Source organism: Macrobrachium rosenbergii, chromosome 47 (genome assembly GCF_040412425.1).
Source record: "Macrobrachium rosenbergii isolate ZJJX-2024 chromosome 47, ASM4041242v1, whole genome shotgun sequence".
Lineage (NCBI taxonomy): Eukaryota > Metazoa > Arthropoda > Malacostraca > Decapoda > Palaemonidae > Macrobrachium > Macrobrachium rosenbergii.
The window spans coordinates 20083376-20155464 of NC_089787.1; the positions used below are offsets into that span (position 1 = coordinate 20083376).

Genomic DNA, 72089 nt, shown 5'->3' on the forward strand with positions numbered 1-72089 from the left:
TTCAATGGGAGACCCAGTCCTCATGCCCAGGTAGCTGTATTTTTAAAATTTTATTTTTACATTCTAGGACAGGATAGGGGCCCATAGAAGACATCAGAAGGGATATGTATTGTCTTTTATTTGTGTGTGTGTGTGTGTGTGTGTGTACATGGGTGATGTGTTCCAGTGATTCTGAATAGTCTTCATAGGTGTTCTGTTTGTTGACTGGTGGTATCAGAAAGAAAAAATTCCATGGCTACACAGATGGTTTCCCCAAATACAATTCGTGCCCATCACATCGCGTGATGAGGGCAGTGTAGCGGTATCGTGGGTTCTTTCCATCATGCTGTAGGCAGCTGAGTTATAGGTGGTGGTATGGTGATTTTTGATCCCATTAATTTGTCTAGGGAAGTCCATACATCAGGAGACAAATGCTGGTCTTGTGTCAGATGGTGTATCATCAGATACTCCAAAGTGGCTGACCCAACTTTTGAGGAATGCCTCATCGCAGGCGTGCACCGTCACTTCCAACATAGATATTGCCTTCAGTCATCATATAGATCATTCTGCTACTATGAATATGTGTCCGGATCCATGAGGGTGGGGGTAGTGATCCCAAAATCCTGATGTGTGAGTGACTAAATCATCGTCTGGATTAAGGGAAGTGACTAATGGTGGATTCTGTATGGCCTGCTGTTTAGCTTTTTTTCTGCATTTTAGACACTGTTTTGTACCTTTATGCTCCATGCCAAATAAATTTCTGTGCCACCAACTTGGCTGTAGGTCTCCCAGAGGGTGGGAGAGTCCTTGTATGAGGGTAAATGCTTTATCTTCTGGAGGGCCACTAGCTCTAAGTTTAAGGGCTAAGGCCAGCAAGAACTGTTGTCACAGGGAGGGCAGTGCATTCCATGTTGACAAATGGGACATCTGCCCACTATAAATTCATGATGGTAATTTAGTTATTTTTTCAACATCTCAGAGCTCATTGAAATGTTCCTTCTTTAAACCCCATTGATTTCACTCTCGATAGTGTGTCTGCTAATGGCTTTTAATTGCCAGGTATGTGGTGCATTGCATATACAAATTCAGTTGGTGACTGTGAAGAGCAAAATATGCATCTTGATTCATGATTCGGCGTGTAATAGTGTTTGATGATCTGTTGGGACTGTGAAAGGTATACCCTCTAGTAGTGTCTTTCTCTGTCGAAAGTGTCATGTTTTCTGTCTGCCAAAGTTAGTTTGCTGCTGAAGAAGCCTATAGGTTGAACTGTTCTTTTGGTTTATTTGTTCTATTACAGCTCAGATGTTGGAAAATTCGAGGGTGGTTGCATTTTCCAAAGCATCTTTGGTGGCCTTGAAGGTGTCACATTAGGCAGTGCCCCAGTTGACAATACTGCAGTTCCTGCTAAGGGCATTATCGAGGACCATGATTTGTGCTGTTCCTTAGAAGAATCGATGTTAGTGGTTCACCATTCTTATAAATTCCAGTAGATATTTTTTGGAGCTGGAGTTGAATATATCCTAATGGCTGGCTTCTTGGAGTACAGAGGTTGGATGCTGCTTGCCAGGGGCGTGCACAAGGGGAGGGCGGCTTGGGGTGCTTGAACCCCTGCCCTTTTTGTCAGCAATAATAATTTAATTGGACCATAATATCCTTGGAACATTTCTTCTTTTTATATATATCGTATATTATTATATAACCATAGCATATTAAAAAACATGGCAGGTTTCATTTTCAAAAACTAAGGGAGTGCCCTTTTTTCCACTTGAGCCCCTTGCCCTTCTGAAAGTCTGGGCATGCCCCTGGTGCTTGCTGATGCTGAATGAACCAAGAATTCGGTGGAGGATTCCCCGAAGATGCTTTTGTCTGGGCATACCGCTAATCCATTATCTCAAAGCAGGTACATTCTGATGTTTTTAACATTTTTGGGGAAGATGATGTTCTCAAAGTTGCTGACACATGTAGAAATGGAGGTTGCAGAGGATCTTGTCTACTAGTCTTTGGAACATGGTCTGATAGTTCCAGAGTCCAAAGATTGAGTAGTTGAATGTTTAGGTTCTGAAAGGTCTGATGATAACTGTCTTACAAATGTCTCACCAGAGCCTGAAAGTAGCTCTTCATGAGGTCAAACTTTGAGAAAATACTTGCTGAGCCAAGTATTTATGTGTGTCATTTTGGGAAGTTGGTTGTGGTTAGGTTGTAGGGAGAACTCGGATATTAGGAACTGGTACAGGTCATCGTAAGCAATCCTCTCATTTTGAACACTGAGCCAAGAGGCAGTCTGAGGGAAGAGGGCACTCTGGATTACCTCAAGAACATAGTCCATCTTCTTCCTTAAATTTGTGATGTTTCAGTGGCAGAATTGTATGTCTGCCCTGTAGAACAAAACTAATGATTCAGCTGTTGAGAAGGCCACATGGAGGTTAATGGCCTTCATATTTGTTTGTTTGCCATTGGACACTTTATGATGTTTCCTTATTAGGTACAGCATTATTAAAGCCTTGAGTTCTCACAGGTTACTTGTAAGAACCGTGTTGGGTCCATCATGCCATTGTAATGATCCTTAACTCTTCAGAAAGAACAAAGCCAGAACCTGAATGCCGTATTTAGTACATTTGTGGCTTTTTTTATCAGTGGGCATGGCTGCAGTTAGTCCTTGCTTAGTCAGGGTTGAGGTAAAAACCATGCTATATTTATTGTTCATGTCCTGGGCTTTCAAGGGGGAACAATCCAGCTTTGAAATGTATTTATCACATTATTGGCTTTATTTGTCAACAGGCATGGCCGGAGTCAGCCTGTAAATTGTCGGGGTTGATGTGAAATCTGTGCTGTTGGTGGATGACTTTGAGCTTTCTCAAGAGAGTGAAGTCAGATCTGAGACGCCATGTTTAGTCCATTAGTGGCTTCTTTGTTGGTAGGCATGGCCATATTTAGTCCATTGGTCACCAGGGGTTAGGTGCAAGAAGCGCGCTGGTCTACAGGTCACTCCAGTGGGTCACCAGTGTAAGGAAATCACACTCAGGATTCAGTTAGCAGACTCTGGCCCATTTTAATATGACATGCAGACTGCATAGTATTTACAGTGGCCAGAACCATATGATGTGTGAATCATGACTTATGGACACATGACTGTGAGGGCACTCAGTGAGTGGTTGTCAGACCTAGCAGCTAAACCTAAGTTCAGCAGCGAAGCTACCTTCTGCAGCTTGCTGTCTCAGCTGCTGAAATCTTTCGTGAATTACATTGTTTATAATGCTCAGATCACTTGTGTGCAATGGCCAGTTGTGTAAAGGACTAATTCACACTGCCTCTTGTAGTGAAGATGAATATTCCTGTGTCCAGGATTTCCCAAACTGTATTATAGTTACACAAATCTGGAGTAATATCTCCTCAATACAGTGTTCAGCCCAATGCAGAGAGTGCTAAAGTATTCTAGGTTAAGTTAAGTATATCTTAGTTTAACCAGACCACTGAGCTGATTAACAGCTCTCCTAGGGCTGGCCCGAAGGATTAGATTTATTTTTACGTGGCTAAGAACCAATTGGTTACCTAGCAACGGGACCTACAGCTTATTGTGGAATCCAAACCACATTATAGCAAGAAATGAATTTATATCACCAGAAACAAATTCCTCTTGTTCCTCACTGGCCGGTCGGAGTTTCGAACTCGCTACCAACAGAGTGGTAGCTGAGAACGGAACCCGCTCACCCAGCAAGGAACTGACGTATTCTAGGAAGGGCTCTTACTATTGAGGGGCAATACTATAAGGGAGCTTAGTATTCTTTCAGCATTACCTTTATTGACGTTAGAGGGTCTTCATGTATGATATTTTCAGCTTCAGCAAAGAGTGTATATGAGAGGACTTCTGAAGACAAGATTTGAAAACTCTGATTCCTTTGTAGAAGTTGCCCTTCCATGGTGGTTTTTGGTGTAAAAGACTTCCACTTTTCAGATGAACCTTTTGGTTGCTAATTATGGATTTATCTTCAGTTTTTGTCGTGCGAATGTAATTAACCTGTAATTAACCCCTGAAGTCCATCCAACAAGGGGTTTCCATATGCATTCGTCACAAGACAGAGCACGGGTACATCTGTTTGGAACGGTTCATATCCTGTCTGGCAAGTTCAATAACTTGTTAATGTATGGGTACCCCCTGAGCCAGTACTAAACACGCGATGCCAGTACTAAACATGGCGAAATGCATTTAACTCCCTCCTGTTGGCGAATGGCCCCCCCTCTCGTTTTTCCCCTCCAGAGGGCGCCTCCCAAATGCAAACATGTCTGCTCCATTTCTGTGTTCTCCCCCACCCAAAACCCTGAATCCCCAGTCCCCCTTTACTGTTGAGTAGAGTTAGGGGGCAAATAACAGTTGGCCAACAACAAACAAACTCACTTCCAGTATCAGAAGCCCTAAAAGTGTAGAGAAAACCAGTTACCAAGGTAAAAACAGGTGCAAGCTAGTACTTAGAATTACCAATTGTTCACTTGGAAAAAGATTTGTTTAGCACTGATAATAACACTCCAGTAATTTTTTTTCATGCTCTGTTATTGCACTAAATTGATGGCAAGATATCAGGGAGGAAATGTTTTTAAAAGATGTGTGACCTCCTTTCATCTTTGTGGGAAATTGTCCCTATTTTGTTTTGCTTGCTAACAGACGGGTCTGCATTGTCGAGTTCTCAAGACTTTTCATAGCTAGATAATCATGAAGCATTCATGTATGGTTATATAGTAAATAGATATACATAAAATGAATATACTCTACATATTAGCTTATTTATGTAAGACGGAATACTAGCCAGACCTTGCGGCCGGCTAATAGTCCGTTCCAAAGTATTTAGTAGGTTTGTATTTATGAAACATGACCTCCGTCGGCCATGGTCGAATCGACAGAGAATGTTAGATTCAACCAGACAGAACGGAACTTTCTATGTTATTCTTTCGAAAAACCTGTTTGTTTAAGAAACTGCTTACCATTCAAACAATCTCTCATTCAATATATGATAATTCGTCAAATTCTTTACCTCGAAATTGTGGGTATTTTGTTTTTTTTTATCGGTAACTTGTAACCGACAGTGGGAAGGTTTGGAATGTGGGAGGGGCCGGGTAGACCTCTGGACTCGACCGCCCAACTTAGGCGAAGATATAGATTTGCAGAGAGGGGTATAGGGTATCGGGTATAGGGGTATGTCATTCCTAAAGCAAGCTCATGTGGAGTAAATGTTGTACTGATAAAAAAATTTTTAAAAATGTCTGCCCACCTCAGGAAGCCTGTATATATTTGGTCACAACTCCGTATGTTAGAAGGGTCCTCAGGTCCACACCAGCCCTACTATGGCCTTTGGCATCATGCCAACATTAGGGCATGACCATTACAGCTTGTTCACATGAATCAATTGTGATTTGTTGCTCTAATTGATGAACAAACCCGTCTTAACAGAACGCAGCTGGTTTCGGCTCATTTGCCTAGCTCTAGGTTCCAAGACATTATATATCTGAAGAGGTGGGGATTAAGATCAGTCTTTTTACAGGCTGCTTTAAGAGCAAGAGCCCGTGCTGGCATAAGGTCAGGTGAAGTAATGCTGCAAGGGATGGAAATGGGTTGGCCATGTCCTTTTTACCGGGGGAGAATAGTCTCCCCTTGAATTTCACAGCATTGGAGGCAAAATGGGTGATGACTGAGTAATTTCATCCAAAGTTTATCCTCTCTGGGAGTCAGTGCTCTATGCAGTGTCTCTTACCACATTATCTGAGCACTTGTATTTTGCCAAGTGTGTTTTCAGGTCTTAGTGTGTGGTTAATCTTTTTTCATTTTGCTTAACACCCATTATAGCAAGATGGATTTCCCCCACCACAGCTCTTTCTTGAAGTCCCTCTGACAAATCAACCAGAGTCATTTTTATAAATTTTCGAGTTTGATTTTGTTTATGTTGCTAATGGCTGCGAGCATTTGGGTTTTACTTGAGCCATACTTAATCTTTTCAGCATTTTCCGGCCCAGGAAGAAATTCAAGCAGCATGGTTTGCCATTGAAGGCGAGGCAGTGAGGAATACGAGTTGACCAAGATGTGAGCAGAATGAGCAAAGTGGATAGTATATCACTCAAATAGTGGCATATTTGCTGTAAATTCCTACACTTTCCTTTTCTTCTATTAGATTGAATGCTAACCCATTTTTTTATGGGGGTTTTTGTTCCTTCTGTGGCCAATTTGCAGTAAAATCCTACATTCTTGCCTTTTCTTTTGTAAGAAGATTGAATGCCACCCAGTTTTGTATGGAGGTTTTTGTTCTTTCTGTGGCATATCTGCTGTAAATTCCTACAGTCTTGCCTTTTCTTTTGTAGGATTGAATGCCACCCAGTTTTTTAAGGAGTTTTTTGTTCCTTCTGTGGCCATTTTGCTGTAAATTCCTACAGTCTTGCCTTTTCTTTTGTAGGATTGAATGCCACCCAGTTTTTTAAGTTTTTTGTTCCTTCTGTGGCCATTTTGCTGTAAATTCCTACAGTCTTGCCTTTTCTTTTGTAAGACTGAATACCACCCAGTTTCTTATGGAGGTTTTTGTTCCTTCTGTGGCCAATTTGCTGTAAATTGCTACATTCTTCCCTTTTCTTTTGTAAGATTGAATGCCACCCAGTTTTTTTATGGAGGATTTTGTTCCTTCTGTGGCCAGTTTTCTGTAAATTGCTAGATTCTTGCCTTTTCTTTTGTAAGACTGAATGCCATTCAGTTTTTTTATGGAGGTTTTTGTTCTTTTTGTGGCCAATTTGCTGTAAATTCCTACAGTCTTGCCTTTTCTTTTGTGAGAGTGAATGCCACCCAGTTTGTTTATGGAGGTTTTTGTTCCTTCTTTGGCCATTTTGCTGTAAATTGCTACATTCTTCCCTTTTATTTTGTAAGATTGATTGCCACCCAGTTTTTTATGGACGATTTTGTCCCTTCTGTGGCCAATTTTCTGTAAATTGCTAGATTCTTGCCTTTTCTTTTGTAAGAATGAATACCACCCAGTTTCTTATGGAGGATTTTGTTCCTTGTGTGGCCAGTTTGCTGTAAATTCCTACATCTTGCCCTTTGTTTTGTAAGATTGAATGCCACCCAGTTTTTTTATGGAGGATTTTGTTCCTTCTGTGGCCAATTTGCTGTAAATTCGTACAGTCTTGCCTTTTCTTTTGTAAGAGTGAATGCCATTCAGTTTTTTTATGGAGGTTTTTGTTCTTTTGTGGCCAATTTTTGCTGTAAATTGTTACAGTCTTGCCTTTTCTTTTGTGAGACTGAATGCCACCCAGTTTGTTTATGGAGGTTTTTGTTCCTTCTGTGGCCAATTTGCTGTAAATTCGTACAGTCTTGCCTTTTCTTTTGTAAGATTGAATGGCAACCAGTTTTTTATGGAGATTTTTGTTCCTTCTGTGGCCTTTTGTTGCATGCTGTGGCATAGGGTGTGTCCTACAGAGCAATAGAAATGCCCTTGCTGCTGCACAGGCTACGAGTGAGAGAATGAGACCCACCGATCAGTGGAAATTCATCACTCCAGTGATGTATTTTTGCATTTAAGGATTGACTGTTAAGTCTGCATGTTGTAATAAAAACTGTTTATGTCTGTTTGTTATTTTGTCCTGAAGACGCCACCGACAAGCGAAGAAATGGTCTGTCGACTATATGAGGTAAATGGAAGCAAACATGAATATTTACTGGCTGTTCTATAAGTGGGAGCCCACGCTGGCGTAACGCCAGCTTAATCAAAAACAACAAAAGTGAATAATCTTTTCTTTATTCCTGAGAAGCTTACCTGAAGAGAAGAGTAAGTATAGACTGAGTCAGACTTCAAATACCCAGACCCAAGCTATATTTCCTTAGCACTGACTCCAAGTGAAAAATTGTTTTAGGGGTTCTTAGAAGGTATAAAGGTTGGGAATCACTGGTTTACACAGTGGTAGTAAGAGGAACATGGTTGCAGAGAATTTGGCAAAGTATGGACTAACCATTCTGAGGCAACATTATGGTCTCACAAGGTTGTTAATTATATTTATTTGATGGAGAATTATTTTATGTATGGACCAAGTTGTGCAACACTATGGTCTCACGGTTTTAATTATATTTATGGGAGAATTATTACCAATTTGGACCAGGTGGGACAACACTAGGTCTCACGAGGTTGTTAATTATATTTATGTGATGGAGAATTATTATACCTAGTTTAAGGTGTATGGACCATGGAGAATTATTATACCCAGTTGGGACAACACTATGGTCTCACAAGGTTGTTAATTATATTTATGTGATGGAGAATTATTATACCTAGTTTATGTATGGACCAATTTGGGACAACACTATGGTCTCACAAGGTTGTTAATTATATTTATGTGATGGAGAATTATTATACCTAGTTTATGTATGGACCAAGGTGGGACAACACTATGGTCTCACAAGGTTGTTCATTATATTTATGTGATGGAGAATTATTATTCCCGGTCCGGTTCACGTACGGACCAACCCTATCTGAGACACACCACTGTGGTCTCAAATGATATTTTATTTATATATGATGGAGGATTATTATGCCCGGTTTAACGGAGCATTACAGAATTTCACAAACCCATTAATTTACAATAGCCGAAGACGTTATGCCCACAGCAACTCCTGCTAAGGATTGCATCTGTAATGTGAAGGAAGATAATCGACTATGTTCAAAAAGCTGCATTTTGCTATGAATTAACGTCAAATAAATTTTTATAAATTGTATATTTAATATATATAAAATCTAAATTATATCTTGAGTAAAATATTCACTATTCATCTTAAAATATTGTGATAAAGACTTGACTCTCCAGGAGGTAGTTGGTACAGGCCTGGTCGCCGCCATCTTGGTTGGTGCGGGGAATCCTGAGGTTCACACCAGCCTTCCCATTCACTCAAGGACCTTTGTCCTAAAGCGGCTCCTGAGTGAGGTAAAGCGTGAAAGTGGGATAGGCAGGTTGGTGAGGACCCCTGGACTCTGACAGACCAACATATATGGACGGCACTATACTGACAGACTACCGGCTAGGTACAGTGAAGTACAGTGCCCATAATAACATAGAAGATAAATAATGATTAACTATTTTTATTGCAATTAATTCATATAGTTATATATAATAATTATTCACTTAGGAGTAATTGCAATTGAAAAGCAATATATTTCAAATGGTTTTGTTTTTAACATAATTTATTTTTGTCATTCGATTTTTGAAAACTTGTCTAATTGGGGAGATGGGTTCCACATTTCCCAAATTTTACACCTTTCTATTTATTGATGGGTTTCTTAAATTCATGAATGCTTTATCGTATCATATAGCATAGGATCAAGGAATAACACTATGCACAATAATAATACCATTACAGTGTGGAAATAACCATGGTAATACTATGATATGGTAATTGCGTTATGATGTTATGGTAATAACAATGTTCATCTGGTAATACTGTAATGACAACTTTTTAAAGGTGATACCAGCATTTTAATATGGTAACAACAGCATGGTAATACTGGAATGTGGTAATGACAACATTGTAATGTTAATTTGGTAATAACAATGAAATGTGGTCATTTTATAAGCAACATCATTCATGAAAGGAACAGTCAGTCATTTTGTTACAAAAGAGTCAAAATATCTTTTGATGTTGAATTCACTTTACCATGGGAATAACTATGATGGATGGGTGGTCAAAAGTCACTGTACGTCATGTTTCTAAACCAGGAGAAGGTTTGAATCCTGCTGGGGACAAAGGACTTATCATTTATGATGCCTCTTGGGTGACATTTCCAAGATACAATGAATTTGCTTTTAGTTCTGTGAATATAAAATGAGTCATGTTTGCCTTACTTATAAAGGTTCATATGCAGTTGCATTTATGTAGTTCAGAACCTTCAGTTCTTTTCTGAGGTTAAGTACCACAATTTAGATCTTTTCTGAGGTTAAGTACCACAATTTAGTTCTTCTCTGAGATTAAGTACCACAATTTAGTTTTTTTCTGAGGTTATGTACCACACTATATCTTTTCTGAGGTTAAGTACCACAGTTTAGATATTTTCTGAAGCTAAGTACCACAATTTAGTTCTTTTCTGAGGTCAAATACCACAATTTAGTTCTTTTCTGAGGTTAAGTACCACAATTTATATCTTTTCTAAGGTTAAATATTAAAATTTAGAAATTTTCTGAACCTAAGTACCACAATTTAGTTCTTTTCTGAAGTTAATTACCACAATTTAGATCTTTTCTGAAGCCAAGTACCACAATTTAGTTCTTTTCTGATGTTAAGTACCAGAATTTATATCTTTTTTAGATTAAGTACCACAATTTAGATCTTTTTTGAAGCCAAGTACCACAATTTAATTTTTTCTGAGGTCAAGTACCCAGAATTTAGTTCTTTTCTGAGGTTAAGTGCCACGTTATATAACTTTTCAGAGATTACGTACCACAATTTAGGTGTTTTCAGAAGCTTAAGTACCACAATTTAGTTCTTTTCTGATGTTAAGTACCACAATTTAGATATCTTCTGAAGCTAAGTACCACAATTTAGATCTTTTCAGAAGCTGGGTACCACAGTTTAGTTCTTTTCTGATGTTAAGTACCACAATTTAGATATCTTCTGAAGCTAAGTACCACAATTTAGATCTTTTCAGAAGCTGGGTACCACAGTTTAGTTCTTTTCTGATGTTAAGTACCACAATTTAGATATTTTCTGAAGGTAAGTACCACAATTTAGTTCTTTTCTGAGGTTAAGTACCACAATTTAGATTTTTCTTAAGCCAAGTACCACAATTTAGTTCTTTTCTGGGGTTAAGTACCACAATTTATATGTTCTCTGAGGTTTAGTACCACAATTTAGATCTTTTCTGAAGCTAAGTACCATAATTTAGTTCTTTTCTGAGGTCAAGTACCCCAATTTAGTTCTTTTCTGAGGTTAAGTACCACAATTTAGATCTTTTCTGAAGCCAAGTACCACAATTTAGTTCTTTTCTGATGTTAAGTACCAGAACTTGTATCTTTTCTGAGGTTAAGTACCACAATTTAGATCTTTTCTGAAACTAATTACCATAACTTAGCTCTTTTCTGAGGTTATGTACCACAATTTAGATCTTTTCTGAAGCCAGGTACCACAATTTATATCTTCTCTGAAGTTAAGTACCACAATTTAGATCTTTTCTGGGTTTAAGTACCACAATTTAGATATTTTCTGAAGCCAAGCACCACAATTTAGTTCTTTTCTCTTCTGAGGCTACGTACCACAATTTAGGTCTTTTCGGAAGCTAAGTAACACAATCTAGTTCTTTTCTTAGGTTAAGTACACAATTTAGATATCTTCAGAAGCTAAGTACCACAATTTAGATCTTTTTAGAAGCTAGGTACCACAGTTCAGTTCTTTTCTGAGGCTGAGTACCACAATTTAGATATTTTCAGAAGCTAATTACCACAATTTAGTTCTTTTCTGAAGTTAAGTACCACAATTTAATTCTTTTCTGATGTTAAGTACCAGAATTTAGTTCTTTTCTAAAGCCAAGTACCACAATTTATATCTTCTCTGAAGTTAAGTACTACAATTTATATCTTTCCTGAGGTTAAGTACCAAAATTTATATCTTTTCTGGAGTTAACTACCATAATTTAGATCTTTTCTGAAGCTAAGTACCACAACTTAGTTCTTTTCTGGTTTTAAGTACCACAATTTATATCTTTTCTGAGGTTAAGTACTACAATTTAGATCTTTTCTGAAGTTATGTACCACAACTTAGTTCTTTTCTGGTTTTAAGTACCACAATTTAGATATTTTCTGAAGCCTAGTACCTTAATTTAGTTCTTTTCTGAGGTCAAGACCACAATTTTGTTCTTTTCTGAGGTTAAGTACCACGTTATATAACTTTTCTCAGGTTACGTACCATAACTTAGATCTTTCCGGAAGCTAAGTACCACAATTTAGTTCTTTTCTGAGGTTAAGTACCACAATTTAGATATCTTCTGAAGCTAGGTACCACAGTTTAGTTCTTTTGTGAAGTTAAGTACCACAATTTAGGTCTTGTCTGAAGCTAAGTACCACAATTTAGTTCTTCTCTGATGTTAAGTACCAGAATTTATATAATTTCTGATGTTAAGTACCATAATTTAGATCTTTTCTGAGGTTAAGTACCGCAATTTAGATCTTGTCTGAAGCTAAGTACCAAAATTTAGTTCTTTTCAGGGCTGAGTACCACAATTTATATCTTTTCCAAGGTTAAGTACCACAATTCAAATCTTCTCCGAGGTTAATTACCACAGTTCCCAAAAGGGATTTTTAGATCTTTCTGTGACAAAATCATTGAAGTTTCTTCCTGAGAATTCAATAATTGAATTCTAATAGAGAGGAAATTGGTCATCTGCAAATACTCTCTTGAACTCGAACCTTTCTGTGTCTGTATTTGGGATTTTGTTAGCCAGGCTGTATGCCAGCACAGGCCCTTGTTCTTGGGTGGAGGCCCCGTGTATATCAATAGGTCATGGGTCATCTAAGGGAAAAAATGGTGATTCTATCTCTGATTTTATCTTTTATTTAAGTACAAATGACTCAGTCATAGAGGAAGGACGAGTTGACCAGAGCCGGAGTAGAGCCGTTAAATCAATATGGCTGCCGTGCCCTTTCAAGTAGGCCATTATTTTCATTTGTTTTTATCACTGAAGCCATTATTATTTCCTTATAAAGGCTTAACTAAGATGAGATACACTTCGAATTAAGTTTTATCGCCATATTGGGCAATTTTTGGCACCTTTGCGCAATCGACATGTCATGGGGAAGTGTGGTTTCTAGTGCATAGCTTTAGAGTCTTGTTGTGGCTTTATAATGTTCCAAATCTCGTTAAATCACAAATGACAGGAATTTATAAGATTTCTAACTATTTTGTAAATTTCGATCAAATTTTACAGCTTGTTCAGTCATGTTGAACGTCCACCTCTAAACTGGGTTACTTTTCCTTAAACCTTTGAGTTGTCTGAAGATTAGGAAAAGGAAGAATAATTATCTGAGAGAGAGAGATATATATATATATATATAGAGAGATATATATATATATATATAGAGAGAGAGAGAGAGAGAGAGAGAGAGAGAACTGAGAGAGATCAAGGTTATAGAATATTCACAATAACCAGTCCTAGAGAGACATATTACAGAAATAAAGAGAATTGCCTCCACTGATTCACCAAGTTCCTCCATATTTTTGTGATTCTGTTACACACATCTACTGAAACATAACTTGTAAGAATGAAAGGTATTTTATGCCTTATCGGAAACGATATGGCACTCAAGAATTTACAAACCCATTACTTATAATAGCCGAAGGTAAAATGGCAACAGTCGCACCCACTCGGTAATCTCTTGCTATTCTGAACGAAAAGAATCGATTATATTTAAAATGGAACATTTTCCGTCGCATGTCATTCACTACAAACGCCTTTCAAACCAGGAATATAAATCTGTCAAGTTGTAGATCGTTATTTGTTAAATGTCGAGTATTTTTTCCCCTTGAATGAGATTTTGTGGTGTGAATAGGCCCCCGAATTTCCGTTACGGACCCTCGGAGGGTCCACACCAAGCTTTTCTCGTTTCCTAGAGCACCTCATTAAACGAGTTATATGTAGTTTGTAATCAGTAAATTGTAGTTCACGTGAAGTTTTCCTTTCGTGAACTTTCAAGTACATTAAATACACATTTGTAAACGTAGGTTACACATTTTTATCTCGCCTAAGGCAAGTTATTCTATATGACAACTCAAAAGTCAATTCTAAACTACCATACTGATAATAAGACATAATATTACAAATTTATTGTTGTCTCTAAGTCTGTGTTGGGCATATGCAAATAGGATAGTCACCCCAGTAACACACACAGGTACTCAAAAGTTGAAGAAAATCAATATTACTGATCTAAAGTGCCATTATCGTACCTTTTCTTAAATATTTTTGTACATGTTTACACGGCTGAAGGTCCGTTTATTTATTATCTTTGCATATATGTATATATATATGTGTGTGTGTGTGTTTTATTTCTCATTATTTCCATTTATTTTTGCACACACACACACACATATATATATATATAGTCATCGTTTTAATTGCTTTTGTTTATCTTTGCACAGATATGTCTTCTTATTTATTATTCCTGTTTATGTTTGCATTTATGTGTCTGCTTCATTATTTCTGTTTACAAATATTTACACTTTTTTATTCACTTGTTTATGTCTGCAGTAATATATTGCTTATTTATTTCTATTCAAGGTCGCACCGATACGCGTCTGTTTATTCTTATTTTTCACTAAAATTCCTCTCCTGAAAAAGGAATATCCAAATATTTTATTTTGGCTGATTCTTCAGCCTCATAGCATTAGGAAAAAAAATAGTTTTATGGTTTCTAAATAAGTTAGACGAGTAAAACTAGTAGTAGTTTTAATTAAGGTCCTAAAGTAAGGCAGGCAGAAATAAAACTAGCTTTATTTGTTCATAAAGTAAGGTTAACAGATATGTAACTAGTTCTGTTATAAAACTTCCTAAATATGATAGTTTTGTGTAATATACAAAGGCAGTATAACAATAGTTAATGGTATTCATGTACAATTTACAATCCTAATGAATAAGGAGACATTTGTCTGTGAATAAATTCGTATAACGGTTATTACCTAACATTAATTTATTTATAATTGTCGTTTTATTATGCCCTTCCTAAAAGTAGGACATTCCAGAATTTTACAAACCCATTACTTTATATTAGCCTTCTGTTAATGGTCAGAAGGTAAACCGTCATTAAGATTATCTTTACAGACTGAAGAAAAATAGAGAACTATGCTTATAGTACGATAATTTGCTACATAATGTACTAGCATAGTATTACACCAAAGATAGATACATAAATGCATAAAATGTTAAATAATAATTTGGGAAATATTAAGTGGTTAAGAAATTATCACTGAAAGATATTTTGGAGCCTGACGAAGGACCCATTGCTCTTCTTTACTTTACTCCCGCTCTCGTACGTCTGGCACCGTCATAGTGGCGGAGTGAATCCGAGTGATAAATGTTTTTAATTGCCATTTTTCCCTAAAATCTAAACCCAGTGTGAATGAAAAGGAAGAGAATGAAGGTTAATTTATGCCAGCACGGGCTCTTGCTCCGAAAGGCGGTGGCAAATGCTGGAAATATTTCCAAGGAAAGCTCATACCTTATGAACCATTGTCCCCCCCAGGAAATCACGAAGGGAAATAAATTTAGATATATCATAGAACAAACGATGAACATCTCACAAATGATGGGGGGAAATTTGAATTATATAAACTAATTATCTATAAAAATATTTTCGTGAGAAGGTGATGCTTTGGTACCCTTATTTGACATAGTTGATTTTCCTCTTGGGAACTGCTGACAAAGTCTCCATCAGGGAAAGTTGTCGAATATTGATGGTGGCTTATATGATTAATGGGTTTGTAAATTGTGGGTTGCCTTGTCTTTTGACGAGGCAAATAAACATTCATCTCTTAATAACCTTTGCATACATGCAAATGCAGTATCACTGTCGAATGTGATAAGTTTGCATATGCAAAGTGGATTGCTGTCTTGCGTGTGATCAGTATGTAGGTCGCATGCAAACAGAATAACTGTCTTGAATGTGATCAGGATTTATATATGCAAACAGAATCACTGTAGAATTGAGTCTGTATAAGCAAACAGAGTCAGTCTTGAATGTGATCAAGCCTTTATATGCAAATAGAATAACTGTCTTGAGTGTGATCAGATCTTTACATGCAAGTAGAATCACTTGTCTTAGATGTAATCAAATCTGCACATGCAAATAGGATTGCTGTCTTGAATGTGATCAGATCTGCACATGCAAATAGAATCACTGCCTGAGATGTAATTAAACGTGTATATGCAAATAGGATCACTGTCTTGAATGTGACCAAATTTGCACATGCAAATAGAATCACTCTTAGATGTAATCAAATCTGCACATGCAAATAGGATTGCTGTCTTGAATGTGATCAGATCTGCACATGCAAATAGAATTGCTGTCTTAGATGTAATCAAATCTGCACATGCAAATAGGATCACTGTCTTGAATGTGATCAAATCTGTACATGTAAATAGGATCACTGTCTTGAATGTGACCAAATTTGCACATGCAAATAGAATCGCTGTCCTAGATGTAATCAAATCTGTATATGCAAATAGGATCATGCTGTCTTGAATGTGATCAGATCTTTACATGCAAATAGAATCACTGTCTTGTATATTATCAGATATTTACATGCAAATACAAGCACTATCTTGAATGTGATCCAGTCTGTATATGCAAATAGGATCACTCAAACATTAAACTGGAAATGGAGAAATTGAAGGAAGAGAAAAAAAATGTAAAATTGATGTCGACAGCAGATGAAAAAAAAAAACTAATTAACACAGTATTTAAAAAAATGAGTCTGTATCGAATACATTATCGTTTCAGTTGAACTTTGAATTAAAAAACAGAAATAATTAAATGTTTTATGTAAACGGAAATAAGAGATATTATATATAAGAATTTTGTGGAAAAAGTAATTTATTTAAAGAAAAAAAAAGGAAACTATAATATAAACACATTAAAATTGAATACATTAGTGTTTCAAATGAACAAATAAAACACAGAAACAAGAAAAGTTATATATAAGGTTATGTATAAGAATGTTGGGGGTAGAAAGAAGAAATTTATTTAAAGAAGATAAAAGGTTATATAAACTATAAAAGATAATTTATTTAAAGAAGAAGATAAAAATGTTATATACATAGAAAGAAGTTTATTTAAATGAATAAAAAAATATAAGAAACAATAAAAAGAAATTTATTTGAAGAAGATAAAACGGTTATATATAAGAATGTTGGGGGTAGAAAGAAGTAATTTATTTAAAGAAGAAGATAAAAAGGTTATATATAAGAATGCTGGGGGTAGAAAGAAGTAATTTATTTAAAGAAGAAGATAAAAAGGATATATATAAGAATGCTGGGGTTAGAAAGAAGAAATTTATTTAAAGAAGATAAAAAGGTTATATTATTTAAAAGAAGAAAATATTTAAAGATAAAATAAAAGGATTATATATAAGAATGTTGGGGATAGAAAGAAGTAATTTATTTAAAGAAGAAGATAAAAAGATTATATATAAGAATGTTGGGTTAGAAAGAACTAATTTATTTAAAGAAGAAGAAAGAAATAAAGAAAAATACACAATAAAAGAAAGATTTGAGGGGCCGTTGAAGAGGCAAGACCTCCACAAAACTACTACAATCCACCGTTATGAAAATCCACCCGACGGAGGTCCTCCGTTATTTCAGCAGTAATTAAGGTAAAATACGTTACTTAATGTCCATAATAACGTAAAATAAGTGCTAAATTGTTGTTATATAACGGAGAAGTTGTCATTAGAGTTGTTAAATAGGAGGAAGAGAAGATCATTGGACGAGGTGACAGCGGCGTGCCCTGCGGTACCCCGGACCACCATATTGAAAGATGTCCTTTATTTTATGTCGTTTTTTAGTCAGAAATGAAATATTTCAACCACATTAACAGTTGACAGTTATCTTTACAGTTTATGAGCCCTGAAAGTATAGCAGGGAGCCTGCGGGAAGAATTAAGGCTACCCCAGGCTAGCCTGTCGGAGGGAGCCGGGTCCTTAGTAAGCCACGTGACCCGGTGGGGGAAGGGGGAGAGAGTAGGGTACTTGGTCCCCCGGGGTGGGTAGGTGGCTGGGATTGACCCTGGTGAAAACTTAATTGCGCCGCCTGATTCCCGCCAGTCGCCGACCAGGACGGGTTGCCGCCTTTTTGGGGCTTTGCCCCCCCCCCCTGAGGGCCAGGTCAGGGCACGTCGCCCTAAGTTAGGTTAGGTAGGTAAGATCTGGTTATGTCAGGACTTGGTATTATAGGAGATGTTATGTCCACTTATGTGTAAGGAACCTGCCTTTTTGGGGCTTTGCCCCCCCCCTGGGCAGGTCAGGCATGTCGCCTAAGTTAGGTTAGGTATAAAAAGATCTGGCTAGGTCAGGACTTGGTATCATAGGAAAGGTTATGTCTATTTATGTATGAGGAACGTGTCCCGGTCGAGGACTGGCGGGAATCAGGCCGCGCAACTAAAGTAAAGTTTTACCTAGACCCTCACCCCATACCAGCGTCTAATCTGGGTAAACGTAAAGAAGACGGCTGCACGAAGGCACCGAGGGTAGCCTAGCGGGCCTGCGCAGATTAGGGAGACTAGGTAGGCGTTGGCAATTTGAACCTGCAAGGCCTACCACAAAGGGTTACCCTAGGCCAGTCCAGGTGCTTAATTTCAAGTGTTAATTGATTGGGTCCAATGGGGGAAAATCGTTTCCCGGGTAAGGGCACAGCGCCCTGAGTCAGGTTAGGAAGGTAAGTTCTGGTTAGGTAAGGTTATGGCACGACGCTCTACGGAAATTAGTCCCACCGATCTGTTTCCGATATTCAAATGTTACTTGTGGGGCGGGAGGGGGATATGTTGCCCGACAGCCAGGTCAAGGTACATTACCCTAAGTCAGGTTAGGAAGGGAAGGTCGGGTTGGGTCAGGATACGGCATTCTAGGAAAGGTTAGGATTGGTCGGTTTTCGCTGTCGGAATTCTCACACCTACCCCTGTCTTCCTACTCTGCATGTGCTACTTATATATCATTTATTCATATAATTTTATAAATAATAAAATTTACTGTGTTTTTACTTTCATCCCTTTGAGGCTGAACTCTGTTATTTTGGTAATTGTTCACATTTATCTCACCTATGCAGTTGTACTTCATTATAGATGTCCTTTTCTATATTTTTAATTAAGAAGATTATAATAATATCTTTGTGGAGCCAACTTCTTCATGTTTACCCTAACCTGACGTTGAGAACCGTAGTCGTAAATCGTGTAAAAGTGAAATATAGAAATTTTTTTAATTATTATACTGTAATACTATGTTTAATTCGACATTGGAATTTTGATGCCGTGCTTTTAAAATCATCTTCATGTGCGCAAGCAAATATAAAAATCATGCTAAAATCTATGGCAAATTAGCTGCTGCAGAGATATTTACCATCTGACATTCATTTTCATGGGGCTGGTACTGAACGTAGCGCTCGTGTGGGGAGTGGTGCTGGTATTAAATTAAAAATAGGCCTTTATCATTTCCTTTTGTCTCATTTTATAACCTGGTAATTGACTCTTTTTGCCCCAAGGTTTGTCTTCGAGTAGACGCATTTATTATTGGAAGAGTTTTGAAAACTGAGGTGAATTGGGTGACATCTGAATACCCTTGTAAGCAATAAGAATCGATGCAGTGGTAAAGGGTAGAAGACAGTGGGTATGCAAGGCTAATTGATATGCAACGGAAAAGCAATTTTGACCTCTGTCTAAGAACTAACAGACTGAATATTTCCAAAGTTATTGTGGGACGTAAAATATTATACAAGCCTTCATCTGTTCTTACGGAACTACGAACTAGCGTGTCTCCTTTTAAATGTAGTAGGGTACAAATGTTGGATGTGGGGTTAAAATTTCTAAATCTGAAATTCCCAAAAAAAGGGCAAGAAATGTAGGGAACGGGGGCCTTGTCCCAGCAATCTACTTACTTGACAATAGCGTCTTTATGTAGATCGTTTTGTCTAAGTCTCCATTTGACCACACGGCCTGGCGTTGGCTACGTCCTACAGACTGTTTCCGGTGATATCAGAGACATATTTCAGTGCCCTGACCTAGCCGGTGGGGCTTTGAAAAAGAAGCCACGGAGTCCTTTCTGCGTTCCGTGTCTGGAGACGCACTCCTTTTGAATTCTCCGCAGCTAGTCTTGCAGTTAATAAAACGAAAGGAACATTCTTCAACTAGATGTGGCTCAAAAGGTAAAGGATGACTGCATTTGGACCAAACAACATTATTTCACACCATGCTATACCAACTAAATTTGGGGGGAAATGTTCACATCAATTGAATTTGCTGTAAATGACCTATATGGTAACTCTTATGGCAATACACACTTCAGCTCAGTGAAATGAGGGGTTATTAGTCCCCCATGAGATTTCATAGGGGAATATACTATATCTCTGTGTCCCAGTAAAACTCATGATTTAAAAGTATCAAGTATATAACTCAATCAAATTAGCTGGCATTTTTAAGAGTGTGTAGGCAAACAGGCCCCACACAGGGTGGAAATATCCACTTTAAGCTTCTCATGGAAGGCAAAGAAAATATTTTATTATTTTTTTTATTATACCTAACAATTTGCATACCTTCCTCTTTCCATTGATTTTTTTTAAAATTGGCCAACCGCAAAGTTTGCCCTGTCTTGGGGTTTTATTGACGTATATTTATCCCAGTCTGTGAGGGTTGAAAACTGGTCCTTAACCTATGGGCATTTATGAGAACAAGAAATCTGATATATCCCTTGGCCTGACAAATGGTTTACGTTCTTGATAGCCAGTGGAAGTCAGAACAGACATACAGAAGTCTGAGTGTGGCATTTACTCTTCAGATTAATATGTCTTTTATGCCTTTTTGAGCATTCATAATCAAAGCACACGTGTTCATTCCTCTGTATGTAGTCCCTTTTGTAGTACAGTTTCAAAACTGAAACTTTGAGTGTTTAAACATGAAATAATGCTAATCTGGCAATAGATTTATTGTCAGATGAAAAACACAAACAGTAGCATAGTACAGGCAGTCCCAAGTTTATGACGGGGGTTTCGTTCCTATGCCGAGTTGTAAGCCAAAAATTGTTGTAAACTGAAAAATCATCAAAAATCTTAAGAAAACCTTACTTTTAATGCTCTGGGTTTGTTGAAAATGATGTAAACTGCACTTTTATTGAGTTTTTCATCAAAAAACCTCCAAATTTTGATTATTCTGCCGTTTTGGAGCCATATTTCTTCCATCTGATCGGTGTACAATGTGTCGTAACCCTGGAATATGCGTCATAAACCAGGAAATAATTTCTAATGAATATATTTGAAAAGCATTGTAACCTCAGAACGTTGTAACCCGGGGACTGCCTGTATTACACTGTAATGAGTGTCAAACAAAAGGCGTATCCATGCATATTTTGATACCGTGATCTTTCCAGGCTTGGCAGTGCTGAATCAGGAACACCTGCATCTCCCCATCATTCAGCGAGTCGAGCAATGTGTGCTTCGTACAGCAGAGGCGACTTCGCAACTCTGGCTGGGACAGGGCCATTGGAAAACAATTGCCATGTGGAAATAAATCAACCAGGCTGAATGTTTGCCACAAAGGTGACTTTTTGAAGGTAGGTATGTGACTTAAAAGCCTTCAGTTCACAGTCTTTTGGGGGTGGGCCACTGACTAAATTGTGCCTGGCTTGGATCACTAGTTTAGTGGCTCTCTTTGTTACCCTCCATAGTACCCTTCTAGATTCCTTCTTGAGCTTTCGTACCGTATTACTGTAAATTTGGTTTCCTAAATGTAGAAGGCTGCAGGTTATAGGAAGCATTCGGGGTTAGCACGAAGAGGTGTGATTGGCAGCATCCTTGCTTACGAAGCAAAGGCCCTAGGTTCGACTGCTTGGGGAGAACCATTCTCCCCAAGTAGTCGAACCTAGAGATTGATGGATGTGCTTCATCAGAAACCAGTTATGCATTTGTTGACCCAAGCGGTCACTGGTGTACCTTTTAGGTGGATGACTAGAGTGATTCAGTGGTTGCAGCCTAAATTACAACGTGCATGGTGCCAGCAACCCCGTCCTAAAAGACTAAGATATGAATATTTACTTAATCCTCAAAGACTCCTGTGTATATATGTATATAGTATATTGCATTTACTCATTTATTCACATATATCCTATAGAATATTTTATGCAAATAATATGTAATTTTTTAATGTTTAAAGGAAGAAATTTCTTCAAGAAAAATTCTGTGTGATGGGGTATTTAAACACAATCAGCTTCTCAGATGATTTTAAAGGTTGTATCACTGCTAGTTGTTGATCGTTTAGCTTGCTGGTGTCAGATTTTGAAGTCACTCTTATCTGTACTAATATTGCACTTGTTTAAATAACATTCACAACTTTAAATATGCCACAGAGATTGCATATTTAGTGCAAAATTTAGTTGTTAAATGGCAAGAAGTTTGGTCTGTTTATCTTATCAACGACGCACTTGCTCGGTGTAACCATTGCTTTTGTGGAAAATATATTTTATCCAGTTAAAGTCCTAAAGTCCGATCAGGTGCACTGGTAGATTCACTGATCTCATTTCCCTTTCATGTGGAATGTCAGAATCTCCAGCATGAGGGCTAAAAAAGCCAAACAGAAACCGAGGGCTGACAGGTAGAAAGTTCCTTGCAGATGCAGCATACTCAGCACTACCAGGTCACTGTTCCCTTCTTCTACCTGGAACGAAAAGAAAGATAAAATGTTATTGCTGTTCTCCTTATTCTTGTTTGTGAGTCAGTGTCGTAGTTCAGTTTTCAAGCTTGGATGTTACGTTGTTGCCGCAGAGGAGCTATACAGTAATCGTATAGGGGAACTTAGAATTTTAAATGGCACAACTGTAGTAATTAGCATTTGTAGGCTTTTTAAAAATTTGCCTAAGTTTCAATTTGCAAGTCTCTGGTTTTTTTCATTATTACTTTGACTTTTTCAGTTCATTCACCTCCACCTGGAGGTTACGTTATTGTCAGTTCAGGATAATTTGCACTTTTCCATCATGAACAAAACGACTGTTTAATCATTAATTCGCCCAGCCTCATATTTGCCCCTCTTTGTCAAAGGGAAAAGTAACGTCAGTAGAGAGAGAGAGAGAGAGTGTGTGTGTGTGTGTGTGTGTGTGTGTGTGTGTGTGTGTGTGTGTGTGTGTGTGTGTGTTACTCTCCCCCTTTACTCACATGATGCTTTGCTAACTACCTTGCTGCCGAGCTTCAACAACTGGACTAGCTACCATTTAAGGAATACCCACAGAAAAGGCCTCAGATTTGTACATCAAAGAATAATATAAATTATCCTGAATTAGCAATGTTACGTAAGATTGTACACACGTTGCGCTCCCTTTATATACATTATGAATTCAATTTTGCATCCACATAAAAAATGATTGAATACCTGGTATAAAATTTTGGTAGCTGGATGCTAAACTTGGAAAATATGCCCGTGGTACATGGGCCAATGGTAGACTTTTATGAAAGATAATACAGTATTGTTAAACAGGGTTGGTTTACCACCTTTGCAGAGAAAATCCACGTTTTATTGATAAAGCTGATCTATTTTTAGCAAGAGCAGTCTGTAAGAACTTCTCCACTCATTTTAACATGTAAATTCACAGAAAACTTACGAGAGCTATTCAAGAAGAACCTGAAGACATCTGTTCAGAAACAGTTATAACAGAAAAGGATGAATAAAAGGAGGCCCACTGAACAGATCAAAATGGGGAAAGTACCTTTGGTAAGTTCCATCTGTTTAGGTTGTCCGTCCTTGCTTTTCTCGACGACATGAAAATGAGGTCGTCTATCCAGTACTTTATGAGTCCGCTTTCGATCACCCGCAGTTTCACCTTGTCTATCCTTTGGCGGAAGGGAGCACCTTTTCTGCGGGGTAAAATGACAATCAGAAGTCTGTGGCAGAAGTTGATAAAGCAAAAAATCTAACTTGAAAAGTATAGTACATAGGCCTCGGGAACTACATGTGATAAATTACGTACAGACACCTCCCTGCTTACCAACATTCAACTTACAAACATTCAGAGAGACAAGTTTTGTTTTGAGTGCCTGTTCTGTACTTACAGTACTGTATATACAGTTTAATGTGTTTTAGGATGAAAAACAAACAGTACTATATTGATTTTATATCATACTTTACTTAAATTGGCATGAAGTTTACAATAACCAACTTGCAAGCAATTCAACCTACAACTGGCCATCTGGAACGTAATTGCTTGCATGTAGGGTGGTGTCTTTGTAGGCTTAATAGTTCCGTGCCTCTTACTTTTTGTGACCCCATTCCTACTATTGATTGTGTTTTGTGGAGACTCTTCAGATTCAGTTTTCCATATGATGCCACCAAAATTGCAAAGCCACAATGGGTATTTTGAAAACTGTTCCAAAACAGAAAATAATAGATAAGGCAGTGCTACTTAACCATGTTGCTGTCCAAACCTTGTCTAAAGCAGCCAGTATTTTTCCTTCATGTAATCATGCTTGTGGTTACTTGATGTACATTTCAGAATTTTCTTGGTATAAGGTATATAAATTCATATTTTCATCTAGTGAAAATGTGAAAACAACCGTCCCTTCGTCTAGAAACCCAGTTTTAATTTATAAACTATAGTATAAAGGATGTTCGTACGCCACTTACTTTTTCCTGATTTGCTCGAGTAATATTCACAATAAACCAAGAAAATTTGTTAAATCTATCTTTAATTCACAAAGCAACAGGTACCTTACCCAAAAATCCAACCAGAACTTGTACCACGTGGTACAAAACAGTGCCTAGGCCCATAGATGCATTACCATTTATCTATATCTTTTCATAGTTCGGAAAAGTACCTCACCTGAAGCCCCAGCCGTATCCGCCGTAATTGATATACTCCGTTCGGCCCATGTGGAGTGGGGTGTAGCCTCGCGAATCGGTGTACTTAGATAGGATGATAGCCTTGATGTAGTACTTCCACGTCAAGAAGGCATGATGACCTTTCAGAACTCTTGACAAATGCTCTTCAGGGGTCAAAGCCTGAGTTAGAACAAAATAAAAAAAAGGAAAGGAAAAGAGTATATGTGTTTTATGGGTATATTTTGGGGTGCTAGATAGGGACCATATAACTAGTGGGTTCTCCCTGCCGCTCCTGCATTATAGCTTTAAACACAGTATCACCTCAACAGACACATTGGGAGTCTGGCCTTTCTGATAAGTTACAAAGATACCTTACGGCTAATAGCAATTCCACATAGTTTCTAATTTATACTAACATCTACTTTACAGTTACCATTCAGTTGAAGAAATTTATCTAAGAATGTTATCACACCTAAAATGGTAGTATAGGAAAAAATAATCACAATCTGGTAGCTGATTAAGTACAGAAGTCCACTAAGCTGAGGTCCTTTAAGTTAAGGTATTACTTTTTGAATTCGAGTTCCCAATGTTGAGAACGTTTCCTGTAGGTCAGTGGGTTCGTGGTGTAAGTAGTCCTTAGTTTAACCAGACCACTGAGCTGATGAGCAGCTCTCCTAGGGCTGGCCCGAAGGATTAGACTAATTTTACGTGGCTAAAAACCAGTTGGTTACCTAGCAACGGGACCTACAGCTTATTGCGGAATCCGAACCACATTATAGCGAGAAATGAATTTCTATCACCAGAAATACATTCCTCTGATTCTTCATTGGCGGGCCGGAGAATCGAACGCGGGCCCAGCAGAGTGCTGGCCGAGAACGATACCGACCCGTCCAATGAAGAAATGGGGTTTGTGGTGTAGGTAATGTCCTCTGACAGAAGTAAGGGAGGCCAATTTGTGGCAGTGGAGACGAGGGTGAGGATTTAGAGTTGTGGTTAGTGATCGTACAAATTGCTTGTGAGTCAACACCTCAACTTAATGGACTTCTGTACTTATCAGCTACATAATTATCTTTACTTTTTGCTCTGCTGTGATATTAGATGGGATGAATATTTAAATAAATCTCTTGAATTGAATGCTAAGTGAAAGTACAGGTTATTTTGTGTTGGGAACTATCTGGATTTGCTGTTATTTGCAAGGTATCTTGAAAATATTTGCAGGCTATATTATAGTCATTGTTACCTAACAGACTTCTCTACTCATCAGAAAGCCAGACTCCCAAAGCATCTGTTAAGTCGAATTGCTAATGCATCAAGAAATATTTCTAAAGATAATCTAGAGGAGGAAGAGATTGGTCATTGATCAGAGACAATGCCATTGAATCAATGCTGTAAACAAAATCTGAAGATAAGAAAACACCACAACGATGAGAGAAATATTCTGAAAGGGGATAGATAAAGTCAACGTGAAATGAAAATGAAGACAGTGACAATCAGTATGGGGAAATGGATGGCTTGTGACCGTTATCTTACCAGGATTTTTTCATAGACTTTATGAACTGTCGGGATCGTGCTCTCCTTAAACCATTCCCACTCGATGCCGTACGTCTCCTCCATGCCCCAAGTGTATCGGTCTGCTGCGAGCAACTGCTCGAGAGTGTCGATGGTCGGAGACTTCTTAGGGACCGAGAGGTGGGCTATCAGAGCAGAGCGATAGGCCATTGAGATTAGGATAGAGAATATCCACCAAAATCCAATTAGGACCTGTAAGCCAAAAGGGTTGAAGAGTTTTGTCAAAGCTTTTTAGAAAAATTGCTTTTAGTGACTTTGGTGAAATGTTGTAAGAAACAAAAAGAATATTTTGGCAATAATATACAGTGACATGTGATACACGTCATTATGACTACTGGGGCTCGCAAACTCATTTGCTTTGGAGATTATAAATCTCATCTGAAATTTCCCTAGTCATATGCTTTTATGGGCAGTTCAACAGTTCCAGAAGTGGGGCGGTCTTATAAAACCAATAACTCCACCTTGGAAATATCAGTTGCAGTTTGCAGATACAACTAAACCACTTCAGTGGTAGCAAAAATAATTTCCATTGGAGAGAATGCTCATTTAGTTTTTATGAGCAGAAGTGTGGAAGATTCAGTTTGACCCCTACAGATGAGTAAATATAACACTGGTGCTGGATGTTTAGTTTACAGTACTGTATAGGCAGTCCGTGGTTATCGGCGAGGGATCCGTTCCTAACGGTGTGACGATAACCGAAAATCGTCAGTAACAGCGTTTATCAGTGCCAATAACTCGGGATCAGGCACCAATAAGTTGAGATCGGCACCAAAAATACAGTTATCGTCATTGCTAGACAAGCACCGCAAAACTGGATTGCCGATAATTAAGGCTGCCTATAACCGGGGACTACTGCCTGTAGTTGAATACATACCCTTGCAACCTCTGTCTATATCACAGAATTACAAGGCAATTTATTTGTGGCCAACAAAAATATTGTAGAAGTCAGGGACTTCTCCATACTGTATTTTTTCATGAAAAATGCAATTCACAGGCCAGGATAGTTTTGAGTTCAAGTAATCCATTGTTTCAGATCATATTTTTAATGGTGCCATTTTAAAACGTAGGGAAATGAAGAAGCAGTTAGAATAGCAGAAGTTCAGTTTGGTGTGTAACAAGAAGTAATGCCAGTGGGACCCTGCAAACTAATAAAAATATGGAAACTCAGAAGATGGGACTGTATACCTATTACAAACAGGACAAATGCACCTAACTAAATTTTTGAGTCCTAAATTTATAAAATATCAGTTGTGTAACTGAATAGTAACAGCATCAGGGACTGCTGATATCAAGATGCCACATAGTTTTAGATACAGTGAACCCCAGATTCATGTCCCCCACAAATAGCTAAAATCTGCGAATACTTAAAACCCCTCTTAAAAACACTTAGAACTGCCCATTTTGATAGTTTAAACACAGAAAAACCCTGTAAAAATGCTTATACCTGAGTATTTTAGTAGTTTTATCACAAAAAGTGGATTTATTCATGAAAATTATATGAAAATACAGTAATTAGTGAATATTTCTCAGTGAAAAATACCGCGAATGCGTGAGTCCACGAATCATGAGAACGCGAATATGGGGGGTTTACTGTAAACCAAAATCAGAGTGTCAGTTAGTTTAAAGAGGTGGTCTAATTTGACTTACATAAACCACCTTGAAGTTGGCCTTTATCCAATGGTGTATCTTTCTCATACAGATTTTTATGGAGTCGGAACTCCCCGACAGTATTCAGAACCTCTTATCAAAAGCCTTGTCTCACTTTTCAAAGGGAAATCTGACTTAAAAACTTTAATGAATATAATCATTGTGACAGCTTATAATCATGACTAATGTAGCCACGCCTTCAGAAATTGCTGTGAGGAGAAGGGAGGAAGTTAAGGGGTGCGAAAGGAACAGCCACATTACCTGAAAAGTGGAGTTTGAAGGCAAGGTGCTGTTCACCGGTGGATCTCCAAGCAAGATACCCCAGGAGTGTAGCAGAGCAGTGCTGAATCTTAAAGTCTGACCACTGAATATATTAGTCCACAGCTTATGAAGCAGCCACAGCCCCACTCCCACCACAAGGCTAGTAATCAGTAATGCTGCCCACAGTTCACCTGCAAGAAGTAATGGTGGTTTTTGTCAGTTAATTCACAAGTGGGTTTTTCTTACTCTCAGATATTGAGCTACAAATACCTCTTCAGTATCAAATTAATTTTACATTTGGAATGACTTACACCCAAAAGGAATTGCTGTATACTTTACAGACACCAAACTTACAAGTGAGTTACGTTCCAAACAGCCGTTTGTATGTTGAATTGTTTGTAAGGTGGTTACTGTACTCGTCATGCCTATTTAAGTACAGTATAATATAAAATCAATACAGTACTGTAAGTTCTTTCATCCTAGAACACAATAAACTGTACGTACCATACTGTACGTAAAGAATAGACGTGCAGAACAAAATTTGAACGTACGGTTCGCAAAGGGGAGTGCTCTGAATACAATTTTAATTTGTGATCCCGTGTTTTGTATCTGAATGTTTGTAAGTTGAATGTTCACAATTAGGGTGGTGCCTGTACTGTATATGATGAGTGCATCTTCCCCAGCCAGGATTCAAACTTAGGCCTTTTGGTTTTGATACCGAGCTGTCAGCTGACATTATCCAATGCATTCTGGATAGATATCTTTCTCGATAGCGTAGTGAGCCAGTCAGCTGTCAGCACTCTTAGTACCAAAAGGCATAGGTTTAAATCCTTGCCAAGACAGATGCACTTGGCAGATATAATCATCTTTGTGTGCAGGTTATTTACCAGATATATTGGGTATGGAGTGGCACACGTATCCATAAAATAAGGAAGTTGAAACATTAGGGGCCATTTTGGTAAACAAATTGTTTGTTAATTTTCCATTGTTTGTTTTTTACTTTCCGATATTTTTTCTACAGTAGTTCAGCATGAATGTTTGTTCATTTTTAGTAATAATAATAATAATAATACTAGACAAACCTGGAAATGGTCTGACAAGGGAGAATATCTCGGGGAGTGGGCCAGGCTTCAGGGTGACAATCAAGAGAGTCTCTGAGATGTAGACACGTGAATAGTCAACAGCTGGCAATCTGGACCCGAGCCAAGAGAGCAGCATTGAAAAATCAGCTTCGTGACGTTGCAGCGTTCCTACAGTGCCTGTCCAACTGCCATTTTTCATTGATATGCCCCACTGGTTGTCTACTGGGGTACGCATCACATACCTTGGAAATTCAAGCATACCGACATGTGAGGGAGTTACGTGGATTTCTTTATGATCACACGTGCTCAGGTACTTCAAATATTGCAGTAGTTCATCACTTTCTCTAAAAGCAACTTGCAGTTGGCTTCATGATCAAGAATTTTAAAATTAAAATCGACTGATGCGTTGGGAAATAACAGATAGATGTACGTAGCTTTGAAATGATGATAAACTGATGCTTTAGGAAAGGCAGACTGTTCTGTGATTATACTTACATTTGAAACTGAAATAAGCTAATGTGTTGGACTGTTCCATGGTCATATTCACCTTGAAAATTCTAATGTGTCAGCATATTAGAAAGAGAAGTTTCAGCAGAAATGAGAGGTGCATTGGAAGGAAAAAGATTAGCAGAGAGACTGATGCGGCAGTTGAAAAGGAATCATTTGGATAGTCCAGATGTCATGGGTTTTGCAGCTCCACATAATTATAGGACAAAGATGAGGCAAAAATGAGCAGTGTGGATGTATCTGGTTAAAGAAGCAATGGGTCACGATAAGCCCAGAGAGCCAACAGTGTTTTTGATAACGGGCAAAGTTCTTCGTTGGGCGAGCGGGTTCTGTTCTCAGCTACCACTCGGTTGGCCGCAAGTTCGAATCTCCGACCGGCCAGTGAAGAATAAGAGGAATTTATTTCTGGTGATAGAAATTCATTTCTCGCTATAATGTGGTTCGGATTCCACAGTAAGCTGTAGGTCCCGTTGCTAGGTAACCAAGCCACGTAAAAATTCTTGGCAGCTCAGTGGTCTGGTTAAACTAAGGTAAATTAACAGGCAAAATCCAAGCGCCATTTGCTCAGATCTCCCATTGGAGAGAGCTGTTAATCAGCTCAGTGGTCTGGTTAAACTAAGGTATACTTATTAACAGGCAAAATCCAAGCGTACATTTGCTCAGATCTCCCATTGAATTCGTCTGCTTATGTAAAGTCAAGTTCATGGATAACTTTTTTATTTTTAATTATAAAACTGGTAGCAGTATCCACATCTATCCCAGGCCCGATGGAAATGAGGGAGAGAGAGAGATAGAGTTGGACTTCATTACAAAGGAACTGGTGGACCTTTTTCATGCAAGATGGAAAGGTACAGTTTGTCTAATTATACTTACAGAGTGGATAATACCACAAGTTTATAAAGAAAAATCTATTTAAAGCACATTATTCTCATTCTATGTTTAATATTAGACTCATAATCCTTTCACCCAACCATTGAGGTAACATTTTACTTTTTGAAAGTATATTAAAACTCATTTTCTAGCTGAATATCTTGTACTGTTAGTTGACTGACATTAAACTGATAACATCTTTAGGTCATATACAGGTCATTTCACATTACCTTAACCAGACCAAGACTTTGAAATAACTTACGCTTAATTTAGGCTGATCTTCTACCAGCAGGAGCTATTACTCTGAGAAACAACACTCCTGCAATTGGTGGGTGAGGTCACTTACGTGAAATTGAGAATAGAAGATACAGACTTGAGCAAGCGATAGTCGAGCGAATCGGTTGGCGTAACGGTAGTGCCAGGCTTGTCGGAGTTGCGTGAAAAATTGAGAATCGGGAACCAGTCCATTGAGACGATGTTGAACTTGTGCCCTTGGAAGTTGTGGAACTGTTCTGTAAGCATAGAATTTCGCATTAAAGTATGCAATTAAATATCTGCGTCTGTGATATGCATTCAGAGAAGTCATTTTGTTTCCCTTAGCTAGATTCACCTTGCATTCACTTAATTTTCCATGGAGTGAATGTTAATCATTCTATGTACTGACAGCTTGGCAACTTGATTTTAGATGGAGAAAAAGACTCGATGTAATCGTATCTGCATTTTATACACTGACATGATTTATTGTTTTTGTTTGAAAATGATTTGTAACTTCATGATAAATGACACTTCTTCAGTTTAGTGTTTTTATATAAGTAACTTACCAAGTAATTACATAGCTGTAGTTTTCTCTTGCATGGCAAAATAAATTCAAAAATTCACTGGTAACGCTTTAAAGTTCAGTGGAGATGACTGGTCCCGTCCACTAACAGGAATATCAGGAAGAACTTAGCAGACAACCTCATTCTGTTTCTGCCGCGCTCGAGTAAACGCAGAGCGTCAATGGCAGCTTTGTTCTTAAATTTGCCGGTTGGAAACTGGATTTCAGTGAAGTATTATTGCTGATTTTGGGTAGCCTTAAGCCTACAGCTTTCAGAATCAGTACTTTATTGTTTTATTATTAAGATCTGATTCAAGTTTATCATGTTTTGCTACAGTAGCGATTTCACAACCAAATGGTTTAACCCTGGTAGCGTAGTTTACCATGCTACCACCTTTAACTGGTTACCGTAATAAACGTAAACATTGCGTTCGTTGCTGAACCAATATTTACGGTAATGAATTACTTAATTGCAAGTCTCAATTAGTGCTTGTTAGGATTTGAGACAAGTCTGTATGACGATACTGTGTTCAGCTATCGCCGGTAAAGGTTAACTTTCCTTTTCCGAATAACATAATATTGTGTTTGCTAATATTGTGTTGAATGCATGTATTATCTGAAAGTGTCCGACTTTTTGGTTGTGAATACAGAAGACGGTCTTGACAGCCGGGGACAGTGCTCCCGGCTCCCAGGAGTACCCTCCTGCCTGAGCCTTTACCTGGTCTGACTTCCAGCTTGCCTGGCGCCAGCTGTGCCCCGAGCTCCTAGGAGTGCCCGCCAGCTCCCAACCGATTAGTTATCCGGCGTCCAGCTCAGTTGGCGCCACCTATATCCTGGCGCCAGCTTCTGATTGTCTGGCACCAAATCTCCCCACATCCTTGGCCCTGGGGAAGAGTAGGAAGCTCTCTTTTCTGTTGGAGTTCTCAGGTATTACCTGAGACAGATTGGAAGCACGGAGCCATTCGTAACCTATAGCATCCTGACAGGGACCCTTTTTTCGCCCTCTTAAGATCTCATTGATCTTCTTCATTTTTGGACTTGGTTTATGAGACCATTCTTAGTTTCAGGAGAGCATTGGGCCTACTTTTAAGTGAAAGCTAAAGACATCAGAACAACTTCCACCTCATCAGCTTCATGCGTATACGCCCCTTATGTCCATCCGACAATTGACCTACTGGAAGTGTAATCGATTTTGGCTTCTCACCTTTTCAGAAAAGTTTAAACGTGTTAAAATTTTTTTGCAGTACCTTGTGATTATTAGTAACCGGCTTGGCATTGTGGAAGGAAGCACAGGATTTTCTCCTCTCTTCACCTTGTAGTAAGGTGCCGAGTTTTGTGAGAGCTTGGGGTTACAGTGTACCAGGAGCACCCACCACTCTCATTGGATGGGTTGTGACAGTGTTATCTGGTTGTTTTATTGTGGTACTGCGCCCAGGGCAAGGGCACCTTCTAAAGTTTTGCTAGCCTTCGGTTAACTCCTTCGCTGCAGAACTTCCAATTATTCTTTGCTAGCCATCAGACTTCTCCAATAAACTACTGATTCTGAAAGCTGTAGGCTTAAGGCTACCCGAAATCAGCACTGATACTTCACCAGAACCTTGTTTCCAACCAGCAAATTTAAGAACAAAGCTGCAATTGATACTCGGTATTTACTCGAGCACGGCGGAAACAGAATGAGGTTGTCTGCCAAGTTCTTCCTGGTATTCCCGTGAGTGGGCGGGACCAGTCGTCTGCACTGAACTTGGAAGCGCTACCCGCAAATTTTTTAACTTAAGCTGCTGTGCAAGAGGAAACTGTAGCTATGTAATTACTTGATAAGCATTTATAAAACTATTTTATCATTAAAATGTCATTTTTAGTGGGGAATGCCCTTAATGTTTTGCTTGTTTGTGGAACCCATGCTGTGAATTCCAGGTGTCCAAAACCTTAACTCCAATATATCCACCCATGCAGTATAAACATCGCCAATTGAAGACCACATCTCTACAGTTAGAACCTGGAAATGAAAATGCATTGATGAAGAGACAGGCACTTGTAGGAAGCATGTGTTACTTGTTAGGTATAAAAAGACTATTTTATATAAGTAACTTCCCAAGTAACTAAATAGCTATTAATTTCTTAACTATCGCGGCAGCTTATGATCATCGGTTGTTTCAGCAGCTTTTGTTTGGCTTTGTTTCACCGGATGGTTGTAGCTCTCGCCGTCTTTGGTGAAGTATTATTTGCTTTGGTAGCATTCATACTGACCTGTTAGCTTAGCTAGTTGACTATTACTTGATTGTGACTATTATTTGTTTTTGACCCATGTGTGACTCTAGCTCTTCAAGTGTCCAGTTTTGCAGGAAGGGCTGCATAAAACCTTTAAATTATGCATTAAAATTTCATTCATTGTGGGGGCAAATTTGCTCTCCTGATCTTATGTGTGATCATGTGGGACTCATCAGGAAAGAGAAGATTGAATGTTTACGTGGACAAGCATGAGAGAAATAGACAGAGGAAGTGTCTAAGATCTTTTAGCCAGGGTTCTCCTAAGATACCTGCTCCTTCTACTCTTGTGACTGCTTTTTCCCCTTATCATCAGTCCTCCTACTTTTCCAGCAACTCCATAACCTAGCTCCCAACCTTCCGAACTCAGTGCCATTGCCAGTCTGGAAGTTCAGTCTTTTAGTAAATACTGTAGCTCAAATTGGGGCTTCAGTAAGAGGTCTGATGGAGAGAATGAGTGCCAGTGAATTTGTATGTCATTGGAAGAACTGCTACCCCACTGAACTCCTAGCTAATAATCCATGTCAAACTCCCCTCAGCCTGGGAGGAGGCAAATCTTACGTCCAAGGGAGGTCGGTGGGGTTTGCCCACAGGTAGTCGCCTATGTGTGAATTGGTAGCTATCAATTTTTCTTATTGCAAGGCAAAAGAAGCTAGCAGTATGACCCATGGTGTAGTATAATCACTTTTAGATAATGTTATGGTAAAGAAATTGTGATGAGAAGTGTAAGTCTAAAAGTAATTCAGTTGCTCTACGTAATTTTGCATAAAAGTAAGACCAGGAGCAAGAACCTAGGTCAGTTTCACTTGCTATAATTGTTAGGGTTGGGACTAAGTGATTAACAACTTGAGACTAGATTTAGCGCTGTCCCTGCTAATGACTATGAAGAGACTATTGCACAGTACTGTGTATGAGTCTAAGGCTAGTGTGATCTTTCTTAATTATTGTTCTGGTGAGAAAACTGCACCAAGTAAAATGGTCATAGGTCTAGATCATTCATCATTTTCTGTTATGCTTGAGAGGTATAGAAGAGCATTGTAAGGCTAGTGAAGCATTGTGATTCTAGTGACTAGGTCAGCACATTTGCTATGAAGTATTGTCATGAAGATGGGACAGGATAAAACGGGAAGGGAAAAAGTGTCTCGATCACCCCCAAAGGAATGTTAAGGACCAGGGAAAGTTTATACAAGGAGAACACTTCCATACTTGGAGGAGAGAAATGTCACTAAGCTGTGCAGTTTAAGGTTACTGATTTCCACAGAGGAAAACTGTGGAAGAGATATGATAAAGAATAAATTATTTTTACTCCTAATTGGCTTGCAGCATCTATTTTTAGAATCAGTACTTGAATTATAAAATTATAAATCACCAATTTACCAAACATACATTTTGGAATACAGTCATCACGCTACTTGAAAACAATATCAGACTCAGACAGGGTCACAAGTTAAAATTGTGTTTATGATTTAATATTTCCTCTAACCTTAGGAAACATTTAGTATGTATTTTTGTCAATAGATGTTGGTGTGCATTGTTTCCCTTGTGAATTTCTAATGTCAGACACTGCTCCTGCGAAATTCTCTCCAAGTTAAAAACTTTCAAAGTATAGAAAAAATACTAAAGTTTGAATTTTGCATGATTTTAAAAAACGGTGAAAATAATATAATCTATGACTACGGAGTTAACTCGGGAATGTACGTATCAGCAAAAGTTATGCACAAACCTACATATTACAAACCAACATACGAACTATGCAAGATACAAATGGCCGTCCTGAACATAACTCGTTCATAAATTGGGTAGTGACCGTACAATAGTGCAATTAACTGTTTATGAACCAAATTTTATGGTAAGCACCATTTGTGACGAGATTCAATATACATTTCACTTACTGTTCTTCTTAACAGACTTGGTTTCAACACTGCCATTGCAATTTTCTTCCAGTAAACTGCCAGGCGATTCATTCAGTGGTTTGACACTAACAAAATGCTTCTGATTTTCCTTGGTATACCCTGGAATAGCTGCGTAGATAGCTTGTGCTGTATTCCGCAGAGCAGTGTGGTTCAGTATTCGAGCGATGTCGTTCTCAGGACTACCCACCAGAACTACAAAAGTCTCTGGCTTAAGGTACAAGTTGATATCTTCCAAAAACCTGAAAATAAATATAATTTCCCATGGAGAATTTGGTTTTCATATAACAGGCAGTTCCCGGTTTACGACGGGGGTTCCGTTTTTACGCTGTGTCATAAACCGAAAAATCGTTGAAAATCGTCAAAAAATCCTAAGAAAACCTTACTTTTAATGCTTTGGGTGTATTGAAAATGATGTAAACTTTATTTTTATTGAGTTTTTCATCAAAAAAGCCTCCAAATTTTTATTATTCTGCCATTTTGGAGCCATATTTCTTCCATTGGATTGGCGTACGACGCGTTGTAACCCCGGAACAGGTGTCGTAAACTGGGAAATAATTTCTGATGAATATATTTGAAAAGCGTCATAACCTCGGAGCGTCGTAAGCCGGACCCATCGTAAACCGGGGACTGCCTGTACAAACTTATGCATATTTTAAACAAGTAATGCATTGCATGTTTGCTTAAACTTTTGAAGCTCCATTTATACAACATCCTCAGGGAGACTGTTCCGCAGTCTAACGGTGTTAGGAATAAAGGACCTCTGGAACTGAGAAGTTTGACAGCACCAATACTGCATGTTGTTGCAGATGTTCAGCAAATCAGGTTGCTTTTGGTAGGAAAAGAGGATCAGAGATCAAATGTGAATGTGAAAGGTCTGTGTTAAAATATAATTTCTGAAAAATGATATTTTAACATCTTTCAGATTCACAATCCTTTAAAAGGTTGTAAACTTGCTTACAAGGAAGAAGATGCTCAAATAGATGAGTGCATGACAATTAAAGCAATGAAAGTGCACTTTTGAGTGTCCTCAGGCTTAGGAAGAACTCGAACCGGTGGAATGCTGTGGTACCCTCGCAAATAACACCTGAGATATGCACTACCTGAACTGGTATTCATTTACTTCGTTCTTGTCTGTAATCTCGCCGATAATGGCATTGCAGGAGAACAGAGGGTTCTGTTCTTTCAAGACTTGCAGGAGCGTGGTCTTGGTCAGGGAGTTGTCAGCCGTAGGCCCGTAATTCTGGTGCAGGTTGACCAGTATGGCTGCCTGATATTCTGTTGTGACAGATCTGCAAAGAGATGACTGTTAGCTGATTAGGTTAAACAAATACTGGATGGCTTTATGTGCAATCATTGCTATGCTGTCTTTGTACATTTTTTGCTGTAAAGTGGATAAGCCCCTTGTACAGGTGTGTATGTATCTTATTGTTAGTCAGCTGTATTTAGTATAACGTTAGTACAAGGCACGGGCTAACAACTTCATCCCAAAAAGAATTGCTGAGAACTTTAAGGTTAAGAGGTTGTATTCCAGAGCTGTACCCCTTAGGTTGAAAAATATGGTATATCTATATGTGTATATGCTGAATCATGGAGGAACCCCTTGTTCTGAAAACTTGTACAGCAGCCACTTGATGCACCTACGGAAAGACAGAGCGGTATTTAGACCTCTGATGCTCACTGTAGAATTTGACTTCATCCATCCACATGCACTTTCACAACCTGGATGGTGAAGCCCCCTCCTCTCAAATACCTCTTTGACACCATCTGTCCATCCCCAAGAATCCCAAATGGTACATTCTTTCCATGTGACTGAATCATCTCTAAACACACCCATCCATTCTTTCACCAGAACAAATCTTTTTATTACTTAGTATATCTCCAAGTTTTTATGCAATCATCTCTTCTTATGCCATACGTTTTTTGCAGGCAGTTGTCTCCGAGGCCAGAAGAAACCACTTCAGGACTGCTACAGTGGTGGCAGTAGATAAATACATCTTGCACGTTGCTGCTCACGTAAGTAGACACCTACGTATCTTAATTACAACCTAACCTTAGACTTTGAGTCACAGTGCCTTTTAAAAGTTTTGTATGTGACCTTTTTTTCTTGCTTGAAAACTTACCGGAAGATGTCGCTCATAGGAGTATTTTCTTGTGTCGCCACAAATGTCATGTGACAAGACTTGAAGTATCTTTGAGTCACTTCCTTCAACCATAGGCCCGCTGGGTAGACCGCAGACACAGACAGCACGAGATAGGCCACTACAGACGTCATCAGAACACCAACGGGAAATGCATCTTTGGCAGACATCATCTTAGGGAAGATAGTAGCGGAAAATTATGGAGATACTTTTGTTTTATGGATAAATTAGGTTAAAGTCAAGAACTTTAGGGTTATTTCTAAATGATTTCTAAGTTATAATATTGGGGTCTCTCAAACATAAGTGTTTTCTGACTTGTTTCAGCCAGATCTTCGATCTGTTTAGAATCAGTCGTGCTCGGAAACTTTCTCGTCAGCTTTTGGATCAGTGATAGACCTGTCTCTTGCAAGGTAGATGATCAGACAAGCCAGGGAAAATGGAAGCAGAAACAAAGTTCCAAAACAGAAAAGTAAAAAAAAGTAGAAAGTAAATTTCCACAAATAAAGAGGAATGGTTTGTAATAGATGAACAATGCTAAAAGGTGTCAGAACACATTAAGATTGACGACAGTTCCACCTTATTTTATAAAAATATTTGATGATCATTGTTTGAAATGAAAAACTTAAAACATTTTGAATAGTTGTCCTTTCGCTGAAGTTTGGTAAAGAAGGAAATATATAATTGATTCTTTAGTTATACATTAGATTTCAAAGACAACCCTGTAACTAAACATTATATCAAACATTTCAGTTAATCTGTAAAATACTTCGGTGATTTTGGTAAAAAGTATTAAAAAATGCAATTTTACTTAATACTGAAATAAATTTAATCAATTTGAACTTTGCTCAAAGTTGTAAATGATATTGAAAGTGTCAGTCTAACAGCGCGATCCCCAGGAATTTTGCTAAACAACTTGCGTAATGGACTCACTCCCGTGGTGGTACGAGTTCTTATGGCTAAGACATTCGTTGCACTTATTTCTTCATCAGCCGACATCTGTCCGTCTGTTGACCTATATGAAATATTATCTTGCCACATGTGTTGACATATTAGAAAATGGGGTGCAAAAAATACATGAGTTTTAAGACCTTTTTGTCAGCTTGTTAATCTTTCAGACTTGTGAGTTGAAAAGTTTGCTAAAAGGTTGGAGGGAGTTTCTTAAGAAGTAAAATGTATGACGCTTTTTTTTTTTTTTTTGTGAAATAGTAACAGTTATTTTTGTTGGTAAATATGAAACAGTAATGATAATGAAAGCTTTTAACCTTTTTAAAGTTCAGAGTGGGTAAATATTGGTGCAAAGACTTAATGTCAGTTAGCAAAAAGAAAATTATGAAATGCCCTGAACCCTTGACCTTCAAGGTCAAACTTCACACCTTTGATTTTGAAAAAATTTCTTTAATGATTTAAATTATTTACCAAATTAAATGTGCAGGAGCCTATGAAACATATAACCCAGTTCAAATCTGTGACCTTGAACCTTTAACATATGGTTAGTTCTCTAAAAAAAAATTATCTTCATCAGTCATTTAGTCTTCATCTAATCCTGCCAAGACACCTTTGACCTTGAACCATTGGGAGTTGGTCATCAAAGAAGGTCTTCAAATAATTCAGATGAAGAGGAACTTTCATGGGAGTCATGAGATTAGTATGGAAAATATCCCAAAGCCTGATTTTATGGGAGAATAAAAGTACACTGTAGTCCCCAAACCACGCAAGAATATCGCAGCTCTCAAAACCTTCAACGCGCGAGGGAGATTAAAAATTAGGGTCCAGGTGTGTGTGTCTTCCTGAGAACCCCACAATTTTGTTAGATAGTTTTATTTTCTTTTGTATATCTTTTGCTATCTTGAGCTAAAATTCTTGAGAACAGTTGTAGCCAGCCATCTGACATTTTTGGGGGAGTTGGGGGTTGGGGTTGAGTACGACTTGGGGCCATTGTGGGACATGAGTTCGATACGATGGTAAATGTGTTTATAGAATACTGTATATCTATATATAGATTAAGAAAGAATAAATCACTGAAAAGCATAGGAACTGAAGTAAATAACCTAAATTAAGTTTATCCTGCATAGAAAAGGTTAGCTAAATTAAATGGAATAAACTTAAAATATCAGAAGTACATAATTACAAAAAAAAATGGAAAACAAAAAATGTACACAAGCCAAAACCAGTTCATGTACACCTGGACTTTGGACCAGGTTGTTCTAAATAATTTTAACTCTTCCTAGTTAAACCTTGTTCCTATTTGAAGTGATTGTAGCTTGGAATGTTCATTGAAATAGAAGGCTTGATTCTGTGTATGCATCTTTCTCTAATCTGATGAGCTTTGGGTTCCTCTTTCTACTTCTGTGTTCCCGGATTCCTTTTGGGTTAGACTGCCCAGTTAGGTTTTCCTCTGGGGTTGGCATTAGTTAGGGCATTAGGTCACACCTTTCAAAGGTTTGTGATTAATTTAGTGGAAGAGTCTGAAAATGCTTTGTAAAAATATTGTGTAACCAATACTGAACGACCTCATTTCGTTTCATAACGAGGCCTGTTTTGTAAGTTGCAGAAATATCTCGTGATCTACCGTTTTGACAGGATGCAGAAAGTGAGGGTCCTTGAGAAGTAAAAGTTTATTTGTTTTACACAAAAGTTAAAATTTTGAATTTCGAGTCGATAGTGATGTTAACATTGTAAAGCTTTGTATAGCTGTTTAATTTCTCTGTATATTAGATTTAAAATTGATTAAAATCTATAAAACTGGTTTTGGATGAATTGCTTTTAAGGTTAATTACTGTCACACTTTACTCAAATTTTTTTAGGTTAATTATAGATACTTGATTTCACAGCCTCCGGAAAGTGCAAAGGATTGAAATTTCTTGCCTGGACCTAATAACACAGTTGATTGCAGATGTTCCAGTTAGGTCAGTGGCTTTATCAGAAAACCTCATTCGGTAAAAAGCTACAATATATAACCCTCTAGTATGTAGCACCTTCAAATTAACGGCAGCAAAAATATCCCCAAGACTTATTTACAGTCGCCTTGTTGCTCATACTTATGTAGTTGTTATCCCTTCAAATGACGGCAAACTAAAGTAGCTAAAACTCTTCTCATTTTTTCAAGTTTATTTTCCTCTTGATTGATCTTAAATTTAGAAACAGTTTTCAGAACTTTACGTATGATGGAGGTGAGACTGCTTCCTGACCCTTAGACTTCGAGCAGTTTCAGAGCTGATCCACATTTTGTCCCACCGACAAATTTATAAAATACCTTCTCAGGACTGATAGAAGACTCCCATCTCCAGAGAAAAACTCTCGAGTAGAGATTTATTTTATGTCGTAAACTAAACAAATCCAGAAGCACTGCTTCACTACAGCGTTTCAAATCTGTAGGTCTTGAATTACTCATTTAAGGTAAATAGGACAATCCTTTTTATTGCTCTTGAGGGAAATGTCTCTTTACGTCTGGAATAGTCTTGAAACATCCCTTGTACCATACATAAGCCAATCTTTTCTGGTGCTTGTAATTCATGAAGTAGAATGAAGCAGGCCTTAAAAAAATCAGTTTTGTCTTTTAAGAAGCTAATATATCTTTATCTCTGCTCCTGAAATAGCATTACAGAACTTTGAACCCAGATCATAAGCCACAAGCAAGATGGGTACACACAGGCATACCTCTGAACTTGTTAATTCCAGTAGAGAAATCAGATTGGTACATTAAATATTGTCATTACTCCTCAGAACTAGACATAGAGTATATATTATCAAGGAATGTAGCCTAAGACATACTAGCCTGGAATATTAAGAGTAGGCCCAACCTTTTACAGATACGCATGTGACAACAGTTGCCAATGTCACATAATTCCATGTTCCCATGACATGACAACTGAGATGATATGAAGGGTTGGGAAGAAAAGTAACATAGATTCTGATCATTCAGTGACAGGATTTGTAACGTTGCACAACAACAGGACTGCAAGATGAGAGATCTTATTAACTCTTGTATTTAAACTAATAAATCTTTCAAGAACATTTGGTCCCCATAGAAGGTTCAGTTTGGAAGTGGACTTGAGATGAGCTGGGCAGAATTGACCTAAATATGAGTTTTTGGGTTTCTTTGGCGAAGTTTAGTTAGGTGGAAATTGAGTGAACATAAATTGGGGCTTCTTCAGACAAATTGTAACCTGAGCAGGATATGAATAATTAATTGGTAGAAGCTTAAAAATATCCAGCGTTATTTCGTGGGTCATCGTTCTGGCCTCAGTGATTTGACAGTTCCAATTTATAATTTATGTAACTTGTTCTGGGCTATAACTTTCTAATTGATGTGTCGTTTTTTATCTTGAATGTCTAAAATGTTATTACTTTTTAAGTCATTTGAACAAGTCATTGAATAATGTTAATACTTTTTTAAGTCCTTTGAACAAGTCATTGAATCATGTGGATGACTTGTGTTCAAGAGTCACGTCGGTATATGATAAAATACCGTACATGGAATAATCTGCAATATTACATTTTTAAATATATTTCATAGATTGGCAGAACAGTGCTATTTAAAATTTTAGACTAGGAAATTCGAAAGTGGTAGCCACAACTGGATTGTGAACCATCACAGCCAGTAATCTTCAGACTAGCCTTCACAGAAAATTTAACTTGATGAATTAACCAGTTAGAAAATTTTGGAAATAGCTAAGGAATTAGGGTTATTTTAACCTTTGTTGGAATTTGGGTCTAATGCTTTTATCAAAAATATGGCCTTTTTTTATGACAGGCTAGTTAGGGCAGTTAGTTCCTCATTTCTTAAAACGTTTGAACCAGTAAGATGGCATTTGAATTTGGGTCTGTAGTAATATGATGGGGGTATTGTTGGCACTAATAGATTTTGCCAGAATGTAAACATTTTAAATGGTTTTATGTAGGTTGTAGCCATGCCCAATTAGCTATAATAATAATATTTATATCAATTACTGGAATGTTAATCTTATATTTAATTGAAATTTGCTTTAAGAAAAATCAATGAAATTTCAGTAAGATGTTCTTGATGTTCAAATAAGATCTGCAAAGACATTCCCATCTTTGCCCTTCCTCGTAAGATGGACCCAGGTATAAAATGCTTTGAGCCTGCTCATTGTTCATTATGTTATTTTGTTACCATGTAGGCCAAAAGACCTGATTGTTACATGATTCAATTAACTTGTTTCTTGTCTTTTCAGGAAATCATCTACAACTGGCAAGCCCAAAATATGCAATATTGTCTCAGGTGTTTGCAGAGCTATAATAAGTTTTTGAAGAAGCTGAAAGCCACATTTTTACCAGCAGGGGTAAGGCCCTGGCACAAAGTGCTCCAAAATTGAACAGGCACAGAAGCATGTGATCAGATCCAGGTGCCATCTTTTACCCATGTAGGACCTGGGTAAGCCAGCTCATGGCTACTGAAGACTCAGCAGATTGACCTGTGTGCTCCTCAAGACCCTTTCCATAGGTCACAGGAACAAGACTTTCTGAATCTGGGCTTTGAACTCTGACCACAGTGGGAAGTCACAGTCAGCACCGTCAAACTACCGTAAATTAGAGAAGGTTCGGCTGTGAAAGAAGAATGCAACTCCAAGACAACTTGATTTCGTAATGAAGTTTGTATAATTAGTTAGAAAGACTTGGTTATTTACATATTAAATGTAGGTATTGGAAGATTTGAAGCTTTAATTGCTAACAGGAGAAAAGATACTGTTTACCCCAGACTGGCATTTTAGGTGGAAAAAAGGTTAAACATCAAACTAATTGTAAAAGAAATAAAGTAAGGTTTTTTTAGACTCGGAATAATATCCCCAACAATGTATCAAAAGTCTAGAAAAATCTAAGTATGGGAAAGCCGCCATTTTGGATTTACTCTTGAAATCTGTAAAATGCGTATATTGTTCCGATTGACTTCAGATATACATCAAATAGAATGTTTTTTAAACCAGGAACATTTATTTTAAGCCATTCAAAAACATTTTTACCAGTAATAAGTTTGAGGAAGGAATTCAATATGTTTGTTGAGGTCTTTTTCTTCATCATAAACCATGCTGTTTCTTTTTATTTGTTACCATTCTTAACATTTATTTTTTTGTTTCAGGTGCTGATTATTGTGAGCTGATGTAATTATCATGGATGAGAATGTGTCCTTTGTGACCTCTTGATAAACTCGGGTTTGAAAGAGCCTCTTCGTTCTCTCCTTTTGGAGTGTTGTAGTATTGATGAAGAATTGAAGAAGCACTTGCTCAAAATGTTACAACATTTGCTCGTCCTTTCATATTTGTAAATATTATATTATCCCCTAACAATAGTGTAACTTTCTGTTTCATATACTGTTCAGAATATACATCATATTCTAAACCAGAAGACTCCAGATTTGCTTCCATTCTGTTCATGAAGTCACAAATGGTTATTTGGTCTTCTTCGTTAATTTTTAGGTATTATATGACAGCAAGAAAACTAATTTTGAAGTTTACGTTATTTTGATTGTGGTAAACTGCATCTACAGCTGGAAGGTCCTCAGCAAATACAAGTATTGCCAATACTTGTGTACTCCATTCATCGTCCCTACTGGTGCATACATTCATAATGGTAGCATGCAGTGCACGAGTTCAAACTGGGAAAACATCACGCCCTCTCTTTCTGCCGTCGAATGTGGCTTCCTGCCCACAAAACAGGCAGTGTTTATTGAACTGAAATTTTCCCACTTGTGATCAAAGCACAGGTTCATAACTAGTACTAGCAGCTGGTTTTGCCTTTTAAATGCTTTCAATGTTGTTTGGGTTACACCTCATTTTCCTACATTTCCAATGAACGGACTGTCCTTGTTTATTCCCTGACTTCCTTTGCTTTGTAATGACACTGATTGTTCATCATATAAGTTCTTGTCACAAAGGACACATTCTCATCCATGGTAATTACACCAGCTCACAATAATCAGCACCTGCAACAAAAAAATAAATGTTAAGAACGGTAATAAATAAAAAGAAACTGCATAGTTTACGATGAAGAAAAAGACCTCTACAAACAAATCAAATGCCTTTTTCAAGGTTATTACTGGTGAAAAAGTTGTTTAATGGCTTAAAATAACATTCCTGGTTCAAAAAACTTCTATTTGATATATATCTGAAGTTAATCGGAGCAATATATGCATTTTATAGATTTCAAGGGTAAATCCAAGATGGCGGCCAATATGGGGCTTTACCGTATTTAGATTTTTCTAGACTTTTGATATGTTGTTGGGGATATTATTCTAAGTCTACAAAAATCTTACTTTATTTCTTTGCATTTAGTAAGATGTTTTGAACTAAAATGACTAGACTAATTATCATATCATGTTTAAATTAGTTTCAGTACACAATTTTGGTCATAATTCTACAATTAGGGATAATGATATTCAGTCCTTCCACTATCAAAACTAGCATTGAATTAAATTTTTAATATTAGCCCGTCAGGGTCATAACAGCCTCCATTGCTTACAGAAAAGTTCAAGACTCTTAGCATGTAAGGTAGAGCACTGTGATTCAGGATACTGTATTGTTTATTTACCTAAATTAGCTTTTTATATAAGTAATTTAGCAAATAATTACTTTGCTATAGTTTCTATAGCAATGTAATTACTTAATAAGTATATACGGTATAAAACTTTATCATAAATATGTCATATTCAGTTTGTGAGCAGATGATATTATTGTATTAATATTTTGCAGTGGCCATCAAATGATGTGCTATATAATTTCACTGAAATTTCATATTTTTAACATGAGCCGTCAGGTACCTCTGTGTGGTTCAGGATATTTGTTTCATGTCAGTTATCGAGATACATTTAAAAAAAAAAGTATTTCATATTAGCTACCAGGTAGTTAAGGTACAAAATTTTATTATTTTATATTTTGAAACAAAATTTTATTATATTTTGATCTTAATATTAACTATCAGGTAGCCTAGTCTGCTTTAGGATATATAGTTTTTACTGAAATTTTACCCTTTTTGCTTTCCATTGAACATACCACCGTAAACTGCAAGTGTCTTGCTGTAAAATGCCACAAGCAGTGTATAAAATATCTTATTAACAGTAATTCCTGTCTGGGACAGACTAGATTTGCAGAGGTATATTGAGAGATGTTAAGCAGTCTAGGATTCATGTTGACTGATGTCATGCCTTAATAGCAGGTAGCCCAGCAAGCTTCAGCATCACCAATATTGTACAGGAAATATCGAGTGTCAGGGAGTCTTGTAAGTTGTTCATTACAGGATACAATCGCTTTTCTGCTGTTCAGTCTGTTAAGTTATGCATTACAGGATACAGTCGCTTTTCTGCTTTTGTCTGTTAGATCGTAATTTAGTGTGTGGATACATATCACCTCATAATTTGGTGTCGGGATACATATCACCTAAGGGAAGTTTTGTTAAAAAACATCTAGGTAATTGTTCAGTATATACTTACTGCCCCATTGTAACATTGATTATAATTATGTGTAGCCAGAATAGTTCGGTGATACAGACTATACAAGGCATTATAAGAGAATATTTTTGTCAAATTACAAATGGATCCTGTTAGTAGTTTTTAATGGCGTCAGATACGATATTCTTGAACCAGTTTTTATCATGGTAGGGACTAGTTAAAGTGTCTCTTTATGTACCTCATTGCCTTAACCTGTAATGGAGTTGGTTTCAGTTAGTGAATTGTATCCAAGATTTAGGTTACTTTAAGGCTTGGTTCAATACATAAGGGATACAGTATTACCTGGAGTATGTACATGTTAACATTCAACAATAGGAGATAGTAAACATTTCAAAATTTGTTAGTTTTTATTTTATTTTTGTGTACATGTTTACATTCTAAGATAGGAGATAATTCAAAATTAAATTTACGTTATTAGTTTTTATTTTGATTTTGCAGACAAATCAAGAAATTTAAGAAATTTTAAATAACTTTCTGACTTATTTTGTGACAAGTAATTTTGCAGACAAATCAAGAAATATCAAGTGACTTGTGTTAAGCTTGTTGTGATGGTACTGCATCTTGCTAAACAAACATAAATTAATGAAAAGTTGATACTGTAAATATAGTTTTGTATCTTACCAAGAGCATTATTACCATGGTGTCATTGCATATTGCAAGATATTGTTGGCATTTGCAGTCCCAAATTGAAAGTGTTGCTTCAAGAATCATTTTTTATTGTTGACAATGTTGTAGATATATGTTTTAATAAGTAAACTACATTTCAAAATGTTACTTAAAGTTTAAAATGTTATTTGAAGTTTAGGTAAATGAATTGGTCATTAATTGAATGGTTACTTTAATGAAAAATACAAATTTAATTTGTCATTTGTTCTGATACAGATACAAGCCCACAACATCGTGTGATCAGGAGAGCGCTCTTGTTAATTGTTTTTGGAGAACAGTACTCACTCTGCTTATGGACTTCCACGGACATCTAAGTGGCGTGACAGAGCTACTGGGCTAGCTCTACATTTCCAACGGAGGTAGAGGGCCTCATTCTGTTTACACCACATGCTGAAACTAGCGTTGTGACGAAGCATAGGCCCAGTTCTACATATCTCAACGGAGCCAAGAGGTCATATCCGTTACATCTTTAAATAGAAAGATGTAAAGGTAGTTTCTCTCTTCCAAACACCGGTATGCAGAATCAAAAGTTTTTCTTAAAGGAGCCAATACTTATGACGGATCATATTTCTTCTGAACTGTAGGCTTTGGTTATCACCTCTCTCAAGCCAGAAGGGGATTGTGTTCTTAGAAATCTCCTTCTTAGTCTGCCCTTTACTAATGAACAGTCTATGTTAGGCTAGTCAAGACTTTTCAGGTAGGTTTTCTTCAGAAGCCATCAAACCTTGGGTCCCATGATGATGGGTTTTGACTTTGAAAAAAAATTCTGTCCAGCCACGGGTATGAGTGACATCAAACGAAAGTGCATGAATTTCGCCTCTCTCCGCTTAGTCAAGGGTCTGAAGCAAAAACTTTGTCAGGAAGCAAAAACTTATACTCCATTCAGGTGGTTTTAGAACTCTGGGGAACAACTTTTCATAAAATGTTTCATCATATCTGAAATTTCCCAAGACTTTGACAATTCTGTGCCTTTTGCTGTAAACATTTTAGAGATGGCTGGTCTGTAGCCTGTCACTGCTGATATGGAGAGGTTTTTCTCATGTCTCAGAAAAAGAATGAATTTGGCTACATCCTTTATAGTTGTTTCGAGGGGATGTGAATTCCTTTCACTGCACCAGTCCAGGAATACTTTCCACTTCCCTTGGTAGAGTTTGAGGGAGGATTGTTTAACAGAACTGGCAATGACTTTTGCTACTTTCCTCTAAAAGTCTTTCTTTCTGAGAAGTTGCTTGATAGTCTCTAGCCATGAAGATGGAGGGTGGCTACTGATCGATGTATCGACCGCTGTGCTCTTGTTTAAGCAGATTTGGCGTTATGGGCAGATGTCATCCTCAGGCCTTGGGAAATGAAAGCTTATGTTGATTACTCTTCGGATTTGGCTGAATGGCGGCAACACGTACACATCCAAGTTGTCCCCACTGATGTTGAAATGCACCTTGCATTATGGTTTTCTTGTCTGGGACTGGAGAGCAGTACAGGGGTAGCTTGTGGTTCTCTGACATTGCAAACAGATCTAGTATGGGGCCTACCCACAACTTGAACAGTCTGTCTGTTACTGATTGTTCCAAGGACCATTCTGTTCCCACTATCTGGTCTGACCTGCTCAAAGTATCTGCCACCACATTTCTCTTCCCTGGAATGTGTCTGGCAGTCAACGTCAGTCCTCGACTCTGATCATTCGTGCATCTGAACTGCTAGATGATTCAGGACACGGGAAATCGTCCCTCTCTTGTTCAAGCATGCAACAACTGAGACGTCACTCATAATGACTGTTGTCTTGCCTTGAAGATACTCTTGGCAGTACTGCAGAGTCAACCAGGCTGCTTTCATTTTCATGACATTGATGTGTTCCTGAAATTCCTTTCTGCTCCATTTCCCCGAAAAGCACTTTTGGTTTAGGAGGGCAACCCATCCTTTGCAAGATGCGTCTGAGAACATCTCTGGAGCTAACTGACTTAACTGCATTTTCTGCAAATGATTTTGTGGATCCCTCCACCACTGCAAATACCATTTTTCCTCTGTAACAACAATCAGGTCTCTTGAACTTCTCTGATTTTTCTCCTTTTCTTTTAGATACCACTGCAAGGAACATATGTGGGCTCTGCCCCTCGGTAAATCTTCAGGAACTTGTCTATTCTCTCCTGTGACGGAAAAGCCTTCGACTTTTGAGTGTTGATCATCATACCCAAGTACCTGAAGTTCTGATTTGGAATAAAGTTTGATTTTTGTAGTTGATAAGAATTCCCAGGGTCTTGCACATTTCCACCCTCTCTCTCCTGGCCTGTTCTGCTGTTGGTGCCAGAATGAGCTAATCGTCCATGTAATGTGTGGACCCATTCTGAAATCAGTTGAAAGACTCTGGTGAATACTTGGGAGGCTGTCGCTAAGCCGAAGCAAAGGGCCCTTAATTGATAAGTTATCTTCCTGGAGACAAAACATAGGAATTTTCTGGAAGAAAGGTGAATGGGGATTTGGAGATAAACTGTATATCCTGTAGATCTAGGGAGATCATGAAATCCCCTCTCCTGATCTTGGGGTCTCCAACTTGAAAGGAGTCACTCGAAGATATTGTTCAGGTTTGACAGATCTATTACTGGTCTCCAACCCCCTGATGCCTTCTCTACCAGAAAAAGGCAGCTATAAAAACCTGACCTTTTTTTTTTTTTTCACTATTTCTACAGCCCCCTTGTCCAGCCTGTTCTGAACCTCTTGCTGAAGAGTCCTCTACTTTGGGGAGTCTGTCCAGTGGGAGGGGAACTTGGGAGATATTGGTGACAAAAGTGGTTTCTGCTGGAAGGGGAAGGTGTACCCTTCCCTGATTGTCTGTAATGTCCATTTCTGTGCATTGGCTTTCTGACACTCTTTCCACTTGTTCCCCCAGACAGCCCCCCATTTCTGGTCTGATGAAGCAGATGGGGGGAAAAATCTTTCTCATCTACTGGCTCCCCTTGTGCCCATAGCATTAAGTTTGCTGGACTGGTGGAGAGCAGTGGGCCAGCATTGTTGCCTTCCGTCCTCCCATTGTCTACCCCTGGATTGGGAACCTTGACAAATCCTCTGCTGAAAAGGTTGTCCCATAGATCTAGACTGTCTCTCCCGGTTTTTGGAACTGAGAGGTTGTCTTCTGGTTGTTGGTCTAGAGTAGGACAATGGTCAAATGTATTTTGCATCCTCCTTCCTTTCTGAAATTGCCTGGTCTAAATGTCCCTGTAGAAAGTATCCAAACATATTCAACGAAAGACTGTTCCTCAGATTCGACGAACTGTCTAAAGAAATCTGTCTTTGCGCTATGAAAGGAGAGATCTTCTTCTCTTCAAAAGAATATTATCCCACAAACTGACTATATTCTTTGTCATATACTTCAGGAGGAAGTCTTATATCACTAATCAAGAATTATTAGACTCCTCTTACAATGTCTTATATCACTAATCAAGAATTATTAGACACCTCTTACAATAAGTTTCAACAATGCCCCTTGACAATTTCCAAGCCAAGAATCTGCTCTGTCCTTCCCAAAGTTAGTTCAAGATTTACCATTTTAGCAATGGTGAAATCTGATCCTATTTGTCATAAAAAATCCAAGGTGGTGTTATTAAACACCTGGGATAGAGTTCCATTAACAATCTTGAGAAGTGAGGTTGATTCGTCTGGAATATAAAATTTTGCCTGTCTAGGCAAAGGAGGCGGCAACAGTTTCTGAGACCTGGACAGAGCCAAGGAACCTTCTTCTCCTGCTGTTAAAACATCCACTTCTTTTATTGCTGACTTCACCATTTTAATTACAGGGAGGTGGATGGAATACTTGACTTTAGGAGCAGAATCAGCAACCTGTTCCATCAAAGAGGAGTCGGCAAAATCCTTGGTTTCTTCTCTCTCTCAGACTCTGGGTATCTAAATATCTTTATCATATGGATAAGATTGGTGAATTTTACACCTTCATCTGGAAAATCCTGTGCCAGTTGACCAAAACCAGATTCTAAGTCTGAAGGAGTCAAACTGGTTCATTCTCGATCATCCCTGTGGATTGGTGTTTCAAAAGTCTTGGTTCCCACTTCTTGGTTGGAGAGATGCAGCAGAAACCATCATCATCATCTCATACTGACTGAAGCTCTTGTAGTATGGTGAGAGGGATAGTGAGACAGATAAGTCACGGTTATTTCTAGCAGAACACCGTGACTACAACTGGGACTGCTCCTGTGAAACATGTCTGCTAATCCAGTTGCACTAGAGAGACTCAAAAAACACTATTACTTCCATCAGAGAGGAAATTGCCAGTAAAAAAGACTGTTCACTAACACTTAGGAAAATGGGAAAAGCAAGTGAAAATCCAATGTTCACAAAAAAATAAAAAGCACATCTTATAGCTGCTACGGCTAAGAACAAGTTGGGGGTACGAGGTCCTAGGTACGCCTTAAGTAGCTAGTGCTACATTTCAAAGTAAGTCTATTCATAGCTGTCTGTGCATGCACACCCAGGATATCCTGATCAAATGATGATGTGGGCTTGTATCTGTATCGGAAAAAGTAGCAGATTTCACAAGGGGGGAGGGGGATTCAGTAGGGTTTCTTGTATAAAGTGAATGAAGAGGAAAAACGAGATTTGCATTTACTTTCATTCCTTAAAACAACTAGCAAAATCAAGTGTATGATAATCCTAATGCAGTTTACCCAGATCAGTGAGTTCCATGGCTTCAAGGATTTGGTTTTAAATTTGAGGTGAACACTGCAGTGCAGAATCCCCTGGGGACAAGGTACAGACAATCTCACTATGCATTATCACCTACAGACACTATGATGACCATTCAATACTGTCAAATCAGGAAGTCATTTTCATTCCTAGTTGCAGTCGCACTTAACATGAAAGATCTCTGTTAACTCCCATACGTCATGTAGTCATGTTGAAATATGGTTACTAACTGCTCTTCCTGCCCTGCTCCAGCATCTGTTGAAAAAATAAAAAACATTTTGTTATTCAAATCATTGTTTCCACAATCAGGCCAAAAACTTTAAAGTAACCCATTACTAGTATTAATCATCTAAGTCTTTTGCATTCATATGATTTACAAATCTTTAGTTAACTACAAAACCATAAATGAAACTCACTTCTGGAATGTCTGCAAGTTTCTCATGCTCCTAGAACCACCTCATATGATCTTAAAGAGCTGCAAGTGGATAAAGGACATCATGTTTGATGCATGAAAATGGCAATCTTTCCCAGGAATTCCTGCAAATAATCAAACTTTTACAAAGTATACAAGGGGTGAACTGAGAACTAACATTGCATTAGTCAAAACACCACACAATAACAACTGTATACAAACTTAATCTTACCTCCCTTATCCTAAAAATTTTACACATCTCTAGCAATTATCATAGATTCTTATGTTCTTATTTTGAAACTAAGACATTCATGAAGTTGAAAAGATTTGATTCACTTATTTGATGTTTTGTGCTTTTAATTTTTTTTTTGAAAGTGCATTAATATAAAAAAAAAAATTGTGTTGGTAAGATTACAAACTGCTTAGATTCAAGACAAATGTACTGCAAAGACCATATTGTAAACAAGAAGTGGCTGGCAGATAAAATGTCCAAAAGCTAGTAAAGAAACAACTGTGAATTTACAGATGGAAATTATTCCAGCTTGAGATGAAAAGAGGAGACAGCCTTTACCATGTCACCTGTCACCTCGGCACATTATGCCCCACGCTCCCTTTCCACCAGTTCATCTTTGGCGACTAATCTACAATCGTGTGAGCCACATCGTTCTACCATGAAACAATGGCCACTACAGCACCTCTTCCTCAAAAAAATTTTCTTAAGGCTTCAACTCAATCCTCTTCTATCCCCCTTAAAATGTCCTCCAGTACCCACCCAGCTCTATGTCAACCCTCTTTGGACCCCAGAAGTGGGACTAAGTACTTCGTCATCCCCCCCGACCACTCACGCGAACAATACACCACACTTTCAAAAGTGCCTGCAGAGATAGGTAGTAATGGTGACACCTCAACAGTTGCACTGGAATGGTGATGATACCCTCTGAGCAGTGCCCAGTTGACAATTTCAGCTGGAGTGACTGCTCAATGGATCTGAAAGAACTCCTAAGTGACAGCCATGAAGTTCTCCATGTTACATTCTAAACTCTTTGGGGACAAGAGCAACAGGATATATCCAAAAAATTTTGCAAAGATCACATTCAAGGGGCAAGACCCACAAGATGTATACATTGGAGGTCAACATTACAAAGTCCAAAAGTATATTCCTCCCCTACATCAATGCCAAAAAATTTGGCACTTCAGCAACCCAGCCAAATTTTGCATATCACAAGAGCACATCTGCACCAATTGTGCTGGCAAACAATGTTTTTAACTGTGGCTGCCCTGCCTGCAAGTTTGAATCAGAGGTGGCTGCCCTCCACTTCAAGCATGGATTGACCCTGAAAGAAGCTAGACAGGAGGCTCGCCACCTTGGCTGTACCACTGTCACCCTTGCCCAGATCATGACAACAGCAAAGAATACAAGCAAAACCACTGCCAATATCATGTCAAAACCAACCCCCAACCCCTTCTGCTCTTTAATTCCCCAATCCACCACCACCTCTAATACTTCCTTACCATCATCCCTTTGATTAACTAAACTTCTGCATACCTCTAAAACACAGTCATCCACCACCTCTTCCCCTCTTTTTAATCTCAAGTGTATCTTCGTCAAATCCTTTTGAGATGTTAAATTCAGAAACATCCTTATTTTCCTGTCCTTCACTCCCAAAGCCTCCTCTCCTTAACACAACCCCAACACGAAGAAATAAACGCCAATTTGGAACAACATCAAAGACCAATAACAAATTCTCCAAATCTCCTCCGGAGACCAAAACAGACATCGAGGATTACATAAATCAACCCTTTATCATGATCCCAAACCCAACCTTATCCCCCACCTCCTCCCACACAAAATACACAACTGAGGTCCACAACCTCCCACTATCCTTCCCCAAACTCTCCACCTGCCTCACCTTTCCCCCTACCTGTCTCCTTTCCCACCCAACCTTCCACTCACACCTCTGTACAGAGAAAAGTATCCTTGACCTTCCTTTACAGCCAGGTTGTACCTGAGTCTCTCTTCTTCCTCCTCCTCACCTTTAGACTTCCCTTCTACAGACGACTCACCCGTGTTACTCCCGACACTCACCCGTCCCTACTTCACACTGAAGACAGTCCATCCCCATCTGGTTATTTTAATGAGATATGATTTCAGTATATTTAATAAAGATTTTAACACATTTATTCTTATAGTCATATTTATTCTTATACTAAGTATATATTTTGAATATAGAAGTTTAATATAACATTTTTTGTTGGTTCTATCTTATATTCTTCATTTTTACATTCATATTTTAACACCGAATTTTACTTGTGTCATCCTTCACATATTCATTACCAATCATATCATTAATTTATATATTTCACCTTCATTACGGTGCTGAATAATCCTGATGGGTTCTGACGCTTGGTCTTCAAGACCTAAATTTCATAATCAGTCGATCAAACCCATCTAACAACCCTATCGACTATATCATCATATCATTTATCTCATTCCCTTTAATGTCTGTACTCCAGTGGAACATTCGAGGATTCCAATCCCACAGACACGATCTGAGATATTCCAATCCCACAGACACGATCTGAGATATCTCCTCTCACAATAGGAACCTAAAGTAACATGCCTCCAAGAAACCTTCCTTACCCAACCACCAAAAAACTATTTCCAATTACCATTTCCATTATATTCTCCTCACTCCATTTCTGCTTCTATTTTAATTCATCGCAAAATACCATACTTACCCGAAAGCATTACAACAACCTTTCCTTGTACTATTATATGAGTCTTCCTACAACAATGGATTACCATGGTATATCATTCTACCTTTCTCCCTCCTATCCTAGTGACTTCATTGCCTTTCAAGACCTCCTTTCCCAATTACCATCCCCCTTATAGTGACAGTTCCTCGTTGGACAAGTCAGTAGAGGTCTCGGCAAGCACTCTGCTAATTCTTTATCCCTCACAAAATCTATCAACTGCATCCATCCTGTAGTCCATGAAATTCAAGACTGGCTCTTTCTTATTTCAATCCAAAAAAACTACTCTGCTTCTGCTGGGCACCGAGCCATGTGGACGTCCTAGGCAATGAGCAAGTGGGCTCTTTGGCTCGTTGTGCGGCTTTGTCCGGATGCCCACATTTCCAAACCATCCCATACTCAGGTTACTTCCCATTCTTCCGTAACTACTTATTAAATCGCTCGCAGTCTTTCATAACAGACACCTCACACGTCTCAAACTGTCGACCTAACCGCTCAACTATCCTCGCTGCTGGGAGAAAGGGAGCTGGTGATTGGTACGATACATGTATACGCTACCGGGGTCTAAGCGATGTCAGGCAGGGCAGCCGATTGAGACTACAGGTCTAACCCAAAGCCAAGTCAGTCCTTCAAAGAAGGCATCGTGCTTACCCCATACATAAAAAATGGGAAAAAGCATGTTAAAAGAAGAAGAAGAAGTTGTCTTTCTGGTCCAGTATCTCAAATAACAAGCTCCACACAGTTAAACCTACCATACTACCATAGTTCAACCCATGCCACAAGAATAGGCGATGGGTAACGGCTCTTGCCTGACTACGAACTGGCCATTCAAATCTCACACACTCCCACCTGATGAATGGATCCCCTCCAACCTTGTTGAATCCAACCCATTGTTGTTCCCCCTTTCCATATCCCATACCAGCCTAACATCTCTTCCCGTCCACCTCGCTTCCAATGATATTCTCACTGAAACAGGACACTTCTCCACAGAATGTGTAATCTGCTTCCTTCAACAAATAAATATTCATCTAATATAACCTACCAACTAATAACTCTGACCATACTGTATCTATAATCATTATAACAGCACCATATGGTCTCCAAGGCCTGGTGCTTGATTGATATTGATTCAATTCAATGGGATTTAAGCAAAGAGCCTAAGACGCAAGAACATGGAGTGAGCGAGAGAGAGAAATCATTTCACGTTTAGTCCCATGAGGGGGAAATCTGATGACATTACAACAAAATGAACGACCATATCAAAAAGCTAATCTTTTAAACCCTATTATAACGCAATGTTCCATACCTAACTGACAGTTGTCAGGTTGATAATTCAATCTTCTAAATAACATACTAATGTGCCAGGGACCAAACTACTGTACTCTATGGGGAAGAAGGTCTTTGTAAGATTGAGTACATTTTCCTTAACATTTTCTGCCATAAAACGTTTGTGCAAACACTGTTCGAGCCCTGTCATTCACAATGACAACAGAGTACATCTAGGTATGAAAGTAAAATTCAATCCTTTAGATCATACTACTGTATTTTACAGCAACCTCATAGAAAACATCCCAAGTTTCCTATATTGTACGGCTGACACATTTAACAAACAAAATCACCAATTTAAAGTGCCCATTTGACTAAGAGTTAAACGGTCTACAGTGCACATGTAGCTAATAACTTCCACTTTGAATGACCAACAAATGCAAGTGGCTTTGCTGATGCTGTCACGCAAATGTGTCAAGACACACTGAAACCCGAGAGACTCCAAGGTAAGTCCTCAATAAACCAGGAACCCCTGATATCAGCTGCCCACTGCCAGAGGTGGAACTCAGACTAGTCTATGCCTGAACTTGGATAAGTAGGCACATTTGTGCCTGACAACATACCACTCCTCACATACAATGGGGTAATTACAGTACCTTTTAGACACTGCCATAACAACAACAGATCATAGGAAAAAACTGTACAAAAATGCCCATAAAACTCTCGGCACTAAATATCAAGGAATGCCACAACTCTCAACATACTGTAGAGATTTATCAACCTATAATTTTTCTTAGTTCCACTTTCCACAAAAGTTGGAAGATACTGTCCCCAAACTGTTTATATCCTTTTACTTGAGATGTAGAATCCTACAGATAAAACACTTTCCAAGCTTTTGACTTGCTTGTGTTCAGCTAGAGATCTATCTTATAAATTAACATACTGTACCTGATTATATAGTCTACCTATATCATTTCTACAATAATGTTGCGCCCAGGTTTCTTCTCTAGGGAAAGTGTTCACTCTGGAATAATTTCACTACATGGAAAGCCGGATTAAAGCTATGTAACAGTCATACTTTGCTTCATATACTTAACTTTAATTCCCTTCCTAGTTCTAAAATTTCATTTTACTGTACACACTACTTCCATAACCTTACCAGATGACTTTGATCATACAGTTGAAATTAATCCAATGGTGAATGATGTCGAATTCTCCTCCTCCTTCGTACGACGTTAAACCCTTCTTCCTCATGGGGTCATCTGCTTGGGTCTTCCTTCTCCGCTTAATTCTATCTTGGGCACTTGCGTGTTCTAAGACCAGCGGATTTGATGTCCCTTTTGCAATTCTCTGCCTACCTCTGCTTTTAATTCCCTGCATGGCCATACCTTACTGTGGTTTCCTAAAAAAAAAAAAAAATCTTTGGTTAGCCTACAACATAAATTTTGAAAACAAAAAAATTTAATATACTTATTTACAGATGCCCATTGTCCTATGACAAACCTGGGCAACTGAATCCAAAAACAAATACGTCAGGAATCAGAGACATGCAAGTTTATTTTACCAAGTTCACATTTCTGTATGAATAAACACACAGAAACATTCATATAAACCAAAGGCTTTCATTGTATAAGAGGGCATGACATGACAAAATTCAGTCAGTTGCTCACAAACCAAATAAATAAAAATGTGAGAAAATCGTGAATGGCAAATTAATTCTTATGACACTCTGATCCGATTATAATAGTAAATGTCCTTCATAAACTGAAGATGTTGAACATGACTAGTGATATTAGCAGCCTTCAAAGGACTTTGAAACCAAAGTCACCAACTTCTCTTGTACTGGCCTGCAACAATGGGAAAATCATGAATTCATTGCAACCCCCTTTCACAGATATATTAAAAACAAACTCAAATAGTTTCTCAAATGGCAAATTACTGACAATGCTATAAATCACAATCATTCCAAATTCTCAAAATCTATTCTCTGACAGACCCCATAGTTCTGACCACATTCATGTCTGCCACACACTAGGACGAAGACAGGGCCAATCCTCGTCTCATTCCTACATCTGACGAGGTGTAACCTACACAATCTTGGCACTGGATTACAAAAGCAAGCTGCTGTTACTGATTCAAACCTATTTTTATAAGAATTGGCTTTATTATGGTTACAATTCCATTTTATGTCAATATGAGAGAGAGACTTGGTGTTATAAAATTTATTCTCTTCTATTACAGTGAATGCCATCACTGTTTAGCAATAATGACTCGTGAAACAGATAGACCCGGTTCTTATCCTACAATGAAGCTTAGGGCCTAACCTCAAATATAGAATCTGATACTAAAGGTCATGCCAGTCTCAGTTTAAAAGCTATAAAAAATATTTAAGAAAATTAAAATTAGCTATTTGGTCTCACCGAGTATCAGAAAAATAATGATAGAACTGCCCATGAGCCACATGTCGCAAACATTGTAGGACTAAAAGTGAATTCACACTAGCGTAATACATTGTACAGTATGAATCTGTTTCTTACATGTGTTTTATGACATTTTACTGCAATTCAATGCACCCTTACCTAATCAGTTACACAAGACAACCGAGATATCAAATCACTGTAGGTCCTGTTGTTAAGTAACCAATTGGTTCTTAGCCACATAAAATAAGTCTAGTCCTTTGGGCCAGCCCTAGGAGAGCTGTTAATCAGCTCAGTGGTCTGGTAAAACTAAGGTATACTTAACTTTTAACCCCATTAAGATCAAAATACTAAAACTTTTAACAATGCAGTGTTATAGGATAGTGAAACATTAACTACATAAATTCTGAGGACATTTATAAACCAACAGACACTAAGATTAAGAACAGCAGTATTTGTAAGTTGAAAATATAGCTCCACTACTGCACCGCATAGGCCTGTATGACCTCGTAAATAGTTTTTATCAATGGTAGGCTAATCCTACAAGCCAGTTTTGCAGTTGGTATTTCTATGCACATATGCTAAACTGCCCCCTCATGATTTTGTGCTTAGTATATGGCCTGACATCAGTTTTCAACATATGTTAGAAACCTCACAGCCAGTACGGCAGGCCTACAAAAAATCTGTTGTAAAATCCAAAACCTGATTTTGAAAAGCTTCCATCCATAGGCTAAATAACCATTATTTCTGTAAGCTTACTGTGCATGCAAACAAAATTTAAAAGCAATTTCATTTATTTGCATTCTAGTATTCCAAACCATTCAGAGGCCCTAGGCTACTTTCATTCTCCATCCAAAACCTTGCGGTGCCAACGTTTCTCTCAACTTTGTGTTTTATCTACATATGGGGAAAATATCTCTAATGACCAACATACATCATGAATTTTGCCACTTTTCACTCAATACTTAATTGTTGAAACGACAAAAAATAAAACTTTTAAGAATACCTTTCAAAAGATTGGCAATCCATTAACAACATGAACTGCAGGATACTGACCATACAATGTAAAATAACTATGTGACATCTTGGTGATATAAACACTGAAGGCATTTTTTAATCAAATATGGCATCCCACAAATAAATTATACTCACCTCACCCACCACTTAACACTTCCTTCTCAGCACCTGATTAACGTTGTACATCCCTCAAATTGCATACCTACATAATGCTTGTTGCTTTTCCTCATGATTTAAGTAATCAGCATTGTAACACAACATTTTTCTTATTAGTGGAACTTTGAGCCATAGAATTCCTGGAAGTAAAACTGAATACTACTAGCCTACTGCAGCCTGGTTCCCAGCAGTCAGCGACCGTAATAATTACCTTATTTTCCTCATGTTTTTATTTACGTTTATGCATTTTTTAAAAATCAATTGCATTCCTTTGTTTGTGGAACAGAATGGAATATAGAATTTAGCCCAAAGGCAAGTGACTGGACCTATGAGGTCATTCAGCGCTGGAAGGGTTGAGAGTCGAAATGTTTGAAAGGCCTAACCGGAGGAAAACCTTTAACAGTTGAACCACAAATCAACTGTTAGGAGAGGCTTGAGGAAAGTCCGATGGAAGAAAGGGAATATGAACAGAGGTACAGTAAAAGGAATGAAAGGGGTTGCAGCTAAGGACTGAAAGGACAATGCAAAGTTAAGTATAATGCTTAGTTTTACCGCGTGAGATGCACTGAGCTGATTAACAGCTCTCCTAGGGCTGGCCCGATTATGTGATGGAATTCTATTTATTGGCTAAGAACCAATTGGTTTTCACTTTTTTTCTACAACTGTTAGAGCTTCTGATAATGGCGGTGCATCTGTTTGTTGCGGCCAAATGGAATGTCCTATCACCGAAATAAATTTAGTACTGGCTCATCAGGGGCGGCCCATATGAACAAGTTATTGAACTTGCTGGACATCGTATGACAGTCTGAAACTCGTAGACTTAAGCGCGTAACGAAACCCCTTTGTTGATGGACTTCAGGGTTAAAGAACCTTAATTAGATACTGCAAAGAACCAAAAATAAAGGTAAATTCACAGTGCACTGCTGTGAAAAGTTAAGCTGAAGGCAGTCGCTAACCCCTTGCAGCAATCCTTTGATTATGTGATGTTTAACTGCAACGGGCTGGTACTAAAAATGGCGGCCATTTGGCACATAAACTTAGCTTAGTCACCTTCCTGGGGTCGGGTAGTTGAACTGAAATAGCCTATTCACTATTAACCTGTTGAGAATTTGGACTAAATTACCAGAAAAGGAAATAAAACACCAACTTAATGAAATTGGAAGCCACTAGCAGATCAGGGGTGGGGGAGGAAGCACCTGGTATGTGCCCCCATGAAAAATAATGATAAAATAATAATATTGAAGATTTGGATAACCTAATAACAACAAATATAAAAATGGGAAAAATTTTAAAAATCGATTAAAGAAATAATTATATATAATAATTATATATATATATATATATATATATATATATATATATATATATATATATATATATAATTATATATATATAATTATATATATACATAGGCATGTATAATGTGAAAAGGCCTAAACCCCAATGAAATTTTTAAACCCTAGTATACTCTTTTACCAGACCACTGAGCTGATTAACAGCTCTCCTGGGTTAAGAGTGCTATTATTACGTAAGGCTATTTTAACTCATAAATAACACTTACACCCCATCTTTAGGGACCTATGTTTACCATACCTGTCCCCTGGGGTTAAAATATCTCCAAAATATTGATACCTGACGAGGGGGGGGGGGGGCTCTTACTGCCTTGCATGGGAAGCCACCTAGCCTACCCAAAGGCTCCACTCTGTTCCTCCTTTAAATCACCGTAATTATTACTCATCTGGAATCAAATTGCGATCTTCCATTTTCTCTAATAAAAAAAGTATTAAATTCACAAAAATCAAATGGCCACGACACTAATTCACCGGCTTCTCTTCCGGGGCCATTTGTCAACATCCATGGATGATGGAGCCATTGTCAGTACATAGTTACCAATTGGGAATTTTTTTTTATTGCTATTTTGTTAAAATCTTGTATGTATACTTATCTGAACGCGCATGCGGGCGCGCAGTGATTTAAATATGCTCATTAGGTTTCAATTCCGTGTGCTTTTACGCCTTTCCGTGCGATTAATTTTAATTTTAAAGGAGTTATAATGGTTTATAGAGTGACTGCTGGCAACTTCTTTAGGTGGAACTCGACAATGTCTTTGTGAGTCGAGAATAAAAGTAATCAAAACTAAACATCGTTCAGTATGTCTTAACGAATAAATAAAAGCGGTAAAGAGGTTAATAAGTAAACAAACAAACATCTGGAATATAAATAACGTCCATATTATTCATCCAGCCATAACTATGACGTCATACAAAGGCCGATCCGAGTGCAACCAGGACCAATGGTGGTCTGGGTACAACTTGGCTCTCATGGTCCAAATGTCCTATATGGCGTAAGGGACAGGGATTCTTTTTTTATTTATATGACTAGGTGCAAGTGCCCCGAAGATGTATTCATCAGAGTTGTGCCCTGAAGATGAGTTAATTACACGAAAGTGCTGGACACTATGTCGCTTCTTTTCAAAGCTGTTCGTATGACGTCAGCTGATAAACGAATCACGGGCATTACCGAATTTTTTTCAGTATACATACGAATATATTTGCGCGTTTGTATGTCAAACAAAACGTAAAAATGATAATTAGTAAATAAATTCACTCAAATTATTCAATTGATGACACCATGCTTATTACTCATGAGTTAGAAATCTGGTTTCAAGTTCAAACAAATACATTGAATACTGAAAGGATGGGGAAACTATTTTGAATTTAGAGTCCTTCCAGAAGTGACAAAACTCAAACAAGGTCTCTCTCTCTCTCTCAATAAAAGCATCACTGTAATTTCTATTTAACAGAAAATATGGATTTTCTGTTATGTATAAATTGTGTGTCAAGCCCACTTCAGCAGATGCTAAAAATATTAATGGCATACATTTAATAACTGCAACGATAAGTTGACCTCATTACAAAATATCTTGTTTTATGTGTTAATGTTACCTAAAACTATAAGCATTAGCCGGTTTGAAATTACTGTGTAATTATAAGATGAAATTGCCTCACAATGACAAAATTCTGAAAAACAATGTTGCCAAACATCAGAATCATGAAGATGTTGCAACTGAACATCATGCAAATGGTTCCATGGTATGCTCACACACACACATTTCAAAATCTTACCTGAACAAGAGAAGTCTTTCAAGACTATAATGACGTTGCGTTTGACCTAACGAATTTAAAGGCTCTGTACTTACAGGGTATAAAGGCATACTTACTCACAGGTATTCATGTAAACTCCATCCAATTAGTATGCAAATGGATGAATGATTCTTATCACTGGTATGATAAATACGACACGGAAATGACAGACGCAAAACATGAATGAATTTCTGAATGAGACGAAAAATGGCTCCCTTGACCACATTCACCAAAAATGAAACACTGCAACGGAACACTGTAGGAACCCACTTCCCTCTGACAGCAGCAGACACCACATAGGTAGCAAAAAGCCTTCAAACTGACAGGCTGCGAACACTTACACCCCTCCCCCCAAAACCCCCACCAACCCATTACAAGAAATGAAAACAAGCTAAACAGTCAGCTTCCCGTTTCCTCAACAACACAAGGCATATAGGCCTATTTCACAACAGCAGAGGATTCAAACTCCAAAACTGATGCCGTAAGTTTATGACATCACAATGAACACACACACTACTATAAAATGAAGCCAGGCCCTCACCTCATGAAGGTAATTCACAACAGCAGAGGATTCAAACTCCAAAACTGATATCTCGAAAAGGAAGTTTATGATATCACAATGCCCACCCACTACCATAACATGAAGCCAGGCCCTCACCTCAGGAGGGTATTTCACAACACCAGAGGATTCAAACTCCAAAACTGATAGCTCGAAAAGGAAGTTTATGATATCACAATGCCCACCCACTACTATAAAATGAAGCCAGGACCTCACCTCAAGAAGGTACAGTACCCACAGGTGAAGAAGGGTTTGCTACTCCGACCAGAGAGATATATATGTACTTCGATATTCCAAACTGACCAAATACAGAACAACTACAGGGACTCAGTGCAAACCAAAGGCAGCCGAGAAGAGAGACTGCATCATACAAGTGAAAATGGCTTTCCTTCCCTTCACCCAGCACCTTTTAACAAGCAGTCTAAAAACATCAAAACAATGAGGGGTAAAAGTACAATTCAGTACACCTACCTGACAATAGAAGACATATTTGTTAATGGCAGATACTATGATAATAGTCCAGATATTATCCAATTTCAAGAAATTAACGCAAAACACTTCAGTTTGGGTCAGCTGGCATCACGACTAAGCAGAAAACCAGACGGCTGGGCTGTGTAGCCATTACTTGTAAGAAACACCTCATTACCCAATCTTATCCACAATGCTTTTGTCATCATGCTACACTTATTCACTACAATCAACTTACAGGAGAATCAGAGTAGACCAAATACATTCAGAGTAGTCTCTGACACAATCTCCCAACACTAAGCACAGCAGACTAAAGTCAGTTTGGGCAATTCAACAACGGAGTCTAACTGCCTAACTGTGCTCCAGAAAAGAATAGTAATTGCACAGTTTGTCAACAAGGACTTATCAATTTTTAGGGCCACCCTTCAAAATATACATAACATTAATCATTTACCACTGTAATATTGATCTTGACAACAATACTGGTTAAGACCATAATCACATGTGTTTCTGATTCAAGGATCCACCATTCTTAAAAGCATCAAACTCCAAAACTGATGCAAAGATTCTCAGTTAACAGAACTGAAGAATAGAAAATTTAGGCCACAAGGACAAGTGCTGGGGCCTACGAGGTCATTCAGCTCTGAAAGGAAAATCGAAAGTAAGGTTTGAAAGGTGCTATGAAACAACTGTTAGAGAGGGTGGAAAGTCAGATGGAAGAAAGGGAATATGAACGGAGTTACAGTAAAGGGAATGAAAGAGGTTGCAACTAGGGGCTGAAGGGACGCTATTAATGAAAAGAAATATGCTGATGATAAAGTCCAATTCTACATTTACAACTTCACTACCAAGTTTTAATGAAGTAGCTGATTTGGATACAGTAAAACTAGGAGGCCCACAAGGGTACAACTGCACACTATGGAAATTATCATTCAGACCTACAAATAATACTCATCAGCGCTGACCTTCTGAAAGAACGTTTGCAAGAGGAGAATAGAGGCTGATTGGAGTTTTGTCAATACCTACCATCTTGCAGAGTGCTCTTGAAGAGTGTACAGTGGCACACATGGTTGGTTTAGATTTTAGTGCAGTTTCTTCTGACAGAGTGAATCATAGAGCACTTATGTACAAGTTAAGATTATTGAGAATTGGTGGAAAAGTCTGTTCATACCTTGTAATTATTATCTATCTCTGAAGACAGGAATTGGGCAGATTCACCATTTCAAATTTGACTATTTTCAATGTTGAATTTGATATTGTTTTCATAATCATCATTGCCTCCTGTGCTGTGTAACACAAAGTGCCTCAGTGACATTCTACCTTTCCTGTGGTTTATCTTGAAAAAAACCTAGATCCCCTCCAGCTTCATGTCTCTTCAGTCTCACCTGACTGAGTTTGGGTCCTTCAACTCATTCTGGTGCCCAGAGGAGCCCAGCCGACGCTATCATGTGCTGTTACCACAGTAGATCTGTGTTACTGTGAAGAATGTGCCCATTACTATTGATAATTATTTATAAACTTTTTAGGCTTGTATCTCTTGGGTTAGATCAAGGCTGTAACCTGCTTCTTGGGCATCCAAACCCCACTACCTGATTTCCTTAGGATTCCAGTTCTCTCATAATTATCCTTGCTGTGGCCAGCAGTACAGTTTTCTTGAGCATGCCCCAGTTTGAGAGTTGTGCATCCAATCCTCTCTGGTTCCTCCTGGATCCTATGGGTTTACTCCCCTGCAGTTTGTCTAAGTCTCCTTATTTCTATCTTTAGATCTTGGTGCTTTTCTCTGCAACTGCCCTAAACCCTTATGTGTCACGGCATGGATACATCTATAAGGGGTACGTTCTGGGTTCTTTGTTTACCAGGATTTGGTTTTGTCTGGGCTTGTAACATATGGTCAGTCCTTACATCATGGCTTTACTGTGGTTAATTTTATAAAGTCCCAATCCTTCCCAGCCTACTTTATTATTTTCATTTTTGAGAACTTTTCTGGTATATGGTTGCACCACTTGTCTGGTGGGTTACGTTATTTACAGATATTCCAGGGCTGAGCATCTGTGATTGCATCATGTCTTCTCCTGCATCCAGTTTGAGCCAAAGCTGGCCATTCAGTTATGATGTGGTTGAGGGTCTTCATATTGTTTGCATTTGTGGTACATGGGTGATACTATACTGTCATCTGGCCATCCATTTTGTACATATCATGTTCGTAGTGCTCGGTCTTGCGCTGCTATGGACACGCCTTCAGTCTCCTTGCGTTCTCCCCTAGTCAGCCATTCCCAACGGCCTACTTCATCTACATCCTGAGTCTGCCTATGTTACTGGCCACACATCTCTTCCTTTTCCATTTCCTTCGACTTGTGATCCTTTCCTCATACTTGTAGGTTCTTTGCCAACAGAGATGCATTTTCATTCCAAGCTGTCATCTGATGCTCACTTCCATTTCCTGGTGTTTGATACTGTCAGCCTCCAGGATTTTCAGAATCTATAACCAGTCTCTACTGTCCTGGATTTTCTCACTTGGGAAACAGATTCCCTCACTCTGGACAGTCTTTCCTTTTACCATATTTACAGACTTACACGTGTTAATGCCAAAAAACTCTGTTTTCATACCTTCAGTAATGAACCAGGATGTGTTTACAGGGGAATCCAAGTTCTTAGCATGCCTTACAAATATCTTGATGGCATCTATGAACATTTGGTCAGTAATGACTATTCTGTCTTCCAAGTTGGTATCTATTCTTGGTTATTCCTGAGGGATATTGTCACTGATATCATGGAGGCTATAAACAGCACTGGTGGCAGTAAACCTCCTTGGAAGATTCCTTTTCTGGTGTTTACCTCTGCCGGTTTGGTACCTGGGTTGTTAGGGTTGTCACCAGTGTTGTGTCTTGTTGGAGAGTGAGGTCATTAAACTGCTTGCAGCACTGTGTATGTTAAGTACTCAGTCAGCCATGAGTGAGGGGCCATATTGAAGGCCTTCTGTGATTAACACCTTCCATACTTGGGTTTGTCTTCCTTTCCTTGCAAGTCCTCAACACCATCTTGTCCACTTGAAGGTGGCCTCTGGTCCCTCTGCCTTTCCTGTGGCATCTTTTCTGTTCCTCCAGGCAGCTGTGCAGCTCCTAACTTATGATTCCTGTCAGTAATTTCAATATGACTGGCAGGCTTGTGATGGCTCCAGAATTACTAAATGCATTGTCCTTACCTTGGTCTTTTTGTACTGGTGAGGTTCTGTGTATTGTCATCCTTTTTTCCCACACATTCCTGTACCTTCTTTTTTTTTTTTAACATGCTTTTTTCCCCATTTTTTGTTATGGGGTAAGCACAATGCCTTCTTTTGAAGGACTTTGATTTGGCTTTGGGGTAGACCGTAGTCTCGATTGGCTGCCCTGCCTGACATCGCTTAGACCTCGGTAGCACATGCACATGTATCATACCAGTCACCTGCTCCCTTTCTCCCAGGGGCGAGGAGACGTCGAGCGGTTAGGTCGACAGTTCGAGACACCACACATTCCCGTACCTGACGGGCAATTTTTCCCTACATTGACTTTATAAATTCTTCAGCCAATTTGTAGTTCCTCATTGGACGGGTGGGTATCGTCCTCAGCTAGCACTCTGCTGGCCCCGCATTCGATTCTCCGACCGGCCAATGAAGAATTAGAGGAATTTATTCCTGGTATAGAAATTCATTTCTCGTTATAAAGTGGTTTGGATTCAAGCTGTAGGTCCCGTTGCTAGGTAACCAATCGGTTCTTGGCCACTTAAAACAAATCAAATCCTTTGGGCCAGCCCTAGGAGAGCTGTTCATCAGCTCAGTGGTCTGGTTAAACTAAGGTATACTTAACTTTTTTTCAGCCAATGTCCCTAGACACATTCTGGTCTTTGGGCCGTTCCTCAATCAAATGTTTACTTTCCTGGTCACTATGCTAATCTATGGTTGTTTAACTCTGCTTACTTTTTATGGGATACTGGGTTACTCCAGATGTTTTCCCAGAACCTCTTGGTTGGGTCTGCCTCTGGAATTGCATTCCAATCCTTTCACTATTATAGTTGTTCATATAGTTTCTTCTGGTTTGTGTTGAAGAGCTTATTCTGTGAACATATATGCTTTGGATCTATCTTCCAACCTTTGCACTGCTTCTGATGTGGTTTTCATTCATTGTTTGAAGTGTACTTTAATTTCCGTTATTCATTTGTTTTCAGTCTGGCTGTATATATATAACTCTCTGGGGTTTCTTTGTTTGACATTTTTCCATTTATGAGTTTTCCTTTATTCTTGCATTCGCTGAATTACTCTTTTTCCTTGTTTGTATATTCTTTCTCTGGCTTGTGCGGGTTGTCCGTGTTTTACCTTAGCTCCCAATAATTCAGATATCATTATTACTGAATTACAAAACAAGCTTTCACATTATAAAACTCCCATGGGCCATATGAAAGTGAAATAGATAAGCAGAATAAAAAACAAGCAACATATGGACCCATAAAGAACATTCAAATAAATTTAAGACAATTTTGTATGAAGGCCTCCAGTGAGTGGAAGATCCCTTTAAACTTCTGTTTAGTACCATTTGTGTTACAATCGGGTCAAGGCAAGTGTTGTCCACTAATGTCACTGCCTCCAACCACAAAATAATCATTTCCAATCTGGAATTTAATATTAACAATCCCGATCCAATATTAACAAAGGCTAAGGCTCAAAATGCTCTCTTGGAGTTTAGCCTAAATCCTCAGAAGATCAAAAGATTGGTTTTCATGAGCTCAAAGTCCTTGAACTTCTGAACTGCACTGAATATAGAATTTAGGCCAGAGGCCAAGCACTGGGACCAATGAAATCATTCAGCGCTGAAACGGAAATTGACAGTAAAAGGTCTGAAAGGTGTAACAGGAGGAAAACCTCAAAGCAGTTGCACCATAAAACAATTGTTAGGAGAGGGTGGAAAGCAAGATGGAAGAAAGAGAATATGAAAGGAGGTACAGTAAAAGGAACGAAAGGGGTTGCAGCTAGGGGACGAAGGCACGCTGCAAGGAACCTTGAGTAACCATCAGGCAGGCTGAGCGGTGTTTTGCCATCGTCACGTCAAGGCTCTTCATGACGTCCCTTGTGTCAGTGGATTCTCCACTTTTCCCCCATTTGGCTGTCCACTTTATTCTTTATTTACCTCAAGTAACCTTTTGCCTCTTTTAAGACTGAATCTTTGTGGTGGCCAACCCTGAGAAAGTAACATAAATTTGACTGGTAGAAGTGCCTACCTTGAAATTAGCATCCTCTTCTTACAGCTAGTGTCTTGATCAAATGAAACCATTCCTTTTAGTGCTAAATGAACATACGATGTCATCTTTAAATCTCAATGATACCTTGATATAGTTATAAAACAAAATATTAGTAGTTATGATTCAAATAACTTGTCTGTTCACAATGACCTAGCCAAAGAGGACATCAAACCTCTGACAAAGCTACATAGAGTGCCCCTATGGGGAAAAACAATTAAAAAGGATAAGTACAATAACTAAGAACAAAATAGCAATAAAGATTAAATGGATCCACTTTAAATTATTAAAAAAAAAAAACAATGAACAATCAACGATCATCTAGACAAACAAGAAATGCTGAATAACCTCATCAGATTTTGTATAATCAAGGAAGATAGAATACTTGCAATATTTGGTAACACACTTTACTCTATGGTAGAGGAGACCAGAGATACTGAGGTTTATTTGATGCTATCCTTCCCAAGCTATTACTTTCCTGTAACACTGTGTGACTGCTTTGACACAATCAGAACTAGAAAGACCCAAAAAATGTTTTTGCTGTCTGAATGAAATGGTTTAACTGGTTTAGTCTATATCATCCCCCTGGGAAGGTATCATTACAATCCGGCAAGTGGCAATGGTTTTGTCGAGGGCTTTGTTTGTGTTGGTCGTCTGACAGAAGTTCTGTTCTAAATCTATGACCAGAAAGTTGAATATCACATTCTAATAGTCCCTCTGGAGTGGCCAGTAGTTGATTGAAGTATGGAAAAAATTCAGATAACTCAGAATTCAGGTGAGGGGAGGTCAAATTTGGTGGACCTCAGTCGATTGTAGATGCTGAGGAGGGCTGCACACTATGGCAGCACCAGTAAAATTTATAATAACAATATATAAATGTGCTGTAGTTTAAAATAACCAAACAACAAAATGATAACGGGGTTTCTAGGTGGTATTTGCAGTTCTTCTTGAACTTGAGAACACCATCAACTCTTGGAATACTTACTCTATTCAGTCAGTGTTCCCGTTCAAGATTCCAAAAGTAATTTAATGCTCATTCAAGTTTGTGCCATTGTATCACCCAAGCCAGTCTGTTCCAACCACCAGGTCATACCTTAGTTGGATTTTGTTGTATGCACTGCCTACCTGCTTGTATCTACTGGCTCTCATACTGCATGTGTGCCTGATACCACCCATTGGCTTCATTATACACAAAAGGCTAGGATATATATATATATATATATATATATATATATATATATATATATATATATATATATATATATATATATATATATATATATATATATATATATATATATATATATATATATATATATATATATATATATATATATATATATATATATATATATATATATATATATATACAGTAAACCCCCAGTATTCACGTTCTCATGATTCATGGAATCACGCATTTGTGGATTTCTCTGTGGAACGTAGCTACCCATTATTCAAGGAAAATTCGCCCATTCGCGGTATTTTTCACTGAGAAATATTCACTAATTACTGTATTTTCATATAATTTTCATGACTAAATGCACTTTTTGTGATAAAGCAATTAAAATACTCAGGTATAAGCATTTTTAGAGGGTTTTTGTATTTGTGATTTTAGCTATTTTTGAGGGTTTTAAGTATTTGTGGATTTTAGCTATTCATGGGGTTGCGTGCATCCCCACGAATACTGAGGGGTTTACTGTGTGTAATATGAATATATATATATATATATATATATATATATATATATATATATATATATATATATATATATATATATATATATATATATATACTTTTACAAATCACAAAATCAATTAGATAAATTAGCACTTTTAAGTGTATTCACAAGGTTGTACCAACTCACTGATTAACAAGTTACAGCTATGCCAAATTTGTACTATGGGAACAGCTTTGGCTTTTTTAGTTATTTTGTAACCTTTTTTTGCCAATGCAACAGTCCTGGTTAAAGTACCATAATCAGAGGTTAGGTTGTAGCACCCACAAGTTAGGATTAGGTTAGGAGGACTTGTTACAAAATCTGGGCAATAGGTTATACTGCACTGTGAAGACCAGGTTCAACACTTGTATAATACATAACATTAGTACGGTTAATTTATAAGATCTGAAAGTTAGGTTAGGCTTGGTCAGACTACAACATCAATCAAAGTACAGTACAGTTGGGTTGGTGCCACAACAAGCCTATATGAGTTCAGTACGTTAATCACAGACAATGGGATCACAAATATGAAGAATACTAACCTCTTTTTCCTGTCTTCACTCAATCCTTCCCAATTTTCTACCATTCCTTTTTTGTTTCTCTTTGACATCCAGCAATATTCCTCCTCTTCTACACACATCTGGGTGTCAGGCCTTAAAGCTACCGAAAGGTTAAGTCACATAGCTTCCAAAGTATTGTTATTGTAGCATTTATTGTATGTCACAATGGTCATGGGGGTATACACTGTTTCAGCTAATGTTTACAAAATCCTACACCTGGGCTTCCACACTCTTCTTCTTCTCTAAAAGGGCACAAAGAAAAGAGACAAACTAAGAAACAGTATTCTGAGGGACGACCACGATTTTTAGACACTCTAGCGGATGATAGTGATGGGCTTCTCTGAAAAGAAAGGCGAGCAGTTTCTCTTTCACTCATGAGCCAGATCTGTAGCACATCTTTGAAGCGATGGCCGCCATTGCAGAGAATTTAGTTGTCATTAAACACATCTTTGAAGCGACGGCCGCCATTGCAGAGAATTTAGTTTGTCGTTTCCACCCACCTTTTTCTTTGCATATTTAAGGCCAATGTAAATATTTGGCAGCCTCGACTTTTTAAGCTGAGGTTGAGGCGGTTCAGTAAACAAGCATCGCGGATTTGCCTATACAATTTCAAGATGAATTTAACAGTCGATCCCTCTCGAATTTCCTTTTTCTATCAAAAGCAAAGTGTGGATAGTATCACAAATCATACCTTAGAAACAAAATATTGAAGTGGGATTTTGAAATGAAGAGGAGGAGGGGGGAGGAGAGGGAGGAGAGGAGGAGAGGGCTGGAGGAGAAATGAGATGAAGACGGAGAAAGGCAGGAAAATCAACCGATGGAAACGACCTACTTTTTGATATGAGCTTGAAGAAAAATAAAGGCTTGGAACGCATTTATTTCACTTCGTAGTGAAAGCAGAAATGATAAGAATAAAAAAAAATGAGTCAGTTGCATTGTTAT

At 38.1% G+C, this 72089-nt stretch overlaps 2 protein-coding genes and 2 long non-coding RNA genes across 9 annotated transcripts in view; 1 reads left to right on the forward strand and 3 right to left on the reverse strand.

Annotated features, from left to right (window-relative positions):
- The first annotated feature begins 17177 nt into the window (after nucleotides 1-17177).
- Nucleotides 17178-43075, forward strand: LOC136830947 (uncharacterized). The gene is made up of 4 exons (XR_010850773.1): nucleotides 17178-17341; nucleotides 21098-21280; nucleotides 37389-37475; nucleotides 42796-43075. It is a non-coding gene; the product is annotated as an uncharacterized lncRNA (long non-coding RNA).
- Nucleotides 22240-37280, reverse strand: LOC136830923 (probable glutamate receptor). The gene is made up of 10 exons (XM_067090893.1): nucleotides 37213-37280; nucleotides 36563-36751; nucleotides 35442-35701; nucleotides 30814-30979; nucleotides 29091-29332; nucleotides 28009-28199; nucleotides 26062-26292; nucleotides 24533-24711; nucleotides 23423-23570; nucleotides 22240-22380 (listed from the first exon to the last, which is right to left on the reverse strand). The coding sequence occupies exons 1-10, from the start codon at nucleotides 37278-37280 to the stop codon at nucleotides 22240-22242; spliced, it is 1815 nt and encodes a 604-aa protein (XP_066946994.1).
- A 6325-nt stretch (nucleotides 43076-49400) lies between the features above and the next one.
- Nucleotides 49401-57276, reverse strand: LOC136830585 (uncharacterized). Its single transcript, XR_010850671.1, has 4 exons — nucleotides 57000-57276; nucleotides 51830-51950; nucleotides 50175-51668; nucleotides 49401-50131 (listed from the first exon to the last, which is right to left on the reverse strand). It is a non-coding gene; the product is annotated as an uncharacterized lncRNA (long non-coding RNA).
- Nucleotides 57277-71280: 14004 nt separating this feature from the next.
- Nucleotides 71281-72089, reverse strand: part of Pka-R2 (cAMP-dependent protein kinase type II regulatory subunit) — a 265110-nt gene continuing 264301 nt past the window's right edge. For all 6 annotated transcript variants that reach the window (XM_067090126.1, XM_067090120.1, XM_067090121.1 and 3 more), the window contains one exon: nucleotides 71281-72089. This exon is cut by the window's right edge and continues 5383 nt beyond it. The gene's annotated coding sequence lies outside the window, so the exon portion shown is untranslated.

Bases quoted from the DNA above. Each gene is read 5' to 3' on its own strand.
- LOC136830923 (XM_067090893.1), bottom strand. From the start codon at position 37,280: ATGATTCAGTCACATGGAAAGAATGTACCATTTGGGATTCTTGGGGAT. The intron at 28,200-29,090 runs GTTTGTCTAGTA...TACTTCTTGCAG, and splicing joins CCTTGTCAGACCATTTCCAG to GTGAACTGTGGGCAGCATTA. The intron at 24,712-26,061 runs GTAAGATAACGG...GTTCTAACTCAG, and splicing joins AAGTCTATGAAAAAATCCTG to GCTTTGACCCCTGAAGAGCA.